Source organism: Harpia harpyja, chromosome 1, assembly GCF_026419915.1.
Source record: "Harpia harpyja isolate bHarHar1 chromosome 1, bHarHar1 primary haplotype, whole genome shotgun sequence".
Lineage (NCBI taxonomy): Eukaryota > Metazoa > Chordata > Aves > Accipitriformes > Accipitridae > Harpia > Harpia harpyja.
In genome coordinates this window covers 18653405-18725493 of record NC_068940.1, presented here as the reverse complement: position 1 = coordinate 18725493, position 72089 = coordinate 18653405, and positions in this window count along the sequence as shown.

Genomic DNA, 72089 nt, shown 5'->3' with positions numbered 1-72089 from the left:
ATTTAGGAGGAAAGATTGGAAGAGTTAGATAGGCATAGATTGGATGGCTGACAGAAGTCCACTAACATGTGAAAGGTAAGAAAACACCGGAAGATAGAGATTATTTAAGGATGTTAAATGGAATGATAGCATATGATATGTCCCAATCTTAGTTCCATTATTGCTAGATACACCATATTTTACTAGACTAAATAATTCCCTTGAGAGTGATGTCTATTAGGCTGTCACAGGAGTGGCTTGTGCAGCAAGGTTAGCTTATAAATTGCAGTACTTTTCAGACATGTGACAATACATTTTCTTACAGAGCAGAACTTCAACAACAAATACAAACCACAAGGCTTGTCAGGCTCTGCAGCAGCAGCTTTTGCCCTGCCACTTCCTTCTCTTTCACCTTCTTTTGGACGTTTTTTTGTTTTGCTGTCTGCTCTTGACAAACTGTTGGCTCCCTTGGTTCTCTGCCTCTCCAGCTGGCAAACCTGGAGCAATTATGCTCTGTCTTCCTGGACCAATTGCTATCCCCACCAACCAGTAGCTATTTCTCACAAGCATAAATAAGTATTTGGATAGCAAAGAGAAACCATAGAGAATGTAGCTACAAATAACCAGATGCAGAAGGGACACCAGGAGACAGGACAAATGTGTGTACATCTCATTTTTGCATCCATTTATGCAATATATAACAGCCTTTTCATTCGGAGCAGGCCATTCTATGCTGTGGGCTTTCAATTTTGTTCGCAAATTAACAAATTACAAATGGGGTAAAAGCCCCATTTCTAAAACTAAATAAAACAAAATACTTGCAAATGAGCAAGATTATATCCTATTTACTTTTTTGTTTAATTCTTTCATGTTTCTGGTCCTCTCTTTTGTTTTCCTTATTCTCCCGGCAGCTCCTACACTACACTATTCCACAGAAGCTGAAAAGTATTTGAGTTTCACATCCTATTTTGTCTTGGTTACTCACACCTGCAGATTTGTCTAGTGATCTCCGTTTAATGACACTCACTTGTACTGCTTTAAAATCATGAAGTTTCAGAAAAAAATATTATTCTTCAGCTAAGTTTTCTATAGTTAATCTCCCTATTGCTTTGTGTGTGTGAATATGTGTACACACAGACACATGCACACATATGATTTCCTCTATTAAATGGCATTTGGGTCTTATTGCAGTGTATACTTGAAGAGCAGTGTAGCAGTGAGCAAATAAATCAATATGAGGCTCTCTAACTCTTTAACAAATACAGTACAGGATGTGTGCTTGAATGCCTTATATCTTAATCAAGTTTTCTTTCAGGATCAGCAGACAGACACTCTGTTTCTGTAAATGTCTTGGTATATCTTTATGGATATGCTGCCCATAAGCAATTTTTATAAGTTTTATCTTCTTGTCTTGTTTGTAAGTTGGAAAAAAATAGATAGCAGAAATAAAACGAGACTTTTCAGAGACAAAACTATAAAATTAATGGACCTGTATAATCCATTCAAAACAGCAAGACAATATGGCCCAACTTTTATACCTGTTACACTGAAAAATTACAACTGACCGTTACGATCTTCCTAGAGGACATGTAACAAAAAGTTTGAGAGAAATATTTGATAGTTTAAACATATACAATGTTTAAACTACTGGGGAGGGGCACAAATATGAATGTTATACCTTCAGATATTATAATTCTTTTGGTTACACTTGGACTTAAATCCACCTAGCAAGTGGATCCCCCAGAAAAAAGATCTGTATACATGTTTCATTGCATGTATATGTGTTGAAAATATACAGATCTGGGCCTTTATATCTTTTTGGAGATTGGAATAGTTTGAGGGGCCATAAAGTAAATAAGAGGAGATTTCAAGTTTGTTGCTCAAAAACCTCACCAAAACCACAACTCCCTCCCCCAAATCTCCAGTTGCTTTCATAATGGAATGGTGATACCTTACCTGAAATATATAGGCATCATGCATCTGGTGATGTGAAACTTAGGCTTCAGCCTTTGCCTGGTCTGTGCTCTAGAAATAATGCAGAAGCATGCAATGGTTCTGGGAGCATTTTAAGCTATTTTATGCCAGAATTACACATATGAAGGAAAAAAGTCCTGTCTCCCTAATCCTGGTCTAATGGGGTCAGGAAGAGCATTGGACTGTTGCATGTGGCAGCAGTTTCAAACTACCCTTTCCTGAAATATTTGTGGAGCTTCGATGTTAGTCTACTAGTGGCACTGACATATGAATTAGTAGTGTCCTGGCCCACGTTATTCATCTCAGCATCTGACTTTTGTGATGGAGTTTGCTCATGTCAGCAGATTGTATTTGATGAACTGACTAGTTTATATCCATTGCTATTCTCAAATACATTTTGTTTCCTCCCTCATTTGTTCTCTGTCAAGAGGTGGTAGAAAGTTTTATGCCTTAATATCATTGATACATTTGTGCAAGGATCACTGCTTTGTGTTATGAAGTGGTAGGCTGTTGCCAATGCCACCAGACCTGCAGCGGTCTCTGATAGATGATACCAGGATGCTGGAGTCATCAATCTATGTGTTCTGCTTGCTCACCTGAGAAGGCACCTGCTCCATTCTCTGTGGTCCTTGTGACGATGGGAGCAGGTCTGGCACTTGTGTTGTGGTCAGAAAAACAGGTCTGTTTCTTTGTCCTGCTCCAGTGGCAGTGGTTGTGCCCAAGGCTGCTGACAGGTACTCCCAGACAGGACCGGCGCATGACTTGCATACCTTGTTATTCTTTTTCTTATTTCCTGACATTAATTTTCACCACCCTTGTACCTCTCTTTCTCCACCCGAGTCTCTGCCTAGCTAAGCAACCTGCTCTATTTACTCTTTTCGCCATCTTTCCCAGTTTTGTTGCAACTGTACACAAACTTGGTGTTTATGATACTGTTGCCTACGTAATCTCAGCCCTATATGGAACTGGCCTTGCAAGACTCTGCTCCCAGAAATTTTCCTAGTGCTCCTCTCCAGCTATCTGTGAGGTTTGGTCACTTGTCCCATAGCTCCCCTTTAACCACCTGTGACACCCAGCCATCCCTCATGGCACCATCCGTAACTTTAGTCAGCTTCTCACACTGTTTTCTGTCATGTCCAGCAGTTTCTCATGCCATGTCTTGTCTTCCATGTCAGTTAGCTGAACCTCTCTTACACTAGTCATTTACCTGCAGCCGTAACACTTTGAACTACGTGTTATTAGAGAGTTTATGTATTTAAACTTGTAGGAACTCAGAGGTGGTGGAGGAACTGCATTTATAGTGTATGAACAGATTGTTTATTAGATAGATAGTTGATGATGTTGCCTATGGTTGCCTAGTGAGCAAATTGTATTATTTCAAAAGCATCACTACATATCAAAGGACAGCTTTTCGTGAATAGGTAAGTCATAAGATGATACCCTTATTAAACTTCTTTTCACAATTAAATGTTAGAGGAAAGCCCCTAAGACTTTACAACATTGTTGGTACCTCTTTTTCTAATAGAGTGCAATGGGGAGCATACTGGGACGTACAGGTTACTGAGTGCCGTAAGTTTAGGCATTTGCAAAGGCATGGGGCGGCAAAGCACCTCCAAGCTGCAGGAGGTGGCTGGAAGCATGTCCAGCTGGTGGAAAGATGCCTGTCTTGGGAAGTATCAGTGATAGCCAGCTGGAAAGCAAGAGAAAAATAAGAAGAGGGCCTGAAATTCAAGGGTCTCTCTGAACATGTGGCAATTATACACACTCTTAAAAAAGACTGATTGGATTGCTGCAATGAGATGTGACAACTGTGTAACCTCCACCAATTCTTATTACCCTTTAGAAAACAGAACTGTGTTTTACTACCATCATTTATATTTTGTCAGAAGTGATTCACTGTTATGAAAACAGCATGAATGCTTAAAATAGAGCATAAGAAATAGTGATTTTTGAAATCATACTAGAGGTACAGCGCCCAGAAGCATTTTCTTTTCTCTATTATCAGGCATCACGGTGGTGTCTTTTCCCTTTAGTACAATGCATATCACTTGTTCACTTTGGTTAAAAGTGAAAGAACTCAAGTCTTTATTATCCTTAGCAGTGGGCTGGTAGAAATATGTCTCAATGAATTTTTTATAAATCTAAACTGTAATACCATATCTAATGAAGATGTTGCACTTTGCAAGAAGCAGCTACTGCACAAAGCATTCAGAATCCTTGCAAATTATGATCCCTAGAAAAGTGTAATTCTGATTAACTCTTTTCCTCACATTGATCAGGGTGTCAGAAGCGGTGAAAAAAAATGGATGTACAATCACTCACTAATGTAAAAAGACAGCAAAATTCAATGTTTCTGTTTAGGAATAAAACTGATCTAGAGATACCTGATCAAAGAATTTTCAGAAGAAAAAGGTGGTTTACCCAAAATTAAAAATTCACATGGAACAACTTTTGATTTTGTTAGCAATAGGAGTCAAACCAAAGAACTGCATTTCAGATTCTTATAACTAAATTATTATTTTTAATTATGCAAATGCATTCAATTTGATTGTGTTTATAATAAAGTGTTGTGGTTTAACCCCAGCCAGCAACTAAGCACCACACAGCCGCTCACTCACACCCCCAGCAGTGGGATGGAGGAGAGAATCAGAGGTGTAAAAGTAAGAAAACTTGTGGGTTGAGATAAAAATAATTAATAATTAAAATAATAGCAACAACAACAACAACAATAGTAATAATAACAAAATTGTAAGGAAAAAGGGGGGGGAAGGGGGAAGAGAGAGAGAAAAATAAAACCCAAGAAAAGACAAGTGATGCAAATGAAAACAGTTCCTCACCAACAACTGACCGATGCCCAGCCAGTCCCTGAGCAGTGGCCCTCCCACCAACATACCCCCTAGTTTTATTGCTGAGCAGGATGTCATATGGTCTGGAATACCCCTTGGGTCAGTTGGGGTCAGCTGTCCCAGCTGTGTCCCCTCCCAACTTCTTGTGCCCCCCCAGCCTCCTCGCTGGTGGGGTGGGGTGAGAAGCAGAAAAGGCACTGACTCTGTGCAAGCACTGCTCAGCAGTAACGAAAACACCCCTGTGTTATCAACACTGTTTTCAGCACAAATCCAAACCATAGCCCCTACCAGCTACTGTGAAGAAATTTAACTCTATCCCAGCCACAACCAGCACAAAGCATTAAACTGCACCCATTCTTTCCAATATATAGGGCTACATGGAAAAAAACTTCTTCAGACACCAGTATCTTATCTTCCATCTGACTGAGCTGCATAGAACCTCACAGGAGTACCAGGACTCTTTGTTAGTTCTGGAAAATAAGGTTTGTTCATAAATCCTGTCCCTTAAAAGAAAATCAGGCTGGAGACTCCCAGATAACTATTCCTTAGGTCAAAGGCTCATGGCAAGAAAATAGGTCTGACTGAAATGATACTTCTCCCCCTGCAATAAAAAAAAAGGAAACAAAATAAAATGAGAAGATGGTAAGAAGATTAAATCATTTACTGATATCTTGGTTAAATTTAGCTATTTAGAAGAATTTCGAGATTTCTTGAGGTTCATTTCAGAAATACAGATAGCATACGGGAAGATGAGTGTATGTTTTATGTAAATAGATGATTTACAATCTTTGGCAGACAGACATAGAACTTGGCAACTTTTTTATTAATTGAAAAATAGTTCCAGAAGGTCTTAAATTAGGTCACATGTATCCTTGGTTTGGTCTTAAAAAAAAGAACAGAAAGTTTTGAAAATTTCAAAGCATTTTATTTGGAATTATTGTAACAGAGTGGTTTATTTTAGAATTTTTTAAGTCTTTCATTTTTAAAATAAATCGTTTTTCATTTTGAGAGAGAATGTATGCTTATTTAAGATTGGCATTTTTTAAACAATAAAGAGGGATTAGTTAGTCACACTCTTCAGGTCAAATAAAATATTTTGGTGTGACCTTAAACATTTTAAAAACACTTTTGATAACAATGTTTTGGTTTGGTCCAAACTAATTTATTTTCTGCAGTTTATTTAAATTGCCCATCGGACTTAAAAACCCACTATTCTCTAAACTTGTGCTGCAACACTAGCAATGAAGAAAACATCTGGTAGGGTTTGAAATACATCTGCAGTGTAAGTTTAAGTAGGTTTAGAGGAGATTTTAAATATTTGATTTCATGCTTCGAAGCCATGGCAGAGATTCTTGTTTTCACACATTCTTTCTCTCATGCGTCAGATATACCCATCCTATCTTGTCATCAGTACTTTTTGCAGATTCTTAGAATCTTTATTGATAATCACATTCAGATGCAGAAAGTATATAGCAGAGTGCAGAAACTGACAGACTGCATAACGTCCTTCTCTAGATGAATAGCATATGCTGTGTGTCATTAACCAAAATAGCTGTGTTCCTTGACACATGATGAACCATGAGGAAGGTGTAAAACTCTTTCTATATTTCATAGTCAGAAATACCCTCTTTAACATGAACAGCCTTTTGTTTTTTATTGTGGAATAATAATTCGCCAAACAGGATAACAATTAGTAACTGACTTGAATACTGTTACATGCAGGTAGAATCCAAATACACAAAATTAAAATGAAATTTTTAAAGTGTAAATTTGCTTGAGCTAAATTGCTGACAGTATTCATGTACATGAAAGAGTATTTATATTTTTCTTTTTCGTTTACTTTCATTTCTTTTTGCAAGAGCTGAAGAGTTGTATTTTAATTGCACAGAATTACATTCTCAGAATTTTAAGAACTGTAAACCAAAACTTTTAAGTATCAGAAAAGCAGAGTTACGTGCGAGATATATAGATTCTAGAGACAAAGACCAGGAGTAAAGCATTTAAGTATTTGAGTTGAAAGCCTATTTAGAGATTTCCCTAAAATAATATATGTCCAAGCTTCCCATGTATTTATTGTCCTGTCATCCCATCTCAGCGAAAGTCTGGAGCTCTTGACTTTCCACTCAATTTTTATCACAGGCTTTATGCTAAAGAAAAATTAAAAAGTGCTAACCACATTGAAGTCAAGGCTTTGAAGGAGGAAGGGGAGTAGATACTACAGGAGCAAGACTACACTTACCAGCTAGATAAGAATGATATGGATGGAATTATGGCTTAGTTTTTAGATTTGAATTGGGAACTAGATATTAAAATAACTAAAATGTTAAAGTAAGTAGTGCCAACCTTTGCTGGACAATCTGAACATGAAAGACCATTATGAACATTGCTGGCTTTTTGGAAGGTGACAGCTGCCCTTATTAAATTAAAATTCTTTGTAGATCTGGTATTATTTGGATGACATGCATAGCTGTGATATGGCTGTGTTATTGCCTAATAACAGCAAAGCAGGTATGGGTAAAAGCTGTTCTTACTTCAAGCACATCAATAGAAAATCTACCAGACAAAATAAAAACATGACAGTTGATTTCCTTGTGTAATAATGTTTCTCTAACCCATGATTTTGGCTGGTTTGACGTTCTCCAAAGAGTGGGAGAGGGAAGTTGTCCTCCATCAGGCACAGCACTGGAAGCAATCTATGAAAACATAAAGAACTATCTTGAAATCGACAGCTCCCCGCAGAGTGAGTTTACCTGAGACTGCTTAATGTCATTCCTCTCAGGTTCCTCTCAGCACACAGTTCTGAAGAACCTGTGAATTTAGTGAAGTAAGATTTTCCAGAGAAAAGATAAAACTGTCAAGTTTGTATTAACAGCTAGTTATGAAGGTGGAATCAAATTGGTTTAGCTCATATTATAGGTAGGTCCAAATACAGGGTTTTGGCAGAAGATTAATTAAGGTCTTGATTTAGCAAAATATTTAAACAGATGATGAAGTGCATTACTTTCATTAAGAAATGTGTGTTTTGATGAATATGAACATCCCGTTGCAAGTAATTAGGTAAAATAGAATAAAGTATCTCTTTCTGAGCTTCATGATGATGGATCTTCAATGTTTATACCTGGGCAGGCAGATTTAATGTTAACCTGTGTACATGTGTTCAACTGTGTCCATTCTGCCCATATTATGGATATAGCTCATGTTTACACAACTCCAAATTTCACAGTCCACAGAATGAATGACATTCAGTTTGGCTGCAGTGGGACAGGAATTTAAACACTGTTTGTGGTATCACAGACAAATGCCTGAACCTTACAAAGCATCTGCCTCTAATTGTTAGGGAAATTCACCTTCTGCCTTTTAAACAAGGCCTGGAGGGATTGCAGCAGCAATGTAGCACTTCTTTTCCTCCTCATTTGTTCCTATCTGTCCATGTCTCAGACAGACCAAGTACGGAGTAGCCCATTTAGACAAGTATAACCTAATATTATAAGGTGTTAGTGCTCAACTGGTGGCTGAAGCTCAGTGGTTTCCATTAAAATATTAAGGCAGTTTTGAATTGAATCCCCTAAAGGGAACATGCTATATCCCTACACGCATGTTCTCTCATCAGATAGCAGTGACAAAAGCTGAAATTTTAATGAAGAATTTAAGCGAGCAAAAAATCTATACAAGTGTCTGTTGTATATCTTTATTAATCCAATGGCATTTTTAGAAGTATTATTTTGCAAGAATGCTTAGGGAAAAATCAGTAATATATCTTTCTCATTGTTTTTAAAAAATATATGGCCTTTTTTACCCCCCGTGTGTGAGAATCTAATATTAAACCTGAAATACATATTGCATTATTTTCTTTCCCCCTGCTGTTTTGGAAAAAATAATGGTATGCATGGACATTACTTTTCATGGTAAAATGTTTAGGTTTTGCTCTTAAACATATTTTACCCTGTAAAAATGTGCATTTTGTATTAAAATGAAATAAACCTATTGTATTTATGTATTCCGAACCATTAACTCTCTCTCACATTGCTGTTCATAAATATATTTTTACTGTTATTTTTGCTTATACATCTCCAATTGTCCAAGCAGTATCTACACTTAAGTAACTCAATTTATTTTAATTACGACTTAACTGTAGAGACGTACAGTTAAAGAATCTATGCGTACAACTTTCAGGGACAATAAAACAAGTTTGGTTAAAACTGAAATATTCTCCTGCAGCTTCACTTAAAACTAAAGGGTTACTATTACTAAGCACATGAAATATGCGGCTAACACTTGAAAAATTAATAAGTTTTATTTTACACATTTCCATGTTTCCTGGCTTTCTGGAACAGGAAGCTGCATTAATAGACTGTTGTGAGAAAGTACATTTGGCATTTTCAACCCTAGAAATGTGTAGTTTCAGGATACTTGTAGGAAAATGTTCTTCAGAGAAATTCCAACCAATTTCATCCACTCATATCATTATTATAACAAACTCTACAAAGATAAAGAAACTCTACCTGCAAGCCATGCTGACAAATATTTTTCTAGTTTTATAATCTTGCAATTTGAATCAAGAATACAATCTCATCAGTGTTTTAAAATATAAGATAAAAGTAATTGCAAACTGAGGTAGAATAACAATAACAGTAATGTACAAAACAACAGACAAATTTTAAAAGCACCACTTTAAATGTTCTTAGAAAACTATTTTCTTAATCCAAGTTCAACTATTGCCTTTTTTCGCTTTGGTAGAATTTTCTACTCTCTCTCCATACTTTATACGTGCTAGCATTCATCTAGAATCAGACATTCACTCTTAAATCTGTTACTTATTACAGTTGGACAGAATTATTTTATTATGTATGGTTAATTCTACTTGTCAGGGCCCTGAGGCCACTGACTCTACCCAGCCTTCTCTGGGGCCTTCCTCCAGTCCTACCCATGGCCCTGGACACCATTTCAGCCCCCCCCCAGGGCTGTCAATCCTTACCCCAAGCCCAGACACCAGCAACCCTTGACAGACCTCAGATGCACGCTTGTTGTAGTCGTGTCCCCAGCCCCATCTCTGTCCCCGTGTCCAGCCGCTGGATGTACCCTGACCCTGGTGCATCACTTGCCCTGCCTGGGGCTGTCGACAGACCCCATTGCAGGACCCGGCTCTGCTCAATGTGGTCAGACCCTGAGAGACAGTGCCTGTTGGAGAGAGGGTACTGGCTGCCCTAGGGTCACCTTGGCTCCCAGTTCCCTGTCCCTTAGGGAGCAAGCAGCCCTTGCTGCACCCTGACACCACTTTTTTCCTATTTCTAAGCTGCTTTTCCTACCTTTCTCAGAGATAAGTTATTTTGTTGTTCTTTCATTTGTTTTCCTCAAACTAGTTATATTACCCTTTCTGAAATGAATCTCAAGGAAAAAAAAAAAAAAACCACCAACCAAAACAAACCCACCCCACTAAAAGTATGACAGACTGGGAGTGGTCTGGAAAAAAATTTCCTCTAATCTGAAAAAAGGTGACCTACTGCTTCCAAAGGCCTAAGACTGTCAACAGCAGGAGAGGTAGTCTGTGTCATAAAGTATGATAAATCCTATTTATATAGGATGTATAAAGCCTCTACTCTAGTAGAGCCCTGGGCAGTGGAAAACATTTGTGCATATTGGTCTGTGTGAAGTCCATTGGCTTTTTTTTTTTTAAATAATTATATGAAAACTCCTTTTTACCTTAAGAAATAGGTTACCAAATGGGTACCAAAGCTACAAACTCAGTAGTACTGCAGGTACAGATGGGATGTACTCCTCTACTCTACAGCAGGTGCTTCACCATCCATTTAGCTGCTGATGGCTGTTCACTCATACTTCTGCATTTTGCTGCCAGTGCACTCTGGGATAGAAAACATTCAACCAAGAAGTAATTCTGTCTGAAGGTCTCCTCTCAGAATCTAGCACTGCAGAAAAAAAACCACTGCAAACAAGAAGTTACATTTTCTTTTTCTTTTTCACTGACATTTTTCTCCATGGAAGTGTTTAAAACCAAATCCACTACAGAGTAGTAGTTTTTCTTTTGTTTTAAAGATTTTTTTTTCTATTATCTAAACCATTAAATGCCGATATGTAACATTTGAACTTAATCTGTCTCCTTCTCATTCCCTAGTGATGGATAATTGCTCATTTGTAAATTACTAGCTAACTATGCGTGCAATCTGTTACATGGTAAGAAACAAGCATAAATGCAGTCTGTTAATAGTAATTATGAGTTTAATTTCTTTTTGGCTTTTTTTTACCTAAGGCATTTATTTTTAAATATGTTGGAAAGAAGTCTAAAAAAATAGCTCTTGATTTGAGAATGAGGTTTATTAAATGTAGTAATAGCCTGCACTAATTACCATGGGATGAATTATATTAACTACTTTAAGTCTAGAAGATATGACTGCTATGTGAATTTGATTAATAGAAGAGCCTGTGGGGACAGTTCATGGGGTGGCTCCTTCAGGATATTTAACAATTTTGTCTTGATGCAGCAAATCAACCTGCATCATCTATGAAGTCCTGTAAGCACTGGCAGAGAGGAAAGTTAAGCGCATGTTCAGGTGCTTTGTTGGACTGTGACCAAAGTACTTAGCTCTGGCTGTGTTTTAAAGGTCAAGGAAAACAATTGGGGATATACATTCACCCCCATTTACTTGGATGCATTATCTGGTCTTCCGTAATAATTAGAATCCTACCCCCCCCCCCCCAAAAAAAAATCTAAAATAAATAAACAAACCAACTCAGAAACCAAACCAAACCAAAAATTCCCCACCTCCGACCTAGCTTCTGACCTGCTCTCAATATCTCCTCGCAGAGATCAGCACAATGGCAATGCCATCATACCTTCACAGGCAGACATGTGGAGCTTATGATAGTTTCAGTACTACTATCCTGTTTAACATCAGGGTAAATCAGAGCCCTTCAGAAAAATAGTATGTTGTCTAGGTTCCCTATAAAATCAGTAGCTTGCCAACTAAGAATTATAATCAGATTTCTTGGAATGTTTGAATCAAGGAACAGTTTAAATACGTTTCAATACCTTCAGTTATTACTGCAACAGAAAATTGTCAGGGCTTGTTACTTACTGGATAACATCACTGATATCTTTTCAAGTGACAGGATATTTTTTACTGTGAGCCAATCTGTGCATCATTAAGCACATGAAAAGCTTTTATTAATTAATAAAGGAAGCAATAATCTGCTTTACTTGACATTAGTGGAAGAAATAAGTAGGAGAATGTCGTTAAAATCCAGGTCCAGCTGATGTCAATCTCCAGAGCATTACTCATTAAAATGAAGTTAGTATTTTATTTCTAGGCCAAATTCAGCAGCAAATTTAAGTACTAGTAGTTCCATTTAGGATTTGTGCTCAAATATCTTTCTAGACTGAGGAGTAGAAAAGTTTACAAATCTTAAAATATATAACAATTTGAAAGAGAAGTTGTTTAGGCTAAAAAATTTTTAAGTGTCATTATTTTAAAGGAAAACTATTATTATTATGAACTGTTATTTTAAAGTCTAAATGCTTTTTGCAAGAAACGTAGACTATATAAACCCATATACCAAAACCAACACACTGTTTGATATCATCAAATGCATTTCATGCCTTTATAAAACTAATCAGCCAAAATCAAACCCAGACTAATAACAATAACAACAGACCAAAAAAACTTTTTTAGCAATACAGTTTAAAACCTTAGTATGATTAAAATAATCTCATATTCTGTCATCTTTCCTATTTTAGAAATAAATTCTATTATGATATCAAGCATTTATTGTAAGGGAAACAACAACTGAACACCATTGTTATAGTGGCGTAATATGGTTGAGTAATAAGAGCCTGCTTGGACCATGTCTCCAAAACATCAACTTGCTTAATCTTAAGAGACTTTTTTCACGACAAAAAAACCAGGCTGCAAAATCCAGTTAACTTGAAAAATCAGATTGGTTGATGTGAAGAATCTTTTCCCTGGCTGCTTTAGACGCTCTCTCAGAGTACATATTCTACCTCAGAAATGATTAAACACACAAAAAATCATCTGAATTTCTCTGTGTGACAGAAAGGAAGAAAGAATAGAAAAATCCATAAAGAATCTGATCAAATTGTGTGATGATTTCAGACTTGTACTGGTTCTGGCTGGGGTGGAGTTAGTTAATTTTCTTCATAGTAGCTAGTAGGGGCTATGTTTTGGATTTGTGCTGAAAACAGTGTTGATAATTCAGGGATGTTTTCCTTACTGCTGAGCAGTGCTTGCACAGAGTCAAGGGCTGTTCTTCTCACCCCACCCCACCAGCGAGGTTGGGAGGGGACACAGCTGGGACAGCTGACCCCAACTGACCCAAGGGGTATTCCAGACCATATGACGTCATGCTCAGTATATAAAGCTGGGGGAAGAAGAAGGAAGGGGGGGACATTTGGAGTGATGGCATTTGTCTTCCCAAGTAACTGTTAGGCGTGATGGAGCCCTGCTTTCCTGGAGATGGCTGAACACCTGCCTGCCCATGGGAAGTGGTGAATGAGTTCCTTGTTTTGCTTTGCTTGCGTGCACTGCTTTTGCTTTCCCTATTAAACTGTCTTTATCTCAACCCACGGGTTTTCTCACTTTTATTCCTCCAATTCTCTCCCCCATCCCACCGGGGGGGGAAGTGAGCGAGTGGCTGTGTGTGGCTTAGTTGCTGGCTGGGGTTAAACCACGACAAGACTGTAATAAAAAAGTGGTCTTTACACAACAAAAATAATCTAGATTAACAGGTACATGTGCAAAGAACCTTTGCCTGTCTTCCAAGCAGAATAGCTCTATCAAATTCTGAAAGCAGTATGCATACAGGCATATCGACATTTTTAATTGGGTCAGTAGATACAAATGCAATTACTTGGAGTGAAGGAAGAAGAAGAAAATTGTGAGGTGATTGGTCAGATGCCAAGGCAGTGTTTATTTTCCATTCAAATAGACTACTTTGCTTCAATTCTGTGAGTAATACAATATGAAGAAAATGGTTTAGAGAGGGAGGAACGTGGCATGAGTGTTTATTGAAGTGATGTAACATGTAAAAAACATGCATTTATCTGAACATTGTATCAAAAGAGAGAAATTTGTTGGCTAGAGTAGGCTAGGCTGGGTGGATGTTGATGGATGGTTATCTCCCACAGCAGCTGGCACTCAGGGTTGGCTGTTCCTTAAACCTGTATTTTAAATCTGTTTAGGTGGAGTCGGTTGAAATGGCCAGGTGGATCTGACACCACCTCCCAGTGAAAGTGGAGGAAACAACCCTGTTCTGCCCTCACTTGCTCTCTTTCCCCCTTGCACTCCTGCACAGGCTTTGGTACTTATAACCTAAAGTCAAGCTAGTCAGTTTATTAAACCAGCAAAAATTAACCCAGCAAAGAAAAGTGATTATTTTGTTGGTTGGCATACTGACAGGATTCAGTACAGGGTCATCCATATACCAGAGGTGTTGCAAAGGAGATGGCAGAACTATGTGGTTTGAAAATGGAAATTATTTCCACAGAGAATATGGGTCCTGGCCACTCTGGCTTACTCAGGAACCAATGGTAGGAAGATGTGAAAAGGAGAGGTAGTTTTTTTCAAATTTAGTGAAACCATTTGGTTTGTTCAGATACTCATGACAACCAGGTCATCATCTTATATCTTTGAGGATGGAATAGGATTTTAGCAGTTATTTTAGGGGGAAAAAACTACCACAAAAGAAAGAACACTCACCCCCCATTCCAATTAATTTGCTGAAATACTTTTTTAAAAAATAATTTTGACAGATGAAAAAAATGTCCTGGCAATTTTCACAAAGCCAGGATGCCCAGGACTCTAAATCATTTAATATTTTGAGCATTTACTTAGTAAAAGATTTGATGCTAATCCTCTCTCTCTGAGGCTATTTGAATGTGTATATGTAGGTAGATATAGGTTATATGGATATCAATATAGATAGATAGAAAGATAGCTATGTCTTTTTAAGACCGTGCTTTAAACATCCAACTCTCAGATGTGCAGAGTTAGTGGGAGAGAAATTTCTCTCATTTATGCCATCTTTTGCTGTTTAAAAATACTTTTATATACCTGAATATTTTTCCACTCTAAATGAAATTGCTTTCATGTTTTACTCTTCGTTTTTATTGTTGTATCTGGGTGTTGGTTTGGGTTTGGTTTGTTGGTCTTTTTTTTTTTCCTGGGGAGAAAAATGCAGTCTGCCTCTTCTGCTTATTCCTTAACCTAAGGATTTTTTTAAGATTCGTCTCTGATCTCCATCATGTACTCTCAAACTGCAGCAGACATCTCACACCCCTAAGAGGCTTTACTTTGTGGCCTGATTGACAAATATCAAGAGCTTGAAGGAATCAGTGGGGCTATGTGGGCATCTAAGCAGATCATTGTGCTGTGTTGTCATCCCTGCAGTGCCATTATCACTGAACCCTTGTAGTGGGAAGGGACCTCAGGAGGTCTCTGGTCTACTTTCCTTCTCAAAGCTTGATCAAGACTGAATTCACACCAAGTTTGTCAGGGCTTTATCTAGTCAGACTTTGAAAATCTCGAAGGATGAAGGCTGCACAGCCTCCTTGGGAAAACTTTTCCAATGCTTGAATATTTTCGCAATGGAGATAACTTCCTTATATCTGATCAGAACCTTCCCTCATTCCACTTAAGCCTACTGCGCCTTGTACTCTCACTGGGCACCACGGTGGTAGCCCAGCTCTGTGTTCTTGCTAACTCCGTCTTGGGCATGGGCAGGCTGCTGTCAGGTCCTCTCAAAGTCATATCATCCCCAGGCTGAACGGGGCCCAGTCCCTCAGCATCTCCTCATAGAGCAAGCGCTCCAGACCCAACCAGCTTGGGGGCCTTCTGCTGAACTCGTTCCAGTTTTTCAGTCTTTCCACTGGGGGGGGCTAAAAACTGAATGCAATATTTAAATGTACTCTTGAGAGTGTTGAACAGGGGGGGATAATCCGTCACCTCCATCTCCTGACTGTGGTCTTATTGATACCTATTGGTATGATAATTGTTTGAATGGTCATCTAAGATATTTTATCCAACATACTTGTCCTGGTTTCAGCTGGGATAGGGTTAACTGTCTTCCTAGTAGCTGGTACAGTGCTATGTTTTGAGTTCAGTATGAGAAGAACGTTGATAACACTGATGTCTTCAGTTGTTGTTCAGTAGTGTTTAGACTAAAGTCAAGGATTTTTCAGCTTCTCATGCCCAGCCAGCGAGAAAGCTGGAGGGGCACAAGAAGTTGGCACAGGACACAGCCGGGGCACCTGACCCAAACTGGCCAACAGTGTATTCCATACCATGGGACGTCCCATCTAGTATAGGAACTGGGGAGTGGGGGCGGGGAATCGCCGCTGGGGAACTGGCTGGGTGTCGGTCGGCGGGTGGTGAGCAATTGCACTGCCCATCATTTGTACATTCCAATCCTTTTATTATTACTGTTGTCATTTTATTAGTGTTATCATTATCATTATTAGTTTCTTCTTTTCTGTTCTATTAAACCATTCTTATCTCAACCCACGAGTTTTACTTCTTTTCCCGATTTTCTCCCCCATCGCACTGGGTGGGGGGGAGTGAGTGAGAGGCTGTGTGGTGCTTAGTTGCTGGCTGGGGTTAACCACATGGTTTACCACGACAATACTACAATGTCTTGTTTTGTATTTTCTTCCTATATCTATACACTAGGTCAGGTTTGGGTTTTTTTTCAATTTTTTTCATCATAACCCCAAATAGCATGCCCTTATTTTGCCATTAATCCAAACTACAGGTTGAAATCAGTCAATACTCTTGAAAAGAGATTTGATCTCACCCTCTTCTGAGGTAAAAACCATCCTTATGCTTCAGTCTTATATATATATTGTCATTGTCTCATCATAAGATGATGCTATTATGGATAGGTTATGGGAATAACATAGAAAGAAGGACCGATGCTCACACAATACTGTGGTAATTTTCTATGACATATTTCACCCCTAAGCATCTCAAAGAGCTTTACAAATTGATTTATATTCTGCACACAAGGATAATTTCATCCATCCATGTTTATTAGCTGTGCAGCAGCACTTCAGTTTAGGACAGGAATTAAAGGCCATATCCAGCCCAAAATGCAAGGTGAATGTACTCATAAAACATCCCTCACAACAGTTAACACTTCAAACTGCTTCCTTTCAGCAATGTACCTACAAAAAGGCATCATTCCTAAAATATTGGACTATTGAAGGATTTACTGTCCAGATGCAAAAATGAAATTCAATTTACCCTCACTGTGTTTACAAAAATAGTTTTACCTAGAATATATATATGCAATGAGGGAGTTTGGATACTTTTTTTGCAGCTTGTAATTGCAACCATTTTAAAATGCATGTGTCTGTCTGTTTTTCCTGGTCAACTTTCATTTCCTGATCAATTTTCACAATGTTGTGATGTGATAGGATTGATATTCTTGGGAATATACATCAGTTAAAATTATGTGTTTCCAGTGGGATTCATCTGAGGATTTTAGAGTAATATTTGTCTAGCTGGATGAAAGATTCCAGAAAATAATCATTCAGATATTTATCTAGTTTCAACACAGTACTTGTTCAAAAACATGTTCCATCACTTATTTTTCCTTCTGTGAATTTGTTAACACAGTTCTTTTTTTCTTTTGCCTAAGATACATGTTGAATGATTAGTCATTGGTAGGAGTTTTTGTTGGTTTGTGGGTTGTTCTTTTTTTACTTGCATTCATCTATAGATTGTATTGAATTGTTGATAAACTCATAATGCAGTATCCTTTCAGAACTTTTTAATCCACATAAGAACTCTCCAACTTCTTCACAAATACATGGGTTTTTTTCTGAAATAGATGCCAGACAAGTATGATATATTTCAATAAATTCAGGTTGCATTAATTCAAAACAGATTTTCCAAGTGACTTTTTTTCCTAGTATCTTGGAGACAGGCTCTGCTAGGTAGAAGCAGCTGTGATCCTGAACTCTTGAATCAAATATGCATCCAGGAAGCTTTATCCTAGAATGGTCAAGACATCACATGGGGACTGCATCAGTCATTAGGCCATTATTATTTTGATGTATATTATTTCTGATGCCCAAAGCTCACACAATAGTAGGAAGCACAGTGTACCTGCTATCTGAGGACTGATGAGTAGTACAGCTTAGTAGGGATCACTGTTTTGTTGACTTTGTTTTAGCTTCTCATTAATTGAATTTTTCCCCATACAGGAGTATGTCTACAGGGAAAATTCTCTCGTGAATTTCTATAGATAAATCTGTAGAGAAAATAAGTTTATAGGCAAGATTTTTGAGTGACCTTTAGATATTAATATTAATTTGCCAGCAATATGAAGAAATGGAATAACCCACAATTTAAGAGTTTTTGGGGTGTGGTGGGGGCTAATCTGTGAAAAATTCTTAGAAGTCAAAGGCTTAGTCTTTGTCTAAATCAGTCAATGACTTAGAAGTCAAAGAAAGTTATCCACCATTTACACATTCAGCACAGCTGTTAATTCTGTTTTCTGCTTCATCACATAAGGAGCCACATGTAACAGTTCCTTGGCTGCTGTAGCAACAATTTTGAGAAAGATTTCTGGGACAAAGCATCCAAGTAACTCCTCCTCCCAAAGCTCTTCCATGAGCACTCATCACTTCTGTAACTGTGGCCTGTGTGGTTCTTTGCTAGATGAATACTTCGTATTTGATGACAAAGGCTTGGCCCAAGTTAACCCAAATGTGGATGCCTCCCTGTTTCCTGCTCCATCATTTTTTCATATCTATCTCAGCAATTTATTTTTACTGAATTTCTTTTTTGGTGGAAGTTTTGAATAACAAAAAGTATATTACTGCCCTTGTCAACCACATGAGTAATACTCCATTCTTCTGATGTTTCCTTAATGATGGCTATTTAACAAACACATAAAAATTATATATGTTTCTTTTCCGAGTTAAGTAAAGGTGGCCCGTCCACCTGTGTCAAATCCGGTAAAGTAGTCCAAATTGGTAAAATTTTGACATTTCCAATTAGTATTTTGTCCAAATTTAGGTTGGTGTGACACGTCATGAAAACGAGTTCCAATTTACTATCCCGACCTTTCCAGTGCCAGGGTAACAGAGCAGGAGTACCAGGGGTGGTTTTATTAAAGAATTGAGTAGTACAGCAAAGCAATAACTGATAATAAAGCAAAGACAACATAAGACGTAACAGTAAATACAATAAGAACAACACGTAATAGTATAGCAAACCCGATATAAAAAAAAAAAAACAACAAAAAAAAAACCAGAACAGTAACAGGTGATTAAGTTCTTACAATAGATCTCGACTGACTTGCAAACATATGCACAATATCAACAGAAATAAATAAAGCTTTTCTTGACATACATCTCGCAATTTTGTCTTGCCGGGAATTTGAGATTCCTAATGCTTTTAACACTTCGTAATTGCCAGAATACCATTTACCTCGTACTCCCACAGGGAATCCCTTAAATTTAATATTTTTAGCATTCGTCAATTCCTGAATTTGACTTTTAAGATGGCCGTATTTCTTTACTTTTTCTGCTGCCGCGTCCGCCAATGATGACAGTTTACTTTCTTACTTACTTACAGGATTCATTTTCAGTAACCTCTTAATCTATGTAAAATAGATTACCTGTATTACAGAATCATTTAGGTTGGAAAAAGCCTTTAAGATCATCGAGTCCAACCATTAATCTAGCACTGCCAAGTTCACCACTAAACCATGTCCCTAAGCGCCACATCTACACATCTTTTAAATACCTCCAGGGATGGTGACTCAACCACTTCCCTGGGCAGCCTGTTCCAATGCTTGACTACCCTTTCAGTGAAGAAATTTTTCGTAATATCCAATTTAAACCTCCCCTGGCACAACTTGAAGCCATTTCCTCTTGTCATAACACTAGTTACTTGATAGAAGAGACCAGCACTCACCTCACTCCAACCTCCTTTCAGGTAGCTGTAGGGAGCGATAAGGTCTCCCCTCAGCCTCCTTTTCTCCAGGCTAAACAACCCCAGTTCCCTCAGCCACTCCTCATAGGAATTGTGCTTCACCAGCTTTGTTGCTCTTCTTTGGACATGCTCCAGCACCTCAATGTCTTTCTTAATTATATCTTAATCAGAACTTCATGCAACCCCAAATCCCTATAAGTCTATTACATCTAGACAGACCACTTAACTCATTACACTATTTATCTTATCTTTTCTAAGGCTACCCTGGGCTACTTTCTAAAGCTTTTTGACTAATTTAATTTTAAAAAAATAGTTTAAGTGGGCTTTGAAATATCACCTATTATCCTGTTGGACACTTGTGAGCTTATTATTCAGGCCTTGTGTATCAAATTGCTTGTCTTTTGTAAATATTGACTAACTTCACAGTGAATAGTTATTTTCTTTTTTTTTTTTTTAGAATATTATCATTCATTTATTGCAATTATGGTACAGAAATACTTAGCAAAAATGTATTAGTTGAATACTCTTTTACTTTAATCCACTTTTGTAACATACCATCTTCACCTTGTGCAATGGCTTTCCTAAGATTTGCATAGTTTGTGAGGTAATTCCAGAAATACACTTAAAATGGCAAACAACCTGACATGCTAGGGGTCCTTACCAGTTTTGTGAACCCTGTATGTCATCCTTGATATCTATGGTTGGTGACATCTATTTTTTACTCTCTATCTCTTTAAAATTCATTCTTAATTGCTATTGTCATTTTATCGCTCAGTTTGGATAGATTGTGTTACAATCTTGTCAAATTGTTGTTTGTTTGTATTACAGAACTTGGTTTCCATTCTCTATTCTATCTAATTTGGGGTTTTTAAGTCAATGCTTCTTAGAGATTTTTTCAGCTTCAGCAAAAACCATTCATATGAATGACTGTATATATGCATAATGTATATATTACTGAATGGAACTGTCCTTTATTCACCAGCACTAAGCATGATCAAATAGCAGCCCTGAATCCCTCTCAGCAAGCATAAACTTTAAATCCAGTGGCAAATTATTATCATGGTGACCTCAGAACAACAGGTCTGGACAATTTTTATGTTTTCACATTTTTTTATTGTTCAAAGAAAGCATTACAGCTACTGCTGATAACACTTTCACTTCCATTTTATTTTTTTCTTGAGGAAAGTAGAGTGTAGTCTCATTTTTCCAAACATTTATGTTCTGATGTTACTTTGTTAACTTCAGCTGAGTTCTCATTTGCTCCTTTGATTATAAAATAGAAAATAATTTCTATGTGTCTACTTCAGAACATATTTTCTTGGGTTGTTCCCATATTTTGATGGAACCCACAAAGGTAACTCAGAGGTAAGAGGAACAATCAGTTTTATTCACTGACTCATATTTTGACTGCTGTGTCAACCACAGATGGCATAACAAAGACTAGCACTGAGCTATTACTTTGTATTGTCTTTCAAGATAACTTTGAAGAATGTTTCTGAAAATCCTTGGGATGAGGAGCTGTGCATCAACATCAGTGTTTATTTTTATCTCATTTTTTTTCTTTTTTTTTTTGTAATGTAGATACTGAGATTTGCTTGAGAAAACAAAAAATGACCTGTGCTCTTAATGCAATTTGAGATTCTGCATTGCTTCCTGAAAGACTGCTACAGATCTTCTCTGTGTACACAGATAAAATCAGAGTTACCGAATGGTTTCTTGTCACTGATAAAGAAAGGACCTGTAGTTTCTATTCCCAAGGGGTATCATTAGGGACATTAAGAATTCGGGGAAGAGCAAAACAACATGAGCGTTACGGGCTCCATTATATGCTTTGACAGGATAATATTTGTGTCACACAATCCCTTCTGATACCTGACAGTCTGGGTTTAATAAAGGAAAATACCTGTTTCTTAAAAGTTAGATGTAGAAACAGAAGCTTGGTTCTGAAGGGCCAACGTTTACCTCATGCAGCCAGTAGCTCTGAGATTATACTTTAATTACAGTCAAGTTACTATTCTTAGTCTACAAAGCAGAATCTTTCTTGCCTATGTATTTGTGAAGTAGACTGCATACATAGGCAGCTGACTAAAATAAGGGCAATTTCAGTTGCTGGTGTTGTCAGCAAGGCTTGTAAACAGATGACATGAAACTGCAGCTCAGAACAGGAGGTGCACAGCACTGCTGAGTTGTGCAAGATACAAGAATGCAACTGCCTGAGTTCTAGTTTAATCTGCCCATAGTGGTAATACCCCATCATTATGGACCTGTCAGAGGCTATTTAGTAGTTAAGATCTTGGATAGAGATCTAATGTGAAAAATAGTTTCTGAAACAGGTCTGGGCTGCTTAACACCATGTTGGAGTATAACAATAGTTCAGAGGAAAGACAGTCCCTGCATTCCTTGTACTAGATCCAAGGACAAACTCTTGGCTCTTCTGGAAGCCAAAGCCAGTTTTGTTATTGATTTCAGTTGGAGCAGGACTTCAATCCAGCAAAAAATAGCTTAAGTTAATCAAGTTTTGTGTATGATCACAATACAAAGTGTGTATGACTGTGCTGCAATTGTTCCTGGCATGCTAGGACACAGTATCTGAAAAAAACAGCATGATGTTTAAAAAGAACCTTTTTTCTTAACAATCATTTTTCACAGGATTAAGGCAGCCAAGCAAACAATAATGTATTGAATATAATTCATTATCTCCCGTAAATTTTGTTTTGATGTTTTATCCAACATTGCTTTTCTTTGGATTCATAAGAACTGTTTTGAGTTTATAGAGTTGCAGTGGGGAGCAAGGTGTTATGAATTTAATTGGATGGTTTTATAAAGCTGGGCAAAGTACAGCGATTAGAAGTAACAAACCCATGACAGTTCATAATTAAAAAGAAAACATTAATAAATGACCATTCTTACCCGAAGAATATTGGTTACCTCTCTAAGTATCTGAGCTTTCTGACTCAGAATGCTGTTGATTGAAGAAAAAAAAAATTAAAAAAAAAAATTAACTCCCCCTTCAATTTCCCTGTAATGCCAAAGCCCTGTATAGCTTTGGACAAAAAGTGCTAATGAAAGGAAGGCCAAGAGTATGCAAACCCTTTCCATATAAATTCAGCAGTCAATTTCACCAAACTTTTCATAGCAGTAAATCCTTTATCTGCAAGAAAGGTTAAGGCTGATCTGACACTTCATATTCTATACTTATCACTCACAAATTAAATTCCTGAAGAAATTTTTTTACAAAATCCCTTATGGCAAATATTATTATCACAGAGATACAAACATAATAAATATAAGTGGGTTTCTAGTCTGCCCTGTAAAGGAAAGCAGATAGGCAGTTCTCTAACAGAGAACTGTGCTATCGTTGAACGTTCAGAGCTACTTTCCACTTTGTAATATCAGCAAACACTGACACAATTCCATAAACCACTAAGCTAAAAATAATGTCCATGTGCACTACATAAAAATGTCTTATCAATTTTATTTTAATCATAGATGCATTAAATTCTTCTCCTAATCACTGTCAATAGTGGTGGTACCAAATATAAATACAGTAATGATTTTTAAAAGAAACTGCATGTTACCACCAAGACAGCTGTGCTTATTAATCAGCTTCCCATCAACCCACCCCAAAAACACCCTATACAAGCAAGTTAAATTACAATCAGGCTATCTGAAAACAGTCACTATAAATAATCCCTTTCAATTAATCTCTTTTTAAACTATAATACAACGTGTCCCAACTAAAAACATTTTGATGAGTGTACTAGTATTTCTCATTTCTCAACCTTTGACACTTTAATAGGCTTACTTTGCTATGAATAAATCACAGGACTTTTTCTTTAGAAGGGATATCAAGCAAAAATAGAACTGATTACGCCTTTATAAAAGCCTCAGCCCCCAGAAATGGTCAAAATAAGTGCATTTGGAGGGGATGGATATGGGTAACAGAAATTTTGACTTTGGAACATAGTTAACATCAGGAGTAACTTGATTAAGGACATAATTTTACTTTAACTTCTTGAAAATGTCTGGAGTTATTTTAAAGACAATTACTTGTATATTGTTTCAAATGGGTTTCCACTGTCTGCAGTGGAGCACAGCTATACTTCATGTAAGTGTAAGGGTAGGTAGCATAGGTACCTAAAGCAGCCCAGCTGCTGCAGAATGACACATGGTGTAAGCTGATTTATTTTGCTTTTCAGAGTAATGGGACATAATCATAGAAGAGTCACTTTCTTCAGTACTGACTACGGCATTTTACTGCCATAAGGAAAAAAAAGAAGTGTTATTCCCAGTGCCACCCTGTTATACTTTGTCTTATATCCTTGTATCTTCCAGCTGCTTACTGTAAAGTACCTCTCCATTGTGAATCAAAGCCAAAATGTATAATCATCCTGGACAATTCAGCAACTTTGCTACTTACCCAGGCTATTTGTCTGTTGTTTTGATGAGTTATTTATCTGACCTATTACATTTATGAAGCTTTTATTAGTGTTTGGGCCCCCCCCTCAAAAAATTAGTTACAATTATGAAGTTGGTTCTTGAAGCAATGTTGGTCTAAGACTGTACATTGAAATTCAGCTAGTCTCAGAGCTAAATCAAATTTCTCGTTTCTTTTGTACAAGCAAAATTTGCTGGTGTCAAGTATGTAGGCTGTCTGTGCAGAAAAAGGCTCAGTAGCAACATCTGTTCTCTCATAGTTCTCTCATTCAGTTTTATTAGAATTTTCTCAGAGATTTAATGTGGGGAATTGTTGGGTGTTATTCAGACAGTTAAAAAAAGAGTTGAGGGTTACATCTGTCTAATTGTCCTTTCAGCAAGAGTCCTTAAGGTTGGCAGCAATATTCTTCCAGCAGTTCACCTAGTCTTCTGAACTGGGCTTAACCCATACATGTGTCACTAGCATGTCTCATACGTGGAGTCCTTTCATTATCAATTTTTCTCAGTAATTTCTTTTGGTCTTTCAGCCACTCTTTTCATTTTGGATGCTAGATGTTGGAAATAATATGTTTGAAATCACAGCACATCACAGAAACAGCCAAAGTAGTCAACTGTGTCTTGCTGTTACTGAATATTTCTTCTGAAATGCCCAATGAGAAAGAAAATGTCTTTTAACTTTTCAATTTTTTAATAACCTCTTGACTTGCAGTTCCAAAGAGAAATAAAAATTCTACAGAACTACAGAGTAGTCTGCGGTAACCAAAAAGGTACATTTCTTTTTCTTTATGAAAGTCAAAGACTATTCTTTATCACTGTTTGTCAAATAATGTTGTGAGTATGTGAGGTTCTTTGGATCACTTTTGCAGTCTATGTGCTCCTATCCTGTGTTTTCCACCCACTGATTGCTGGGTTGTGCTCCAAGACTTTCTGAATTGCCAGTGTTTCTCCCAGTTTCAATATGTCTTTGTGTAGGATCATAACAAGATTGCTTCCTCAGCTATGCCAAATCTATTTTAAGAACGGGATGAAACTTTTTGTAAGAGTTTAAACTCTGTGTAACTTTTATATTTGGGTGAAGCTGTGTGGTGGGTTGACCCTGACTGGACACCAGGTGCCTACCAAACCACTCTGTCACTCCCTCTCTCAGCTGGACAGGGGAGAGAAAATATAACAAAAAGCTTGTGGGTCGAGATAAGGACAGGGAGAGATCACTTGCCAATTACCATCACAGGCAAAACAGACTCGATTTGGGGACAATTAATTTAATTTATTACCAATAAAATCAGAGTAAGATAATGAGAAAATAAAACCAACTCTTAAAACACCTTCCCCCCACCCCTCCCTTCTTCCCAGGTTTAACTTTACTCCAGATTTTCTCTACCTCCTCCCCGCAAGTGGCGCAGGGGGGACGGGGAATGGGGGTTGCAGTCAGTTCGTCACACGTTGTCTCTGCCGCTCCTTCCTCCTCAGGGGAAGACTCCTCACACTCTTCCCCTGCTCCAGTGTGGGTCCCTTCCATGGGCTGCAGTCCTTCAGGCACAGACTGCTCGAGCGTGGGTCCCCCGTGGGGTCACAAGTCCTGCCAGAAAACCTGCTCCAGTGTGGGCTCCTCTCTCAAAGGGGCCACAGGTCCTGCCAGGAGCCTGCTCCAGCACGGGCTTCCCACGGGTTCACAGCCTCCTTCGGGCATCCCCCTGCTCCAGCGTGGGGTCCTCCCTGGGCTGCAGGTGGATATCTGCTCCACCGTGGACCTCCCTGGGCTGCAGGGGGACAGCCTGCCTCACCATGGTCTTCCCCATGGGCTGCAGGGGAATCTCTGCTCCGGCGCCTGGAGCATCTCCTCCCCCTCCTTCTGCACTGACTTGGGTGTCTGCAGGGCTGTTCTCTCACATACTCTCACTCCTCTCTCCAGCTGCTGTTTCTGTTGTGCGGGTTGTTTTTTTCCTCTTCTTAAATGTGTTATTCTAGAGGCACTACCACTGTCACTGATGGTGGATCCACCTTGGCCAGCGGCAGGTCCATCTTGGAGTCGGCTGGCATGGGCTCTATCAGACATGGAGGAAGCTTCTAGCAGCTCCTCACAGAAGCCAACCCTGTAGCCCCCCCACTAACAAAACCTTGCGACGCAAACCCAATACAAGCTGTAACAGTATCTCATGAGTACTCTTGTAATTTGTTCTCATTTAAAGTTAGCAGCAAAATGGTACCAAGATATTTTTTTCTGATATCAGTACAGTAAAAATACTAGATTACAACAATTAATCCAAGAGCTCTTCACACAAATATTCTGTAACATCTTTGGGTAAGTTCTGGGTCAGGCTTCCTTGACATTTTGGGATCTTCATAATCTAAAGTTTTTACAGCCAGGTCAGGTTTTACAGCCAGGTTGAAATAATGTATGTATACGTTGGTCTGGAGGATGAGCTAGAGGATGTATGAAGTTTCTTCCAATCCTATGACACATACACAAACAAATTTTAATATCAAAGGCAAATCCTCCTCTACACCATTACTGACTGTTAGTGCTTTTGGTTTTGGTTTTGCTTTTAGTTTGTAATTAGCATGACTTTACGCAGCTTCTAATACTAAAGAAAACTGTCACATGACTGTACATCTGCAAAGTATCTTTTCTCAATGTTGTGTGTCCCTGGCCCAAGCTGTAAGCCTTGGAACAATAATCTGTGAACTTCAGTTCATTATCACTTCACTGGAAGGAGCAGTTCAGCGAGAGTAAAACTGCCAGTAATTGCTGAAATGCCTGTGGACTTCAAAACATCACAGCGCTCTGGATAAGCTGCTGAATAATTTCATCAGCCAAGCAAGGGAAACATAACTCCAAACAGTAATTTTAAGGCTCCTTCCTTAGGACTTTTACTATCCACGAAGTAGTCATAGAACAGAAGCAAATGAACTGAGAAACACTAAGCAACATATTTCCTGGAGGTATCCTTGGAACCATTCAGGAAAGACAGAAGTCACTCTTCTTCTTCTTCTTCCTACTTTGACCTGAATTCCACTTTCTTATATTCTCAGGCAGATGGGAATACGTAACTCTTGTCAGGTTGCTGTGCTACTGCTTTATGATATATTAACATAGAAGATAAAAGCAGAGTGGATTCTGTAGAGCTAATCATGATCTGCCAAATTCAGAGCATAAAATAGAATGCAAGTCTGTTCCTTCTGCAAGAGTGTACTGATGAGACCATAGCATCTTGAAGAAACTGGGAATAGAAACCATCAGAGATGGATAAAAAATGATTCACCTTCATCTCTGTAGCATTAATACTTTTTTTTGTTTTGGGTTCTGTTTTGAGTGTGGTTTTTTTGTTTAGTTCTTTTTTAAATTAGCATATAAATTCAATTTGCCACTGGGATCTGTGAAAAGGTCGTGCAGAAAGTCATATCAGGTACTGTTTCCTTATCCTTTGTCTGATGAATGGTTTGAATCTCAGCATGTGTCAAAATACAGCCTTGTGAGGCTTGCAAACTCAGCAAGATTGAGATAGAACACATTATCCCTGACTTGCAAATGCTCACTATTATTGTTTTTTTGCTGTTGCTATTCCTGTTATTATTGTTATTACTGTTCTTTTCCTCTCCTATAGTTTCTTATTTCCCATACCTCCTGCTGAGGAGGTGATGGATCATCTGCCTCTGAAGACAACAGCAGTGCTATGCAAAAGAGCTTAGCCTGTGGGGGGCTGCAAGGGTTCTATCAGGTACCTCGAATTCTACAGTCATGATCTTCCATTCCCAAAATGCTGTTTTCACTAACTTTTCCCATTGTGCATTTCAGAAATAATTAAACATTTGAAATACATTTATGTAAAACCTGAGTTCATACTCATTACTTGCTCAGAGGAGAAAAAGCGTTTTTGTTGTCTTCATGAGGAAAGACAATTTTTACTTTGTCACTACAAGACAGTGATCCAGCTAAAAGATGAAGCAAAATTGCTAGTAACTGTAGTAACTCAGCTGACTAACTATAGTAATTCAGTTGGTTATATTTGTTCCCATTTTCACCTTTTTAAATTAAAAAAAAAAAGATTAAATTAAATGCATTGAAAGACAATTGTGGGTTTTGTTTACTATTATTAGTATCAAATTTCAGATAGGAGGAAGCATTGTGATTTTGTTTCCAGGGTGACACACTTACAGACAGCTACAATCTGGAGCAAGTTTGGAAATCTTTCCAGAAAGTTATTAGGTTAGTTTTCGACAACCAGGAAGACAGAACTGGATAATACCATACCATCCAAAATAATGTAACTGCATGTAATAGAAGTATAGACTAGAAGGGTCTGCAGACTACAGACTAAATTAACTTTTTGCAATGAACCTACAACATGTAGTAAAAGATCAAAATTCATAACTCTAATGCACTGTAGGAAGAAGAGACAAAATAACATGGATGTTGCTAATATCCCAGGTTCTTGCAATGGTATGATATTTGCCAAATAAAACTCCTAGATGATCTCAGAAAGTGGAACAAGTCCTGTGCCACGGAGCATAAAAATGTGTCATGAATTTTAGCTCATAGGGGTTAGAAATTAAATTCAGTTTATTCATTATCAGTGTATGTTTCTGTATATTATTACAGGATCTATCTAATTATGTACTTAGGTTATTCTTTAACTTTTACCTCAATAATATTTTGTCAGCTTTCATTTGGCTAGGCTAAACAAAGTCTTTCTATATTTCTTTACGGGGTAGCTAAATCATTCCCCTAGTTAACCGTGGAAACCATCTCCCTCCAAAATAACTGTTTAATGAACACCTTGTATGTATTTTCCTATCCTTATCAATAAATAATACATAATTCACTGCATGCTTGGATAACATTGATCTGCATCACACTGGTGACCAGTTGATCAATACATCCCTGCCCCTCTCAAAGCTAAGGAAGGTCCCTTTCACTTTACTATAGTTCTTTTGGGGCTAATATTATATATCATACAATTATCCAACAGCATAAGCTTTTAAGAGTTCTTGAACTAGATTCTGCTAGCAGTTGCCAAGCTATGTGATATTGTATTGCAAATAAATACAAGTCAGTAAAATATGTGACATTTATGGGTACAGCAAGGGATTAAAAAAAAAACCAAAACAAAAAGAACAGATTTTTTCCTTATGAAATCCATGAATTTAAAGCTATTCTTGAATTACTTTAAAATAAACAATCAGTATTTATTAGCAATAATAGAACATAGTTCTGAAAGGACGTCACAAAGACAAGAAAGAATCATTAACCTGTATTTGATGGTAAAGGAAAATGAGACTAGGAGTAAACAATTATTTGTCCAGCTTTATAAAGCACATTAGTGTTGAAATTGGGCACATAATACAAGAACCTGTAAAATTCTTCCTCTGTGTAAAAATGTCCTTAAGGATGGTGTTAACAGAACACTCACAACTTGTAATGCAATGTAACTGATACTCCGGCGTTAGGACTATTGCTGAATTAGGCAACATTCAGTTTTAAATATCTGTGCAGCCTTCGGTGATGCCTGAGAAATCAGTTCCTCTCTGCCTCAGTTTCCCATCTGAAAATAATGACTGGAATCACTTCTGTTTATGGTTCCAGGATAAAACAGAGGACACATTTGAGACTGGGTCTCTAATGTACTTTGCACTGCAGAAACACATGACATATGACTGGTTAACACAGCGCTCCATGGAAACCATTGTACCTGTGTTTCAACCTGTCATTCAGTTCTGTAGCCAAGGCTCTCTGGACAGCTTTTGCCTCTTGTACTATGTAGTTATAACCCTCTTTTTAGGTTTTCCGATTTTATAAAACTGGCCTTTTTTATTAAAAATTTAACTTTTCTATAGAAAGCAGTCTTCCTGACTGCTTTCCATCAAAAAATTAGTTTTGATGGAGAATATGTAGGACTGCAGCTGTCAATTCAAAATCCTTTTAAGAATTATCCTTCTTTCAGTCTTAATGCCAAAATTAACTCCATTTCAATAAAGCAGATCTTGTATGTAACGTACCACAATTCAATTAATTTTGCATAAGTTCATAGGCATTCTTACAAATTCCTATCTTGAGAGAGAGGGTACTAATTAACTCTTTCTTTCCAGCCTCTGAATGGGAAGCTGTAATAATCTCCTCTGAAATTTTCATTATTCCCCAAGCTATAGCTAAGATGTGAATATTATGTACAGGTACTTCAAGGATTTAAAACAAAAGTGTGAAGTATGCTTGAGGTCAAGTCTTTTCATTCTAATCCTCTGCTTGAGATATTTAATTAATTAATTAATTAAGTCAAACTGAGAAATCAACTTGGTCATTGTTTAGTCAGAAGAATAAATTCACGTTTACTGATTTTTCACATATTGTTTTCCAGGGGAATAAAAGACAGCAAATGTTAAAGCAAAGGGAAGATATATTTGACAGCCTGTTAGTCTTTATTCTGAGTTTTTGTTTTCCCAAGTGAATCAGCATAAAATTACTTAGGCAGGTGTTTCTGTAAATCTCATGATGTAGGAAGACAGTATATTGAATACCCTGCACATTTCTATTTGTTAGGTGACTTACTGATGCAAAACAATTGACTTCATTTTGTCACTCAATCATAGTGACTGCTCAAGTAACAATGAAGAATTTTGTTGTTACTGCTCTCTGTGTTTCATGAAAACACTTGTAGCAAACTCATAGTCAAGGTTCAGTTAGTCCTATGGCATTTATCAGTTAAAATGAAGCTTTAGTCTCATTTGTGAAGTTTTAAATAAACGTTGATCATAAGCAAAGTATTAAGGGAACCATTAGGATAAAATTTGAATTTCTGATTGTTTAGTGTAGTTCAGGGACTGATGCAAAATCTACTGGAACTAATAAACTGACTCCCATTGATATAATGGGCTCTAGAATAGACACTGACAACAATTAAATTTCATCTCTTCTTAAATTCTCCAGATGTTAAATGATTTAGAAGATGCATAATTTATAAATGACTTCATTTTAATATTTCAACTGTAGGTAGTTTAAATCTACAAAGTTAAGGGAAATTCCTGGTTACAGTGATGTTTATGTCATCTCCCTGCCAATCCTGTATTTTACAAAAGACTGCTCTTATCTCAAAAGGTATAATGGAGGTCATATACATTCAGTAATACTTCTTTATTTATTAGAAATATGGACATGAAAACTAGTAGGATCAATTTTCAAATTAGAGAAACTTGTAATAATGAGAAATAGTAACTTTTACAGTTGTTATTTTAATGCATATAAAATTTGTTCAGGTGAATTCAGATGCAGAACTGTGTAACTCCTAGCTATGCTTAAAATAATACATTTTGTGATTTACGGAATACAGAGCGTTTGAAGAAACACCAGGGTTGAGGCTAAGCAGCACCATCATTTTTATTTTGGGAGGAGGATTCAGAGCTATAGTCTCTATCACCTCGTGTGATTCTGAGTGCACGCACAACAGTGTGGCCACAACAGAGTATCTGGAGGCTATTCCCTTCTGACCCCTTCTTCCTGAGGTAGACTTGCACATGGCTTTAACTGAGCTCTGGCATAACCCATATACGATAATTTTCATTAGCAAGTGGGTGTTTTTTTCTCTTTACCCTTAGAAAGTGATCTTTATTGTTCCATAAAAAATCAAGGAACACATAATGGTCATGATTCAGTCTGGAATCTGACTGCAATGCTTCACAAATTAAACCAAATTAGTCATGGATAGATTTTGAAGTCTTTTGTGGAAATCACATATTATTAGTTGGATTTTTGCTAAAACAATTTAAAACCAAACTGAGATTAGCTTCACTTAAGAAAAAGGTAAACACTCTTAAAATTTACGCTCTTCGTAGGGTTACTTTAAAAAATCAAAATGCAATATTGTTGAAATATTTCTTTCTTTTGGTCTTGTTTACATTATTTACATTAGTAGAACATGTGGTAGAAAGAGAAAAAATTATTACTGTTCGTTTACATTTGTTTCTTGTAAATGAAAAGAAACAAACAGCCTATATTTTATTCTTGATAGTGACATCATTTCAAAGCAAAACCTAACCTGATTTAATGATAGCAGCAAGTGTTTTCAAGGAGTAAATTGTGACTCAGAAATACAAAATACCGTGAGATCAAAGTCTCAGAAGGACCTCAGAACCTCCTGGTTCATTTAACTAGAGGAACAGTGATTCTCAGTGTCCCATAGAAGTGCAACTCATAAACATAGTTTGAAAGCGCAAATGTTTTCTCAGTGTGTAGAATTTTACATCATAACTTCCATTAAAATCACTGTCCTGCTGGTGATTTCTGAAATAGGGAATAAGGACTGTGTTTGTGAAAGGCACAGGTTACACAGATGGGGAATCAATATATTAGGCTCAAATATGAGTCTTTCTGTTTGTACAATTCTGTCCTTTGAAATACAGTTTTACTGATTGTGAAAAGTTTACTAGTTTTCCTATCAGGAAAGGGAGGATTGAGTAATTAAAGTGAGCCTGAATAGATCCATGTTGCCGCACCCTCTGGGTGTGCCAGGGCTGAGGAAAAGATTTCAGAGGGAAAACTGAGCTCAAATGGGAGTATGGTCTGTGAGGTTTATAGGTCTCTAGGAGGGATCCTGATGAAGAATAGTGTCAGTCTTAGGCATCAAAATCCATAAGAAGGATGTGAATTAGATTATCTGTTTAATCCTTAACTATTACCTAAGGAGCCTGCTGGTATTTGATCAGTGGGTACTGTGATAAACTTCAGACAGTTGAACGCTCCTGAAGGAAGGAAGGAGGTCTATAGATTCAGTTATAACTAGCTGTTTATTTCCCTCCTTCTCTCCACCTTTTTCTTGTGTTTCTATAGAGAATTAAATTTGGGGGAGATAGCAGGCATCATTCTTGCCCTATGAAGAATGTAATATGGGAACTAATTTATAAAGAGGGGGAAGTCATAGTAAAAGGAATTAGGGTTGGTTTTTGTTTTTTTTTCTGTTAGCATCGCTGGATGCCTATACAGTTATAACGAAGTTAAGAAAAGGTTAGTCAGAAAAGACTTAAGATTTCGCACAAGTAATTATAACAGGCAGTTGTCTAAAATATGCAGTCAACCAGTGACCATCTATATGTGAAATAAATGGCCTGGAGCACTTCCCTGAGGTGATGATGACATTTCTGCAATGTCCACAATTTGTGGAGAATCTCGCTTTGCCCCGTTTGGTCCAGTATAGCTCAGCAGTGTAGACCGAACAGAGACTTCAAGGTATATCTTGCTGCATTTGAAAGGGGGTTGTTGTGGAACACTAGCATGCCGGGCAGTGACCTCTTTCATTGTTTCTATTTCAGCTGCCGCTGCTTTCACATAAAAAGGTATCTCAAAAGTATTTCCCTGTGGGTCATGGCCAGAGGCTGGAAGAATGGTGATTGCACTGGTAGCACTGGTGAAATCCAGGACTGAAGCTGCAGTGCCCTCAAGGTAAGAGTTCTCATATAGATTTGGGGGATAAAATAAAGCCTGGTTTGGAATTTGGGATGTGACTGGATACTGTGCAGAGATGAGTTGATTGATACTGTGTCAGCAGGGAATTTCAGTTGTCATTGGGGCAGCCCATGGAAGTTGTCCTTGATGGATAAGTTCACTCTCTTGCATACTTAATATCCTAGCCTGAGAATAACTCAGGAAAGTCTTGAGGCAGATGTGGAAGGGCAATCCCAGGTTCACAGGGCTCATGCCATAGCCAAGGAAATTACTGCGGAGAAAAGAGAGAGAAGAGAAAGGAGATAATGAAGAAAAACATTCTGGATAACAAGAGATAAGATCACTCAGTCTTCTGAAAAGAAGAGGATCCAAGACTTGGAAACACCCTATGAAGAAAAGCTAACATTTGAAACAAACATCACAATAGAGCTTTTCTCTTAGATTTTTCTAATTTTGCATTTTTTCTAATTTCAGCATTTTGCTTATGCTTTTAAAAGTATTGAAACAAATATCTAATGAGATCATATTTAAAATCAGTATTTTAAAGAAATTTTCATTCAGTGTTTGGTAAACATTCAGGGCCATTTTATAAAATAAAGCTTCAGAATTTTTTTGAGGAAAGAAATTTCATTTTTAGCCAACTCTTTTAAGAATATGAAATAATTAGAAGGACAATATTAGCCATTTCTCCTTTAAAGCATTAAAATGAAATCCATTTGTAAATAATTTAGCCATACAGTAGAATATCCATAAGAAGGTTCCTCTAATGCTCCTCCTAAACATGCACAAACAGGCAGAGAAGGGAAATTGTTACAGAAAATATTATTTCTAGTTGTGGTATAGAAATCAGCAGATATGGATGAAAGATCACCAGGCTCAGTCAACAGGCCAGATTCAGAAATCCAGATTCTTGACACCTTGTTTATCAATAGCTTTGGGGGGATTTTGTTTTGTTTTCTTTTGTTTTGTTTTGTTTTCTTTTGTTTTGTTTTGTTACTGGGGTTTTTAAGTGAAGTTCCATATTTATTATAATCCATACAGGTAACTATATAAATATTATTCGTTATCCATAATCGTCCTAAAAGGAACAGCATATCTGGGCTGCTACAAAAGGTATTTCATTAAATCTTTGCATTGACATTACCATACGTAGACTTCAGCATAATGGAGAAAATAAACTTCCTGTGATGTCATTAATTGTTATGATTTACATTAACATTGTTTCTCTCAATGGAATATATTTTCTGCCACTGCATTTAACAGCTAATTAGTGTTTCAAAAGGCACAACGAAGCCTGAGTACTGTGAATAATAAAGAGGAAGAAGGTTCATTTTTTTACTAAAATATAACCTCCTATTTATAAGCTCAGGAACAAATGTAGGTTGTCAGCTTCCCAATTGTAAAATCAAAAATACTAGAAGGTTTTAAAAGATCATAAGAGAATTAATCTGCAAAGACAATTGACTGCTTTTTATACCAGTACACAAATACTTCCTTAAGCAAGGAATAAGAATTACAAGGAAGCTCCCTTACTCTTACTGGGTCTCTTTCATATTGCACATATCACTGCTGCAATTTTCTGCTTTTTTATGCCTCCAAGATTACTGTTTCTTCTGTACATGACAGAAGTTGACAGTAATGGGAAATACATGTAAATTCTCTTGAGCTCTACGTGCAAGAATGCAGTGGCTGCCTTTTTACTGGCTTTATCTGGAATTGGACAGATGAGCTGATGTTGGCAAAAGATAGCAAGACAAAGATATTATTTTAATTTAAAATAAAATATATAGAAGTATGTCACTTGATACTCAAAGACAAGGAGACTAGCTCAACTGCTACCTAGCATGCAGAGTCCAGTGAGATGAACCAGAAGGAAGAAGAATTAACCCAACAATTACAGTTGTAAAATTCCTATTAAAAAGGCAGCTGAACTCATTATTATGCACTTGATTGTATGTCCTGCTAATCCCCAGTCTTTCAGGCTGTCACGTTCCTGAACCTCTCCCTGTGGCTTGACCTTTCTGTCAGGACTATGCAGACATTGCTGTTGATTTGGACATGTGCAATAGATCTGGTGCTTCCCTGCAGTGCCAGCTTTGCTGTATGTCACCAGATCAGCTGTGCTGTGCCTAGCTCCAGCTAGTACGCTGCTAGGCATCTGGCTGCATTTGAGAAGAGCCAGGAGCAGGCCCACAGGTGAATGAATTGGCTTGGTGATCTGCAAATGGGCCATTGCTTTAGGGTAGGAAACACTAACACAAGTAAAAAATACAAATGAAAATAGGAAGTTGCTGTGTTTTCTTAGCCATTTAAACACTTCATATATGAACTACATTACATTATTCCCATTGTATTCATCTGAAAACAAATGTTACAATACCCTGGTTCATCTGGAAGAAACCTAAAATCTTCAGTGCATAAATATACTGCGCTTCACTAAAAAGGATGCTAAAAGTAGTTTTAAGTAACATGTCTTTAAACAAGTCCATTAGTTAATTTTGTAACTTCGGAGTAACACTTTCAAATGTTTTATCATTTTCTTCTTCCCTAATAAGTTATATAAAGGAAACAGTATTTTTTTCTTAAATACAGTGCTTCACATAAGCTGAAGAACCTATCTTCTGAAGAGTTCAACCTGAGTATTCTCATTTGAAAGAAGTCTAATAACTTTACCTTAATAACACTGGGGATACACACAGTAGTAGGAGATAAAAGTACTTCAGCTGATTTTTTAAAAAAACTGATGACATTTTTCTGAATATTGTTTTCCTTCTCCTGTTTAAAAATGGAAAAATATATACCTTCATCACAAATGTGTTGTGAGATAAAGAGTTTGGTGAGCTACGTACAAATACAGAACACTATAAATTATAAGTATCAGTGTTATTATTATTATAAACATATGCCTAGATTTCTTTCCAAAGCATTCACTTTATTACATAGAAAATGAGTTATATTTTATTACGTATGGGATTTTAGCAGTAAGAACATACCTCATCTTCTCAAACTACACTTAGAAACCAATATTCCCCATTTATTCATCTCCATGCTGATACACTTGGCTAACGTCTCCTCAAACATCTGCAGATGAACATTTGGCCATGCTTTAGTTTAAGTCTGATGCTAAGTCTCAAAATGCCAAACCAAAATACTGCATCACTGACAATTTCAGATCACATAAACAGTTACTGATCAGATAGAGAATGATCCTTTCTCCAGAAACAAAGCAGTCCATATATTCATTTATCCATGAACTTTAAAACAGACTGAACAGACCTCTGGGTAACAGATAAACTTTTCTCTGTACCCCTACTCACTCTCTGCTCTCAGCAAGTCTGGAAACAGACAGAGACTTGATCATTTGATTCCAACTCTTTGACTATACCTGAGAGTAGTCCTTGTTATAAGATAACATAAGAAATAATATATGATAACCGTTAGAGAAATGTGGGTGTGAGAAAAAGGTAAGGTGGGGTTTTCTGCAGCTAAAAGAAGAAATAGCCTAGTTCCAAAGCAGTGAATAGACAGCATTTTAACCTTAGATCAAGATAAAATAAGATTATATGGAGTAACCTTTTACAAATTAAAGTAATTTTTATAATAGCAACTAACACCATGAAAAAAGGTTCTGGACCTGAAACCTCTTCCACTAATTCTGTTCATATAGGGGACTCATTTGGAGAGACTTCAAGCTTCCGTTAAAACGTCATCTCTGAAATTATGAAAGAATTTCTGTTCTAATGGGTTAATTCCCATTTGGTTTTGAGTATCTACTCTTTCTTATTACATTTACTTGTGATCTTACTTAGCATCCCCATCATACTCAGCAGCTGCATACATTTTGTATCATTGTATGATACTAATTTTCTTTTTCATATCTGTATGGCATTGTTCTCTTCCTTATTTGTTGGATTACATTAGTGGTCCTAATGCTTTTTAGCTGCTGAGGCTGTCTCATCTGCCTCCCACCCCAGAGAGCTACTGCCTAGGTTGGGATACTGCTCGCTGCAGTCCGTACCTCCTCTTCCAGTTTATACTTCCAGGCTTGGTGTCCCCAAGGACACCTCTTGGACTACATATTCAAAGTAATGTTGTTTTCCTCTGTTGAGGCCTTGTGTCCACAGGACAGGTTTCTTCAGCTCTGGTGGTTTCAGTTAAGATTTGGGACTCGGAAGTATTTGGGAATAAAAATTAGAGTTTGGGAAGAGTCACATTTTGATAAACTCTTCACACCCCTTTTTGGACTGGCTCCTCTGTGCCTACCATTTATACCCCTTCTTTGCCTGCTCCCTGTCTTGTTGCAGTAAGGTTTTATCTGAAAAAGCAGGTTGAAATGCTTGTGCATTCATAAGAAAGAGGAATATCACACTTCTAGTGAAACTCTGAAACAGGCTCTGTTCAGTTTTGATTGCGGGGGAAGGAAAATTATCCTCAGTGTATATACATAATGTAATCAATGAAGTGAAAACAGCGGTCACCATAAAATGTTTTGTATATTTCTTTGATTTGAAATATTAAGGTTTGCCTATGCAGACAAGTTAGTGAAAATTAATGAATATAAATTAGAGCATAAATTTACAGTGCTCTCAATACTGACTGCCCATCTGAAAAATTCTGCTACCTACTGCAAGTGTCTTTTCCATGAGGCCATTTACTCCACTTGCAAAGTATGGCATAATACCCCATGAGTACAGAGCACTGAGTGTTTGCAGGTGAAGTTAATAAGTGATGACTGTGCTATAAATTTACACCCTAGATTGCTACAAATGATCTTCTCTATGTAGGAAAATCCTTAGAGAGGCAGTATGATTGTCCATTATCATCCATGGTTTCAAAACGTGTTAAGGGCTGTCATTCAAGAATTATATATGCCAAGTTTAAATTAATTAGATACAAGGCAAAGAAAATGACTGCTTTGACAAAGAGAGGATGATGAGTGACCTTTCTAAGTGGAAACAAAATTGTTTAATTGAATGTTTCAGTAAAGGGTGGTGATTTTTTTTTTCCTGTCAAATCACTGGAGTTATAGAGCAGTTTCAGAAGGCTACACGGTATGTGGATGAAATGTCATTTCCTGGTATTTTAAAAATCTAACTTTGTTCCTGTATTTCTGAAAACACCAAAATGGGTGAGGTGTGTGTGATTGATTGATTGATTGATTAGTTTTTCTTTTTCTTTTTTTTTTTAAGTAATTTGGTTACACAATTTGACATTTGGTTCAGAAGGATAAGAAGTATTTAAAAGTGAAAGATTATCTGATTTTAAATATAGGTAGAGAAATGGTTTAAGGTAAAAATAGTTATTTGCTTGGTGAATCTGAGGGTTTTTTCTTGGATTTTTCATTTGCTAATGCTTTACTCTGCGTCAGACATACAGATGTTTGTCCTTTGCCAGCAGACAAAAGGGACAGAGACAAAACTGTTCCAGTTGTTCTGTCTGTTCCAACTTTAATATGTTACTGGTAGTCACAAATATTATTTTTATCCTCTTTCCCTATCCAATTTGAGTCACAAAGTTGTGGTACACCTGCATCATACTGCCGTCCATCGCATTCTCCCTTTGTCACACAACAGGCTTTTGAATATATCCTGAAAATGTCTCTAGGCAGACAGATGAACCTAACTAAAGCTTCACTGGCTTCCTCGAATACTCTGTGCAGTGTCTGTAGGAGGCTGGAGCCTGAGGCAGAGTCATAGGCACACATACTTGGGAAATTTCCCTGTAACATTGAATTTGATTCACCACCAACTCTGTTGGAGAATGTGTGGTGAGGGAAAAAGGGAAAGAAAAGGCAAAATAACAATCTTTTGTTCTCCATATTTTTCTGAGTTTTTAATGTGATTCAGTATTAACAATTATTATAAACTGCAGGTTTTTAATTTTAGAAAAAGTTTTCATTCCAAAAACTCTTTTCCTTTCAGACACTGAAAATCTTTATCAGTGTCCTCTGAAGGAGAGCTTAAGTTACATCAATACTTCAGTGTTTCATAATGAAGTTACAGAGCAGAATGGTCATGAATAGCACATAGTGCTTCTGCTTTAACCTTATCCCAATTATTTTCCCTTTTTAAGCAATCAATGATTTTCTTTTTCCTTCTGTAGAAGTCTCAATGCTATTTTAATATGACATTAGTCAGCTGGTGCGCATAATAATCCAATTTTTTCTCCTTCTATAGTGGGAACTGCTTACCTAACTCTTGGTTATACTTTTTTCACTATTAGCAGTTTTGTTTTGTCAGCAAGTTTAAGCTTTTCAAAGTTGAATTGTCTGCTCGGGTGATTCATGAAGATTATAAATAAAGGCCTAAATACTCAAAGAAATTCCATCTATGATATAACTCCTCCTAACAAGATTATAGTTCTTTTATCCACCTGCATAAACTGCTGTATCTGCTCTGGTGCTAAAGTATGTGTTTTTGAAGCTTATCTGGAACATATTTCTCTGCACAAGGGAGAAACCGATCACTGAAATAACATTTTATATTATAATGTGTTCCATCTGTGCAAAATATGCTTCTGTAGATCAACTGCTCTATGTGCCGGTGAATCTCCATTGAAGTGCAGTAGTCTTCAGAGGCTCCCAGAAATGAAATCTAACTTTTTTTTACCCACTCTGTGCTGCAAAGGCTGAATAGCAGACAGCATATAAATAGGACTTGAAGAAATAACTTAAAGCTACTGATCATTACCTGACTATTGCTGAGTGAATAAATTGTGTGGTCAGATACTCATCTGGTATCGACAGGTAGAATTAGAATGAGAGCTCTTTAGGGAAGACAGTATTTCTTGATGGTAATTTGCTCACAAGTAAACTCTTTTTTGCATGGAAGTGACCCTTTGCAACTCTCTGCTCTGGGAGGCTTTTTTGCTGCCAAAATTACCATATTGTTGCTGTTTCCAAAACCTCCCTCTCCTTAAAAAAAGGGGTGGGCAGCGAACAGGATACAAACTGTGCTCACTGTTATGTCTGCAGCAACACACTTCTAACTAGACCTTTTCCTTCTGCTCAGCTTCTGTCACATGATGCAATGGATGGGGAAACCCAAATGCCAGGAAAAAGTCTTTGCAGGTCCAGAGGCAAGGACGTTCTGTAAGTCATCAGTACAATTACTGTGATTTGCAACCTGCTTGTTGTTGGGTCTGCCGTCACTTAAAAACAGGGATCTTGGGAGCAGGTCATGGGCTCAATGGGTAGTGTTGATTGGTGCAAATGTAGTTGCCATTTGATTACACTTTTAGAGTGAGGAGGAAGAGGAAGGATAAGTATGATTCAAATATCTCTCAGGTATGTAAATAAAATACAGTAGTATAGAGATACCTCCATTGGATTAAAATTAACTTGTTTCAGTAATGAAAGTAACATCCTTTATGGAGCCCTGGATCTAGTTTATAGTACTGCTTGCTTAAAATTAGCTCAGTTATCTCTGAGCTATGCTGCAGGGTCAGAATGTTTTCTGGACTGACTTTTCAGCAGCACAACAGCTCAGTGTTGTACCAATCATTAATATCTAGCCTGCAGAAATCACAGACGAAATATGTGAAATTATACATAATTATATCACTGCCATTTACTTCCCCTAACTATGCTATTTGATCTTCATTCAAACCATCAGCAAGCTGAAAATTTTGGAATTTCTAAGCTGAACTTAAAAGGAAAATAAGTTGTGATATTTTACCTTAGCAAAAAGATAAAAGACTCTGAGGTAATGCTAGGTATTAGGCTAGGAGGTGATCATGCTCCTACATATCCTACTTCAGATATGAAGCCAAAGACTTTTGATCCACTCAAAGTGTTTCAATTTAATTTAAAAAAAAAAAAAAAAAGAAAAAGAAGCAGGAAGAATGATTAATTTGAGTAGATTGTGTAAAGGGTAGTACCACTGTATAGCTGTCACACTGAGAAAATTATTATTATAAATCTTGATTATTGGTTAGGAAATAAAAGACATGTATATTTGCGTTAAATTAATTTGCCTCTGTTTCTTGCTAAACCTGTAGCTCGGTAGCAAAGAAATACAATTGTATTGGCCATGGTACTATAACAATAAATGTTAATGCAATTTTGACTGAAGTAATTTGTACCATCAAGAAAAATAATTTCCTAAAATTTTAATGAAGGTAATTAGAGCTTTTAAGTATGAATTAAAGTAAATAAAATAATTAGAAATTATTAAGTGTTAATTGGGCCCTGTATCATCTTAACCTAACCTAATAAATAGCAGTCTTCAAAAATAAACTCAATGCAAATTTACCTCCGTAATTCTTTAAAAAACTATGATAATCTTCATAAAGTAGTTGTAACTTCATGTGATGGATTTCTGCACTTCCTTATTCAAGCACACAAGAACAAGATTTCTAGCCTAATCTTTCTGAGTTGAGTTGAGATGTTTATCTGAACTGCACATACCTTGTGAACTCCTGCTCTTCCAATATCCTTTGCAGCAAAAGTTTTCTAAACGTTTTGCAGCTCATAGTGATAAAACTCTCAATACTCCTCTGAGATAACAAAAATTCATGTATTCCCTTTGTTGCAGACCTCAGCTGTTCCCTGTTTTTTTGTGGTTTATTTTAAGGAAAAAAGTTTGGTGAATTTGAAATATGTGGGTTGGGTGTAGAAATTACTTGTGATATTGTTAAACCTTACCAGGAAATGGCCTTTGTAAAAACATCATTTGCGTGGACAGATCTGTGCATATACCTGAAGTATTATATGAGAAACAATATCTTGCAGAATTGTTCTTGAGATTTCTTACATAAAAAGTGCTGTTTTCTTCAGGTTGGAAAGCCTATTCATTTGAAAGTAAAGTGTTTTGTTAGGAAAGAAAAGTTAGGAGCAATCAATACTTTCTTTTCCACCTAATGGGAATTTCTACAATTCAGCTATGAGATCTTCTGTATGAACTGTTGTTCTCGAGAGTATATTCTGGGATTGGATTATCAGAGCACAGGGTAGATCACTGAATTTGGAATATGAATAAGGAAGAGACACTTTTGTTTCTTCACTCAGCACTTCCAAAATTCATGAACCTCCTTCTTCTGTTTTGAATTTTATTAAGGAGTTCGTGAATCAGTTGGGAGTCAGCAAAACATTAGCATTAATGAGTTCATTTCCACACAAATTGGCTCATTATCATGCTGACTTCCAGTGTTTTGTGACAGTCATGAACTCAGTCCTCCTGCAAGGAGTGTTCATTTGCTTGCCTCAGTCAAAATGGGGGGGGGGGTTAAATAGAAAAAAATAATAAAATGGCATACAAATGTACCAGTTCATTGATGCAGCAAACCCTGTGGTTTCTCCGTAGTTAGTTTTAGAGAACTCTTAAGTACAGTCTTTGTTTGTTTCATTTGTCAGAAAGCACTAATTCTGCCTGGCAGTTGGTGAAAACTAATACCCAGAACCTGACTTTGCAGATTACATAAAGGAAATCTAATTTCAATTTTGCAGCAAAATATCTGACCCTAATTATTATAATTTCATAGAAGTACACTCAAATGGAAGTATATTGTGGGAAAATATTTTTGTAGTACCCAAATAACCTTCCAACATGATCTGGTGCAGATTTGTTGTTTTACACAATGCCAAATGTATTTGTGCCACAGCTATCAGATCAATGATACCGCTGATCATTTGGGCTTTCTCAGAACAAATACTGAATGTCAAGCTGTTGGTAATCTTTTTCAAGTGAGACATTATGTTCATTTCCCTTCAGACCACTGATTTGGTCCTTAATCCATTTGTAACTCACCGTGATTATGCCCAGCAGGTTTATGAACTGTATTACAGTTCTACTCCTGCAGGCTTCTTTTGTCTCAGAGTGCCTGATAGGATAAAGTAGGTATGGTTTATTCCATCATCCCAATCAGACCCTTAATGCAGATGCAGATTAGTCAGCCTGTTTCATTATGTTCTTTCTCCATGTCAGTTCTGGAATGGCGTGAATTCATCCCGTGACCTGAGATTACAATTGTCTCTTTATATCCTTTACCTTCACTGTAGGTCAGGCCTATGGGTATAAGTAGTTCTATTTTTCCAGGGACAAAACTATCACATGACTTCTTCTGGCTAATAAGATTTGCATTAATTACCACTAGCTATTACCATGGCAGCGCAACTGTGCATTAATAAATTCGAAAAATCTGTGTGTCCATAATATACATCACATGCTAATATAATATTCTTTGACATTTCTGTCCTTCCAAAGTCTTCTATCTGTCACAACGTAATAAATCCATATTCTCTAGTACTCATATCTCCAATACGTATTTTTCTTAGAATGAAGATCTGTGACCTCTGCTACACAGGATGTCAAACTGAATAGAACACAATGGTCTTTTCCGTTCCTTAAATCACTGATAAATATTTATCTGTCAGTTTTAGGCTCCAAATACTTATCAAGTACATATGAAAATACAAGAAGCGATGCTGTACTCATCATTTATTGCCATATTTATTGTTGGTGAGCAGTAACACTCCTATTCCTACAGCGTTATAGGAGCCCCCAAACTGTGTATTTCAAGTTTGCTGCCAATTACCCCAATAACTGATGTATGTGCACGCATAACACGTGAGAAAACCTAAATGACTTTCGAACTCCATCCTGTCAGTTAAAAATAGTGAACTCAAATTTCCAATAAAAGATGATCCAATGTTAAATTTTTAAGTAATGATGCAAGCTTAGGAATGGATATTTGGGTCAGGTGTTACTGAAAAGATTTTGGAGTATCTGTTTAAAAATATTGTCGGACACTGATATTACCCAGTTCAGATTTTAAATACCTGTATAACTGTAATGTGTGCTATGAAAGGTTGTGCTATCTAACAATTAACTTATTGCCAGTTTCCACATTTTATTGCTTCAGAAATCCATCAATTTTTCTACTTTATTGAGTTGTTGAGGATTTCTTTTCAGTAATACACCCTGTCTGAAACCTTGGCTCTGATTTGTAATAACCCCTCTTATGTTTATACAAACTGCTAAGGCATTTTGTCCAAGGACATGCTTTGTTCTTCTTGTGGATTAACCTGAACAATTCTTTTTTTTTGTCCTTTCAGTTCTTTCCCATTACAGGCTGTCATTCTCTGATACCTTAAAATTTTCCACTAATTCTGTGAATTTGGGTAGCATCCTTGAAGACAGAATCAATGTCTCCCAATATTACAGAACTAGAGCTCTCTACTGCATGAGCGTGGGTGGTTTGGGTGTGTTGACCTTTTTGTCAGCAAGTGATTTTTCCATTTCATTGAGTTGCACTGCAGGCTAAAATTTATTTCTGATTAAAAGTAGAACCCACCATGTCCCTGTAATTGTTCTATGATGAATCCTTATGGTCTTTAGCAGGCATGGACCCTTGCACGTTCACCTATAATTTGGGACTTCCATAGCTTAGCTAGAATCATAAAGCACATCTGTTAAAAAATGTTAGATAATGAAGAGAGATTTTTCTACAATCTGACTGATAAACAATCCCACAAAATTTGCATTCTTATCTCAGCATCTAACTCAGCTAACTTACAAGGACATCCAGTTGTTGACTTAATTGATAGAGAACCTTATAGCTTCCAGTAATTCTGGGGTTTGGTTCTGTATCTAAATATATATTTAATTTAAATTCCCAATTTGAGACCCATGATCTTAGCTTTTTAAGTTGAATATCATGTTTTCTTTGACAATCGGTTTCAAACAGTCTTATAGGTTAAGAAACTCCTTTTTTCTGTTCCAAGGATACCTACTCCTTGCTGGATTCTGAGCTCCCATCCTTACTAAGAGTAAATTTCATTAGCATTTTATAACATCAGCCCAGGAGGCATCCTTATTTCTCTGGATAAATGACTAATTCAGAAGAATATTTTTTAAAATATAATTGTTAAATATGTTTTCTATATACAAAATGCATTATATGCTGGATAGACTGTAACAAGATAGATCAGGTAAGCATGTATATCTGCACATACATAAATTGTTCCATTCTATATATAACTGATAGAGCATTATTGTAGTTCTCCATTTATTAGTTCATTAGTGAAGAAAGAAAAGGAAATGTTATTCTTAATAATTGATTTAACATGTTCAAGTCACAAAATTATCAATTCTTCCTCTAAATGTGACTCTGTGGTTTTAGAGGAGGTGAAGTTTTATGCTTGCAAAGATTTGCAATTTGGAGGCTAAGAGCATTGTATTGATTAATAAAGATAAAGAGATAGAGATCTCTGAAGAAGATTCCTCCAAAAATGTGACCTCAGATGATCAAGTATCAGGCCATTCAGGAAAGACAATAGCAGTAACACACAAATCCATCCTGGAATTTTCTTCGGGCAGAATAATCAATAGTTCTAAATGAGACTCTTATTGCAAAAGGATGTTGAAAAATGTGAAAGATGTTACTGAAAATAAAATGGCTTTTATCTGGTAACAAACTGTTATAAGTTACCTTTCTGACATCATTGTAAGAAACTCTTGTAAAAGCATATAACGAATGTCAGTATATAAATTTGCCAAATAATTAATATGACTCTGCCTTGCGAATGAAAAAAAAAATATGTTGTGCAGTAGCTTAATTCAAGCATAAAATTAGATTTTGCAATCAGTAATTATGGCTATATTTAACATTCTACAAAATATCAAGAAACAACGTTTAGTAAGTGCACTTCATGTAACAGTAACAGGGTCAGTCCAATCCCTATAGAAAGCTGATGTTCTGTTTATATGCAAATTACAAAGCAGCGTATATCCATTTACAGCAGACCAGACATTACAGAGAAATCTATTTGGAATCATCTTAGATGTGCCAAGCCAGGAAGTGTTGACCCACGCACACTGCACCACGGGATGAGCACGCCACGCCACCCACGCACACTGCACCGTGGGATGCTACAGTCCTAGGGCATTCCATACCAAGCCTCATCAGCAGAGAAGGTGCACTTTGTAGCATGCACTGCAGTCATGCCCACTTTGACGGGAGACAGGGTTAGTGCACTCGGTAGATGCTTTGTGGCCAGTTACTTCCAGTAACAGCCTGTAACTGGAGAGTGGCATGTCCACTTCTTGTTTTGAAATGCACACAGCTGAACAGAGACCTGGCAAACTCTCTGTACAGTCTTGCAATTTCAACATAGCCTAAACTAGAAAATATTCAGACCTTAGTTGTACGGAGACTCTTAAATATGCTCAAGCATATGCTATACAGACAGATAAAGTCCACTGAAATGGAAGATTAGATTCTGTGTGTTTTGTAGCATTGTTAGACTTCTCAGCTACATCTGGCAACATCTATAGAACAGTTTCAGTCTATAGCATCCATAAAAAAATAAGTACCCCAAATATGGATATGGTGGTGAACTAAACTTAGAAAATAAACATCTATGTAAAAAGAATAATAAAGCGGTTTTAAGGAAAAAAAAAAACCACTGGTGATGCATTTTACAGTGCTACTGTTTGATCATCACCCTTCCATCTCTCCTATATTACACCTCTGAAGACGCTGTCCCCTGATTACTGTTTCACTAATTTTTGTGGATTGTGTAATGTGTGGTTTGCTTTTACAATTAGACTGTCTCAGTGCAAATATGCCACTTCCTGAAGACTTGCAGGTGTACGGACTTACAGAGAAGTGTAGTGGAAAGAATAAAGCTTCATTTGTGGTGTTAATGGACAGAGTTTTCTGAAGAATTCATCCCCTGTATACTCAGAAAAATAACTTACAAATTTTAAGGAGTCTTCAGAGAAAAGCATGTACATTTAAATTAAAATAAACCTATACAGATTCTGAACCTTTCAGAAAAAAAGTCTGACTCCTGATCTCTGTCAAACAGGAGTTCTGTGGTCTTGCAAAGTCCAGGCTCCTGACACTGTTGTTATGCTTTGTAAACAACAACAGGAGGCACATTCAGCATGCACCACTCTTTAGAAAGTCATAATACACCTTGAGCCAATTGAGCTCTGCAGTGTCATAACACAAATTGAGCCAAAGAACCCCAAGCCTTGAAGAAAAAGTACCATAACAAATAAGCTGTTTGTCCCACGGGACAAAGCAACAGTGAGAAAGTGGAAATAAGAATCTTGTAAATGTAGAACAGGAAAGCGTTGAAACAGTGGGAGACCAATTAATTTTAGAAGGCAACCGATGACATTTTAGAAATAATTAGAAAGAAAATTATGAGAAGGGCAGAAGAAAATTGAAAAAGAGGAAACAAAAAGGGCAAATATATTAAATTAAAAGAGAACTCAAGGAGGAAAAAAAAAGAGTGAAAAAAATGCTTTGAAAACTTGCTAAGGCCTTTTTCCTCCTAAATTATGTAGGATAAGGAGATAAAACACATTCACTCCAGTATCAGCTTAGATAGACTTAAAAGTGGAAAAAAGAAAAAACAAAAAACCCCCACGGATAATGCCATACATAACGCTTTCCAAGAAAAGCAAGTCCTGACAAGAAACAAAAAATGCCGAAGGAACTTTTACTAACTTTATAGCCACATGGCTGCATGAAACAAGCATAAGCTATGAACTGTGAAACCACTTAATATAAGCATTTGGAGTGGCCAGGAGCAGTGCAGAGGGAGTGTGTGTGTGTGCGCACGTGTGCGTGCACATGCGTGGGGGTTAGAGGGGCAAATCAGAAAGTGTCAGAGGGCTCACAGCTTATCACAAAACTTTTTTTCATGCAGAAGTAATCCTTTCCCCCAACACACAGAAAGAGGCATCAACCAAGGATTTTGGATGTCAGTTGACTCCTTTTCTCAAAGCTATTTTCTCCATAGATCTGAAGTGCTGGTCTGTGGCCCATTTTAATAGCTATGATAACATGGCAATACATGAGTCCTTCAATAAATGCACAAGCCCGTCCCACTTCTATTGAGGGAAGTTGAAGGATGTTGATGGAAGTGCTCTGAGTGTGGGAGATACTGTGGATGAGTCTCCACACTCAGTACAGCTCTGCCCTTCTTTTTTTTATCAGTGGAAAGAAGGAAAAGGCTTCAGGGAGTTTCCAAGCTCCTAGTAGGCAGTTTTTCATTGATCCTTCCGATGGTGAAGGAGCAACAAATTTGTAACAGCAATCTGAAAACTCTAGAATACAGCTGTGTCTTATTCAAGGGTTAGGGTGTGATGTTGGTCTCTGCACTCCTGTCACAGTAGCCCTGACTTTATGTGACAAGCTTCTGAATGTTCATCCCACTTATCCCTCTTCCTACTCCCTCCCCCTTCTTCTAGTCTTATCCAAATAGTTCTTCTCTGAATTTTTTCCCATTTGGAAATGTCACCTAAAATTAGTTCTTGCCCTCGTTCTTGCCCTGTTATGTGCTGTGTTTGTGTTGCCTCCTTATAGTCTCATTTCTTCATCTGAGAAGCAGTGTCCTTTTAGACATGTACTGAATCTTTAGTGAAGCCAGTCTGGAATGGAATTGAATACTTTCCCACAGAATATATAGTAAATTCTAAGGAAAATATGGATGACAGCATTATGGGGAACAGGTCCAAACAGAGAACTTAAAGGAAATGCAATGACAAGTTCAGCCACTGAGTGGTTTGCATGAATATCACAATGGAGATAACATCTTTTGTGAATGTTTGTAAATGCTCGCTCTCAACCAGGCCTCCTCCCCCCATTTTCCAGACCTGTGACTGACTTAATAGAAGACGACTCTCTGACATTAGCAGAGACTTATTTAGCTAGAGGTAATTGATTTAACTTTCATAATAGAATTTCTTTTCACAGGCCCTAGCAGTGGATAAAGTACTCAAAGTCCATTCACAGAGAGAATGAGATTCAGAGAGGGGGAGTGGGGGGAAGAATAAATAACATTCTTCAGTCCCTAGCTCACAGTGAAACAGAGAATGAAGCTCTTTGCTAAGGATCCAAGACAGTCTTTATTGGTAACACGGACAATTAAATCCCACCCGTTGGAGGATTATTTTTCTGTAAAAAAGTCAGGAAGAGAGTTTTGTTTGTATTTTTTTTTTCCCTCCCCAATTTAACTGGCCAGCTAAATTTTTTCTCTAATACATAAAATTTTGACCACCTATGGAATAGGGGATACCTGAACAGATGACACAAATTTATGATTGCTAGTTTTTTAGCTTTCTTCTGAAGCATCAAGCAGGGTTTTTAAACTGAAACCAATATCTGGGCTTATCTTAAGAAACTCCCCCCCGCTGGAAGAGCAGCAGACAACATTGGTATCTCTCTTCCCACCCTGCTTTCTGTCTGTAGATGGCAAAGATGACTTCTGTGAAGTCTACAGTGGTGACTTTGGTTCATCAAAATGTTTTGGGGAGACAGATAAACCAGTTGTCTTGTTCTTGTCAGACGCTAGGTCTGTGTGGACACTAGGTCTGTAATGTGTATTAAAAGTAACTTCAGAGAATAAATGTGATAACTTACGGCAAGAGATGATGGCTTGTTCAACCTTTCAGTGAGCCAGAGACAGGCTCCGTGGACCAGCTCCCTCTGCAAGATGAAGTGGTCAAGCATGTGGTTTGCACAGTGGTGGAGGCAGGCGTCAAACATATGGTTGGTTTTTCAGGGTGTTTGGGAAGTTGAGCCCTGCTGTCTACGTGCAGCAGAAGGGAGGAGGGCTGCGTGGTTTTGCAGTAAGCCCCGTGTCATGTGTCTCCCTAGAGAGACATTTCCTACTCCAATGTGATGCCTCTTGCTCCTGGATGCATTTCCTGCCCTCCCTCAGGAGACAGCACCCATGGAATCGAAGGTCATCAGAATCCCAGCACATCACCAGGGAGCTCTGGGAGACAGCTGGATGAGACGAGCAGAGAACAGTGTCCAACAAAGGAGAACCTTGTACCCTGCAGAGAGCCATGGACAGAGTGCAGTCTGCAGCCATCCAAAGGTGAGAGTGGGATGAGATATGTGGGGTTGGAGCTTTGTGCCCCCACCCTCTGCCCCATAGAAGGACACCCAAAGAGAGTGCAGGAACACAACAGGATGGAGGGAAGATGACCCTGATCACTGTGTGCCTGCTAATCCAGGGTGGCCCATCTGCAGGGATGAGTATGAGTTGGAAGTTGCTGCAGATCCCAGGGGATGTGACTTGGATGAAAGGGCAGTCATTCCTTATCACGCAAGTCACCGCACAGAATACCAGTCAAAGCACCTGCATGCAATCATATTATACTATTTTTTTTATATCTAAATTACTTTTTTCCTATAATCTCAAAATGTTTTAAGGGTGGACTGTGTCCTTTTTGTGGTCTCTCGCATTTCTTAGTCAATAATCTGGATTCAAGACAGGGTTCATGTTGGCAACCCTCAGCAATCTCCATGAGACTTTCATCCTTTTTTTTCCTATTCTGCTGTCTGTCCCTCTTGTGCTAATAAAAAACCTGAAATACACCATTCAGGTAATTTCGCATGCCTTCCAGATCCTGAACTTTGAAGTGCTCTATAGTGTATCGAAGGCTTCACATTTCGTAGGAAAACTGAAAGTGCTCTGCCATCCAGCACCTTCCAACTCATGCTCATGAGTCCAGAAATAAAAGCACTGAATTCCAAGCCACTCAGTGCAAACATTGAAATCCATTTTGGCACTCAGTTACCTGTTAAATATGTCTGCAAATGAAATTAATCATTTAATAAAGCGAAATAAGTTGGGTCAAAATTAAAAGAAAAGGACATTAAAAGAAAGGCATTCATTTTTCCTATTGCTTTTACTAAAGCATTCTCCAAGCCTTTATCCTTCTACTGCACTATTGTCAGACAATACTATGTTTTGTCAGACTCGACTGGAATCTGGACCTTCATATAAATAGAATGTTTCTCTCTATCTTAACAGAAAGAAAAAATTGAAGATTTACCAGCAAGTCAGAGACAACAGCTCACGTGGCTATTAGATTTAAAGGATGTAATTTTGATTTGCTTTTGCAACAGCAGCTTCCAAGACTCTCGATGAGCCTATCAGTGGGTAGCTAATGATGTAGAAAGTGTTCATTTCTGTAAGCTTTTGTTTGATGGCTATTTCAAGACTTTTTTCATCCCCTTTCTCTGGACCCTCATGCTATATTCCCTGGATTTTGTTCTTATGAGCAACCTTTTGTCTGTAGTTTTGCCTGCTCTCAGGAGCACCACCCCTCTTGGCCGTGGTTAGCCTCCAGATCTTGGTTTGCCTCTGAGCACGACTGGCCTCTCCTCTGAGTTGCCAGTTTGTAAACCTCTACTTTAAATCTGTTCTAGAAGTTCCTTCTCAATAGTTGAAGTATTTTTCTATAATGATATCAATAACTTCACTAGCATATTGACTGTTTCTTTTATATGTTAAGCAGCAGGTACTCAGACACTTTCAGAACCCACTGTAGTGGGGTTTGATTGCTGAAGGTACCTTGAAGGGTTCTGACTTTTAAAAACTTCTGAGCACTAAACTTGTGAAATAAAGCATATTCTTCTCTTCTCTTCTCTTCTCTTCTCTTCTCTTCTCTTCTCTTCTCTTCTCTTCTCTTCTCTTCTCTTCTCTTCTCTTCTCTTCTCTTCTCTTCTCTTCCCTTCCCTTCCCTTCCCTTCCCTTCCCTTCCCTTCCCTTCCCTTCCCTTCCCTTCCCTTCCCTTCCCTTCCCTTCCCTTCCCTTCCCTTCCCTTCCCTTCCCTTCCCTTCCCTTCCCTTCCCTTCCCTTCCCTTCCCTTCCCTTCCCTCTCCTCTCCTCTCCTCTCCTCTCCTCTCCTCTCCTCTCCTCTCCTCTCCTCTCCTCTCCTCTCCTCAGGACTGCAAGAAACTGAGTTTCTAGATCTTCTATGCTAGATTTTGTGTCCCTAAACTACATGGTAAGAACTAAAATATTAATACTTATGTCTTAATCATTGCAAACCTGAAAAAAAAATATTATAAAAGAAATTGTGGATGAATAAAGAGGTTGAATGCTTTTGATTCACATTTCACAAGCTCATTTTAGATACAGCTGAAATTGAATCATCTTTTTGTTAATTTTTTCTCATTAAAATTTTAGGGAGAAAATAATTGTTTTGTTTTTCACACAGGGTAAATTCTGCTTTTACATGTGCTTCTGAAATTCTCCTGACCCACTGTACTATTTTAACTGGTATTCTACATTGTATGCCACACATAGAAAGAACATGAACTGATTTGGGGTGTGATAAGATGCAAACTCTTCCCTGTGTGAGATGGCCCTGCACTGGCCAGAGCTTTGAAGCAGGTCTTCTTGTGTCTCTTCCCTGAAATGAGCACCTCAATACACCAGAAGTACTTTTTTAACTCCAGAGCTGGATTTTATGAAATTTCAAGCTGCAGGAAAACCCACATGACTAGATAAGAAGGCATGTGACACTTTCCTCCTTTATTGTTCCCAGCAACTGCCTTTTTAAAGAACTGCATAAAAGTGTTAATGACAAAGATGAGCAACTGCATACCCTTTACAGCATGCCCTATTTTCCCTTTTCTCGTATGGAAAATTTTGCCCTTGCTTCTTAAATGTGATTTGCTTCTCTGCTTATTTCTACAGAGTATTTCCAAAACAAATTTCTTTATTACTTATTCTGATGTAGACAAGAGAGCAGTTGACATTGCATCTGGCAATTGTATATACAGTAGCAAGAACACATCTGAATTCACCTGAATGTGCAGACTTGTACTAATGATATTAGTCTGTGTTATAACATGAACACCAAATATACCATAACTGAATTATGGATTATGGGCAAGCCTCTACACTGTTTGATTCCTGATATAATTCAGTTCCAAAGAGAATGCGTGCAGAGAATGATGCAAAAAAGTAGTATCTATTTACTGCAAAGAGTTTGTCTGCTAAAGACAACTATTTCCATTAATGACTAGATCTTTTATTCAGAAAGACAGCTTGCTTTCTGGAGTCCCCAGTGTTTTTCAGACAATCTAGACAAACAGTTTCTGAATTTCTCACTGTTCGTATGAGGCAGTGTTTCCTGCAAAAGCTCAAGCCTTATTGCTTTGTGTTTGTGTTTGGTAATTCATCCTCCTCAAGCTTTGTATAAAGCTCCAGTTACTCCTGCTGAGGTTTTCCTGGATTACTGTGCTTCAGACTGGTGCTAGGAAATAGTTTGCAATCAGAGCTTTCAAACAGAGATGTGAAAATGGCATGAGAGAAAACCCTGGGGAGCAGTGACCCTCAGAAAGGGTTTGCTGCTTCTGTTACCCAGAGTCTGTGCAGATTCTCTGGCCCCTTTTTCAGTTGCTGAATTCATAGTGACAGCTATGAATGCAAAGTCAGGCAGGCTATTCACAGCTGTGACATGCTTTGACTATCTTGACTGTATGCCAGTTGAGAAAATACACACTATAAAAGCAAATATTTCTCTGTTGGATAGATACCTGTATCCAAAAAGGGTGTTATGAAGTTGATCTTCGTCAAAAGACTCTTCCAGCGAGAAATTGAAAGGCACCTGCAGTGTGGCACCCCTCTGGCCAACAGTGAGCATCACAGGGAAATTCTGATTTCCCGCAGATCTTCCAAATTCCCAGTTTTCTTCTCTGCTTCATAACAGCAAAAGGTTTAGGTAAGTGCTTGCAGCAGGATCACATCCTACTTCATATCCTTGAAGGAAGGACATTATAGAAATCCTTAACTATTTTTCTAGAGAGGTGAGGCTGCAGGGTTCAAATCCACACATATTTCAGACGTCAGGGTCTGCACCTAATATTTTGTTCATGTTCAAACTGTACTTGTCTAACATAGTGTTATAACCAAGTATGTTAAACTATAGTATTGTTATTGTAAAATCATAGCAGGGGAAGCCAGAGGGGGAGGGAGGGGGCAGAAATCTGTTTAAGAATAGGTCATCCTTGTGGCAAACAATGATTTGGGACACTTCTTAATACATTGGAGATTTTCAGTTTTCTTTAGGAGTGTGTACTTAGTTTAACCCACTTCTATGTAAACTAATAGTAGCTTTGAAACTGTATCGAAAGGAAGTCATTTCACTGTAGGCATTTGCGACAGAAAATCAGAGACAAGATTTCTTGGCGGGGGGGGAGTCTGTCTTGGTAGAAAAGCAATCCTTGAGTTTTAGTGATAACAAAAAAGAAATATTTTTAAAAATACACATGCTGTTTTGAAATGTAAGCAGGGAAGAATCAGTCTTTCATTAGGAATGACAAAATAGTATTAAAATTATTAATCACTCCACCACTATAAATTGAAAATTTTACATTTACAATGAGAAGAGAATATTGCATTGCCCATTCTCTCTTAACCTAGTCCAAAACTTTACGTAGGCATGATATTAAGGCAATACTTCTCATCAGTGATTTTCATTTTGCTGAAAAAAAAAATTGATGACAATTTTTCTTAAATTTTTTCATCCAGTTCAGATTTTCTTGGGTTGGCTCATTGCTGTGTCTTCTGAAGATAAGATTTATTTTATCTGCTTGAGCTCTCCAGTGATTCAACAAAAACTGCAGAGATTTGTGCTGTTATTGTAAATGCATGAACTACCAAAAAGCTTGCAGTCATGAAGTCAGACGTAAGACTCTGCGTAGAAAAGTTGCAAAGAATCATCTTCAAATTTGAGCTACTTCACTGCAAGCTTTGGAAAACTTAGTCTTTCTTTATTGAGTATTGTTTACCTGTTTTGAAGCAGTTGTTGATTTCTAGACCTTTACGATCTGGGTTTGTATTGGGATTCCTCACATCGCTGAGTGTGAAATGAGGCCTTGATGAATGGCAGCCTGAATGCCGAGCTGCTCCTTTGATTACAGCAACTGGTGCCACAGTTCCTCCAGCTGTAAATACCTGATTTGATGATACTTCTTACACTTTAAGAGCTTCTGCAATGTCCATGAAAATTCACTTTATTCAAATATTTCTTGCTGCAGGTTTAAAAGCTGAAAATATCTTTTATTTTCTCCCATTGATAATACTTATTGGTACCTGTAACCACTAGTATTGACTACAGTTGGTGGATGTAGGGAGAACGAAATACTGCTGTAGCTGTCCTTTCTGTTTAAACCTGACGTTACCAAAACTGGAGAAATGCGTTCAGATGTAAAGCAAATACGGGATATGGAATTCAGCTCACTTGAATTCATCAGTTTGTGCTAGATGTCTAAATTTAAGCTGGTTATTTAGAATCTTAGAAACAGAGATGGGTACCTCCAGAGAAGTCCTAACACCTAACTGAGAATAGAAAGAATGACTCTTTGGCTGTATCAGTTTTTCCTTCATTGACTACATAGGAAGACTAAGTGGCCATCTTAGACAATATCTAACTTTTAAATGATAAAGTTAGATGAACTTAATCCTACTCTGGCAGACAATATCAAAATCAATAGGTTGGTTGTTTTCGGTTGTTTTATTTTTTTCCCTATATTTCATTAATATAAATGAATATTGACTTTTTTTTTTTTTTAACTTGAGAAATGTGATATTTTCTGGACACCAGTTACTTTTTAACCAGTATTTTAAGAAGGGACACACAGAACAGAAAACAGAAGCATGGTTTGTATACAGCAGTGATTTACATTGGTATAAAGGCAAATGGCTATAGAATTCTCACTACCACCTCTATAGGGCAAAATTTTGCATTCTCAGCTGAACTAAGTGAATACTAATAATGACAATGCTAGGTGGAAATGTATCTGGTAAAGATGTATCAAATATGCAGTTAGGAAGAGGATGTATAATTTATTTAATAATATTTTCTAACCCAAGTGCAACCTTTGAAGAAGCGATGAATATTTCATAATCCACAATAACATCTAACTAAAATCTGTAGCTTGGTTACACAGCTATCATTTTGACTGAAATAAAATAAATTCTTTGTTTTAGATTTAATTCTACTTCAGGTTTCTCTGAAAGCAGCACAGAGCTACATCAATAACAAATCAAGTTATGGTTAAAAATACATGTACTTTCTCCATACCAACAAACTGAATGCATCAGTAATTTTAAAGGTGCCCCCCCGCAATGTTTTTATTATCCCCAACTGTGAAGAAATTTTGCAGTAAATCTACATATGGAAAGCTATTTACATATTGCTAGACTCAGCCACATCTACGAGGGTGAAGAAACTGTAGTGCTGGATTTCCAGCTCTGTCTTTAATAATGCCCCAGTACTCAGTTCTGTTACGGACAGCTGTGAGCTTGGCACAAGTAGTGAGGATGAAAACTTCATTTCACAAAAAGCCATGGTAAATAATCTGTAAATTTCACCAGTGAAAGACTTCGTCTGTGGTTTTCAATACACTGTGACTCATATTTTCAGTGGAAAGAAATATCTATACCTTAGTGAAATTTTGTCCCAGCTGGGAAACTACCCTAATCAGACCATATTATGCCTAGCTTTTCTAAAGGACAGTGCTTGCAAACTCTGACATCACTTTGTTGATTTTAATGACTTGTAAATTATATTGGCTTATATCCAGGTAGAGTTCCTGGAAGAATTCTCTGAAATGCTGATGAGCACTACTTGTTTGAGTGGGAAAACTTGAAGTGTTCTGCTCTGCTCTCCCATGCACATGATCAATACCTGAAGACACTAGTTTGAGATTTTAGCTCACTGGGAACACAGAAATTAATTCTAAGGCAGTCACCTGCTAGAAACTTTTGTGAATAGATTCCAGTTCTGAGTTCAAGACTATTTAATGCAGTACATTAAATACATATTCAATGCTTAGTGATACGAGAAAGCCAAATTCACAAAACAGAATTTACAATGTCGAGCTTCAATTTTTTCTTATTTCCAGTGGCAATGGTGGTGAAAAACTGACATAATATGCAAAAGTTGAGTGGAATAAGTAAGAAAGTTTGTTTCAGTAAAGAAGACAAAAAACTGGATCAAAAATACATGCTTCACAACAACTTATATAAAGCAAGTGCGAATAAGAAATTTTTGTAAAAAGATCTGAAAAATAATCATGTTCTTATTTGGCTTGAAATCAGAATTAAACCACCATATTAAAATATGGAATAATTTTCATTGAGTAAATATGTAATTTCATAACAGAGGAAACTGTGCAGGCAAGACGGACTGACTGCACACGGATGCTGACAAATGCACAGGTTAAACAAATTGTACAGAAAATAATGAAAATAGAGTAAACTTTCTGTCACTTTTAATAGTGATACATAGGGACAAAAAAAATTCAGAGATAAACCAATTTTCATTGTTGATGTTTTCCTTTCCACTTCAATAGGAACTGCAGAATAATTTTCTCACTGAATTTATCTCACCTGTGTCAAATTTAAGCAAATTCAGATTATTACCTTCCACATTTTCCAATATCCTATCCAGTTAATGTGACACAGTTTGCAAGTAATAACCAAAATGCCTGACCTCAAGTGATGTTGTTACTGCTTCTTATTCCATGAGCTACAGTAAGCTTAATTAAACAGAAGTGTGAAATAACAGTAAGTTGCACTTACTGAGGTGAAGGGCTAGATAATGAGGAAAAACTGGGAGGTTTCTTTGCTTCCAACACTCTGCAATACGTTCCTTACTCTCTGTGTGACAATTGTTGTTTCTCTTACTGGAGAATACCGTGGAACCATCTAAACCAGGAAACTGGATTCTCCCCCAAATCAGGAAAGATCCAAGTTGGAACGCTGAAGTCATAGACATCCTATGTATTTATTTAGTTTATGAGAATTTCAGAACTGGGTATCAGAAAATCAGTTTGTTATCTAGGTGATTAGATGTGTAAATACAGTAGGAAGGGTACATATTGTTCACAAACTGCTCCTTTATTACTCCTTCTGGAACAGAAAAGGGATTTTATACTTTTCACACATACGACTTTTTTTTTAATATATATTTCTCATGTGAATTTTAAGCTTGGGAAGAACTTAATAAATGTTATGAAATTCTGAAGTGTTCCATTTCAAGACAGAAAAATGCTTCTTTGGTAATGCTTCTATACAAAGCACAGCTTTTGAAACTAGTTTTACATTGCCCCTAGTTCCAAATCAGTAGACTTTGGACTTTCATGTTGGTTCTGTAGTAGATATTCTGACATAGGAATTGACTCATGTCTCATTTGAAGTGCTTCACAGCCATGCAACTACCGTTACGACATAAGATGAGGGACAGAACATGCTATGTTTGGCAGTGTTAACTGGGAAGCTGCAATGTAATCAATCAGCCCTCTGCACACACTCCATTGTAGCATCTTTGCTAATTACGGGTACTACTCTTTACATGGTAAGAAAATGAAAAACAGTCTGTCAAGTAATATCTACTTGGCTAATGAACAAAATGGAAATTGCATTAATAAGCTATCTGTCTGAAATTTCTGCTTCTTTATTGACAACATATGGCAGATACTTCAAAGGGCAACAGGGAACCTGTGCACACATTTTGTGTTGCCTAAGCTTTGCTTTGAGGTTTAACTGGATTCTTTTATGGGCTACAATATGCTAAACAGAGGGATGGACTGAGGAAAGAAAAAAAATAGGAGGGCACTGAGTGGAAAGATCTGATGAATGACATGTTAGGCCAGCAAGAATCAGTAACAGAGCACAGTATCTAAAAAAGGGGAAATGGGTAAAATGAAACTGAATTTCCGAAGAGAAAATATCACTTTAAAAACAAATTGGGTATTGGCAGTTAAAGTTTCTGTCTGTCATGAAATCTGCACTATGCAACATACTTTCCTATAGTATGAGGATTTGACAATGAATGAACTGTATTATTGCCAGCTTACTTGCAGACCTGTGGGTTGCTGATATTGACTATCTGAAATTGAGGTGTTGGCAGATGGCTGCATGCAGACAAAATACAGGTGCTTTTGCACTGAAAAGTACACAATCTAAATAGCACCTTCTCAATAAAGAAAACATGGTTACGCTCTTCCAGCATAATTTGCACAAAAATTGTTCAACCTTGAATATTTCTTGTGAAGCTTTTTCATTTCAGGATTATGTGCTACTAGAAGGGACAGGTATGTGATATGATTCAATCAAAGTAGCTGCAGAACTCTATACTTTCTTGATGTCCGAGTAAGAAATCCTTGCTGCTTGTTGAGATGCAGATTTGCATGTCCGCCTAGCATGTACTAAGCACACATAGCTGACAGTTGCTTAGTCACCCAGGTATTTCTCTTAACATTTTTGCCTAGGCTTTTCTTTACTCATTCAAATGATCAAAAGAATCAGATGAGGGGGGAGAAACTCAGTTAAAATCAGTCTAGCTTTGGAGAAAGGAGACTCAATTCTGTGAGAGACTCTGGACATAACAAGATGGGGTAAATGTAGTAGTAAATTTCATAAAAGGCCTACATTCTTCCTCTAATACCAGGGGAAAGCTTAGACAGCATCTGCTGTTAGAGCATTACATTTGCTTAAGATAAGGTAAGTGGCCTCCAGACACGTTGCAGCCATGTTGCACACCCCTAGAAAGTAAAAATCAAAACTCTTGTACGTTTTTACTTCAGAATAATCTTTCTAAATTTAAACTTCAAAAGATAACAAGAAAGTGTTGATTGCCAACATTTTGAATCTGATTTAGCTGTGAACTTTTAGTGAAAGAGATCTCAGCCCTTAGTCCATACGCACATTCCTACCTCATCGCTGGCAGTTAATCTGGGGTTTATGAACCTATTGCATGAACTGGATTAGCAAGGAGATCCGATCAACATCTTCTCCTTTCGTTCCATGGGTTAGTTTTCCATTGCATGATTTGAAATTACCTTCATTGAACCAACTTATACTTCTGTCGTATAAATGTTTAATGGAATGCAAGACAGCCTTGAGAGCAACCCTGCGGAGAAGGACTTGGGTGTATTAGTGGAAGAAAAACTGAATATGAGGTGGCAATGTGTGCTCGCAGCCCAGAAAGCCAACCATATCCTGGGCTGCATCAAAAGCAGCGTGACTGGCAGGTCGAGGGAGGGGATTCTGCCCCTCTACTCCGCTCTGGTGAGACCCCGCCTGGAGTACCACGTCCAGCTCTGGGGCCCCCAGCATAAGAAGGACGTGGACCTGCTTGAGCAGGTCCAGAGGAGGGCTGTGAAGATGATCAGGGGGTTGGAGCACCTCTCCTATGAAGACAGGCTGAGAGAGTTGGGGTTGCTCAGCCTGGAAAAGAGAAGGCTCTGGGGAGACCGTATAGCAGCCTTCCAGTACCTAAAGGGGGCCTACAGGAAAAATGGGGAGGGATCCTTTAACAGGGAGTGTAGTGATAGGACGAGAGGTAATGGTTTTAAACTGAAAGAGGGTAGATTTAGATTAGATATTGGGAAGAAATTCTTTACTGTGAGGGTGGTGAAACACTGGCACAGGTTGCCCAGAGAAGTTTTGGATGCCCCATCCCTGGCAGTGTTGCAGGCCAGGTTGGATGGGGCTTTGAGCAACCTGGTCTAGTGGAAGGTGTCCCTGCCCATGGCAGGGGGGTTGGAACTAGGTGATCTTTAAGGTCCCTTCCAACCCAAACCATTCTATGATTCTGTGATTGTAAGACAGAACATCCATCCTGGTTAAACAACACAAGATCATTTCTGTGTGTTTATACTGTTATAATTGAGTTGAATTAAATTAAAAGGACCCTCTCTCAGGACTAGAGGACCTGATCCCACATGTTTATAAAAATCTTCTAAATTATTTTTTTCACACTCTTCTAAGTGCAGTTTTAAGTCACTCGCTTGTGCCGTATACCTTTCCCTTTCCAATAGTAGATTCTCACCTGGCAGTGACTGACTCCACCCCATACTGCCTTCCAGTATCCAAATCTCTGAGACAACATCTGCTGTTCCCCATCATGCCTTTTGACCCACCTGGTAGATGTGAGCTCAGGTAGTCTCTTAGTACATTTCCTATACAGCTATCAGGATTGCAGGCCAAAGTCCTCTCAAACTCACAGTTAGCTTTCCATTGGCCACAGTGGAATTTTGATAAAAGAACTGCCACAGAATTTGCTTTGCAGTGTATTTGCTCTGTCTACTGAGCATTCTGGGTACACGTGAATGAAATTGTAAGGTTCAGCTTAGTTTGCCATAAAATACCAAACCATAACAACAAACTGTTGAGTATCACAGAAATCTTTTGAAATTTAACTTTCAACAGATTTTGTGCCCTTCATCCTCTTTTTACCTCCAGATTGAAAGAGCTAAAAATTTTTTTTAAATGACTTTTTCCTATTCCCATTGTTTTCCTGATATCTTTCACTTTTGTAAGAAAAAATCAAACCTAAACAGAAAAAGTTGAAGTCAAACAAAACATTATTTTCTTTCACTAAAATAAATCTATTTTCTCAATTTGAAAAATAAAACCCAAAACATTTTCAGTTCCTTCTCTTTTTTTTCCTGTTAGAATTGATAGTAAACTGAGATTTCCATGAGTCACACAGCTCAAGGCTTAAGGCATTTCTTGTGAAGCTTTTATGTTCATTAGGAGATATTAGTTCCCCACTGTATGTTAATCCTTCTCCTGTCATTTCTGTGAAGGAAAATCTCTCATCTTCAGTCTTCCTAGGACAGTATGCTAATCTGTCTATCATCAGCCCTACATACCACATGCTGTACACTTCCAAATGCATTTCTGAGCTAGCTACAGCTGTAGTTAAGACATATGCATTCAGTCAAGAGAGGAAAGGCTTTCTTCTCAAAATACAGTCTTTTTTCTTCAGTTGGAGCCTTTGACCTATTTTACTTTGCTTTGAAGTTTTTTCATTGTTAACAGTGAAGTAAGTATAAAAGGTATATGCATTTATTTCATTTTAGATAAATGTTTAAAAGTGTAAATGTGTTTGGATGTTCAGCTACCTAGATGACTGGCTGCTTTAAAAATACTACAACGAACCAGCAGACTTTGTTGGCAGTAATATCTTTATGCAGCTTGGCCATAAGTTAAGCAAAAATAGCCACTTGACAGCATACTTCACTTTACCCAGTCCAGTGCATCTCCTGAGGTGTTTTGGAAAAACAAAAATCTGAATAACTGCAAGTCAAGAGACTGGACATTAGCAGAACAAGGTTGCTTGCAAACTGTATGAGGTACAGATAACAGAAGATGCAGGTAATAGAACTCTAGGAACAAATGACAGGAAACAGGATCATCAGATTTGTTTGCATTAGAGTCAAGAGACTGCAAGAGTACCTGAAAAAATTCTTGGAAGAAGAGAGGATAGGACATCTAATGGTGGTTTTTTCAAAACTCGAAGGGTGGAGTGAGCTGTTTGGGGGGGGTGTTCATTTGTTTTGGCAGGTGGAGGGGGAGGCAGGGAAAAAGTTAATTGTTTTTATAAGCCTTTTCATCAGTCTCTTGACATCATGCCTTCAACATTTTGATATTTTCCTCAGATTTTTGAAAAGTCTGCAATTATCACTTTCCTCCATACTAGAAATTTATTCAACCTATAAAAATAGAAGTGAATTCATAGAGGCTGCCTGCCTCTACTGGCTATTCCATGAAATCCATCCAGCTATGATTTCTTGTCTAGTGGGTATTCTGGGGTGTTTTATTACATTGATTTCAGAGTTGTGATGGGTTTTAAAAGAGCACTGTTTAAAAGCTGTATTTCTCTTCCTGCCCTGCCACCCCCCGCCCCCCCCCAAAAATCAGACAAGATCTGGAGGGGGGGAAATTCTCTCAGAAACTCAACCTGGGTGGCCATTCTACTTTTATGTAGCACAGATAAATTTTAGCTTCAAGGTAGGTTGCTAATGTAAATGAAGTATCTTCCCTCAGCCGCCGCTCTGATATTAATGTCTTTTTTCCCTGTCCACCGCTTTTACCTCTTATCAGAAAATACTTTTTTTTCTGTGAAATTCTGTTTTGGGTTTGTGTGGCGGGGTTTTGGTAGCGGGGAGGGGGCCGCAGGGCCGGCTCCTGTGAGAAGCTGCCAGAAGCTTCCCCGGCTCCAAGCCGGACCCGCCGCTGGCCCAGGCCGAGCCCGTCAGTGACGGCGGTAGTGCCTCTGGGAGAACAGATTTCAGAGGGGAGCCCCCACCCAGCGAGTCGGGGGATTGGGATGTGAGAGGAACCCCTCTGCGGACACCGAGGTCAGTGAGGAGGAGGGGATGCCCCCGCAGCCCGCGGTGAGGCGGCAGGCTGTCCCCCCCCAGCCCACGGAGGGGAGCGGGGGAGCAGATGCCCACCTGCAGCCTGGGGAGAGAGGAGCCCACGCCGGAGCAGGGGGTGGATGCCCCCCAAGATGGCCGCCGCTCCGTGGGGAAGCCTGCGCTGGAGCAGGCTGTGCCTGAAGGACTGCAGCCCGTGGAAAGGACCCATGCTGGAGCAGTTCATGAAGAACTGTCTCCTGTGAGAGGGACCCCACGCCGGAGCAGGGGATGAGTGAGGAGGAGTCCTCCTCCCCCTGAGGAGGAAGGAGCGGCAGAGAGAACATGTGGAGAACTGACTCCAACCCCCATTCCCCATCCCCCTGTGCTGCTCGGGGAGAGGAGGTAGAGAAAATTGGGAGCGGAGTTGTACCCGGGAAGGAGGGAGGGGTGGGGGGAAGGTGTTTTAAGATTTAGTTTTATTTCCTATTAGTCTGTTTTGATTTGATTGGTAGTAAATTAAATTGATTTGGTTTTTTTTCCCCAAGTCGAGTCTGGTTTTTGCCCGTGACCATAATTGGTGAGTGATCCCCTGTCATTGTCTTGACCCATGAGCTTTTCCTTATATTTTCTCCTCTCGGAGAAAGGCAGGGAGGAGTGAGCAAGCAGCCTCATGGTGCTTTGTTGCTGGCTGGCCTTAAACCACAACAAATTCACAGAATTTTTCAGATCTTGCTGGCAAGCCAAACCTCCAATTCTATTGTGAAGATTAGATGGAAGGCCATATTATTCTCTCTGCTTCAACAAAAATGAATTTTAGTGAGATGGGGTGAGGAAAAAAGCTTCTCTTTTTCTAATCAGCTTAGCTATGGAATACTTTTTAAGGCAACCAAGTGCCAATATGAGAAGCAAGGGCTGAGTTGTGTGGTTAATTTAAATTTTAAAATGGGTAGAAATCTCCAGGACATAATCAGTGAATTTTGTTCATATGGAAAGGTCTAAACTACTGCCCTCTTCCTTCTTCTGTGCCTCACCGCTGTATCTATGCCATTTCTCTTTGCAGAAATGGCTCTCTGAAATGATCTTTCCAAATACTTTAGGTCAAGTTCCTTGCTTGTGGCAGTTCTTCTTCTGAAATACAGGCTGGACTGGGTGCTCCATGTTTAAGAAGCATCTTTGTGGCACAAAGTTTCGCGAAGTGATTTACTGCCCAAGATGATTGCTGTAATGTATGCTTTGTTCACTAATGACTCAGTTGTGTTTTATCCCTGCTTAGTCTTACAAAAAAGGAAATCTCGATCCCCTTATATCCACCTGAAGGCAGAACTGAGATGCACGTTAGAGAGCTGCTAGAGTTACATGAGTGTAAGGGAGCCCTTCCTAATGTTATTTTACAAGAAGAGACTCAGTGAAGGTCTGGTCCCTTTTTCAAAGCAGAGTTGGCAGAACACAGATGGATGGGTCTGGCACACACCGGGAAGTTTGAACCAGTCATTTATCCATGGCATTTTATAAATCTTTGGATGGCAAATAGCATGATCTTACAAAAACATAGATCCACTGCTGGTATCCTTGAAGTCAGTAGGGATTTTTCTATGGACTTCAACAAGGCCAAGATTACACCAGTGTTATTTTATGTTTTGGTGTTACTGAAAGGGAAAAAAAGTGTTCTTTCTTAAGTGCTTTGTGCTTTCTCCATTACGAAAAAGTAACATGCTGAAAAGAATCGCAGCTCTTATGGCATAAATGAGAAGCAAGCAAGAATGAACAAAAGAAAAGGGAACTGCAATTTTCAGTGTCCTTGTCTTTTCTAAGAAGCAAAACTGTCTTCATACGGTGCTGTCCTTGCTCACTGCAGATAGCTCTTGTTAGCTTTTGTAGCTGGGTATCTTAGAACTTCTTCATGGTGTATTTTATTTCATGTACTTTGTTAGCAAAGCAAGAAGTTTTGTTCAAGCTTAGAATACTAAACATATTTTGTAATTAATTTATATACTCACAGTCTGAAAATGAGTGACATTTACAGATCTGATGTGTGTAATACTTTCTTTGGGTGGTAAAGCATCACTTCTCTCTTCTGTTCCTTTTGTCCTGTTTTTCCCTTGAAAATGATTCCTAGAGTCTCATAACTCAGAAGCAAAGAATTTTTCACTATTCTTAGTGTCTTGCAAAAACACTTTTTCTTTGAAAACCTTTGTATTCTATGCAGTAAAGTCTAATTCTTTTAAGCTTTCAGATGTGATTTCCCTACCTTGCAGAATATCTTTATATGTTACTTTGTGCCTTTATTTTTTTCCTCTCTGCTTTCAGTTATCATGACTTTAGAGTTATTAGAAACCTGCAATTCCTTCTCATACTTTTTGGAAAATAATATCTATCTTAATAGCATAGTATAAATGTGTGTCTGTAGTGCAAGAAACACCACTGATTTGTAATACAGCTATTAACAGCATCATAAAAAGCCACTTGGAAGAATGAATTTTATGCATTTTTTCAGAAGGTTTTATTAGTAATTCTCTAGTATGTGGAATTGGGCTTTATATTCTTTAACTAGAAAGCATTATGTTAATAATAAGATTAATAAGTAGTTACTTCAAAGTCTGTCTTTGAACTTTCCTGCTGCATGTACAGTATGAGTTACCCTCTTTAGGTTCCAAAGTAATGTTCAAACTTCATGTATTTAATTCCAATATTTACTCTCAAGTCAAAAATTATTTGAATTGAACATTATTTAATAGATCGTCTTTTCCTAGGGTTGGGGAGAGAGCAACAAAGGATTTCAGTCATGTCCATTCAACTTCCTCTCCTCTACATTGGGAGAATGGGAGGCTATGTTGACAATGACAGCTGACAGTCAGGGGACTGACAAGTCTATACTGACATTAAAGGTTCTCTCTGGATACTACAGGCTGTAAGGCACTATTAAGTGGTGTAAGAAACCCTATAGGTACAGGACTGGCACACCTTTTCTACAAGGTAACATTAGAGGATTGCACGTCGTCTTTGTGATCCTTCACACAGTCAGTCATTTAGTTGCTGCTTCTTTTCATCTGTTCCAGTTCTCTTTCCCAATGACGGAAGTGGCAAGCCAAATGGATGTTCACTGGCTGTGGTTCAATATAGGTAACACAGAAACAAGTTCTGAAAGTGGTTTACTATTATCAAAGGATGTATGAGCACATGCCAAGTAAATGGTTCATGCCTCAGTAATTATATGGAAAAGAATATATGGATATATCTCACAGATTTCATTAAACACCAAAGCAGTTTCTCCTTTCCACTTCTTGAATCCAAACCAGATTCTGAACAGGTGCATTATGTTACGCTTACTACACATAATTGTTTAAATAATTTATATTCCATTTTGTAATACTAGGGAGGTCTTCTGTTGGGAGTTGCTTAAATATAAATAAAGATACATTGTGACATTCTTAGAATCATAGAATCATAGAATCATTTAGCTTGGAAAAGACCTTTAAGATCATCGAGTCCAACCATCAACCATGCCCACTAAACCATGTCCTGAAGTGCCTTGTCTACACGCTCTTTGAATACCTCCAGGGATGGTGACTCAACCGCTTCCCTGGGCAGACTGTTCCAATACCTGACAACACTTTCAGTAAAGAAATTTTTCCTAATATCCAATCTAAACCTCCCCTGCCACAAGTTGAGGCCATTTCCTCTTGTCCTATCTCCAGCCACCTGACAGAAGAGACTGACCCCCACCTCACTCCAACCTCCTTTCAGGTAGCTGTAGGGAGCAATAAGGTCTCCCCTCAGCTTCCTTTTCTCCAGGCTGAACAACCCCAGTTCCCTCAGCCGCTCCTCATAAGACTTGTGCTCCAGGCCCCTCACCAACTTGGTTGCCCTTCTCTGGACACGCTCCAGCACCTCGATGTCTTTCCTGTAGTGAGGGGCCCAAAACTGAACACAGTACTCAAGGTGCGGCCTCACCAGTGCCGAGTACAGGGGAACAATCACCTCCCTGCTCCTGCCAGCCACACTATTTCTGATACAGGCTAGGATGCTGTTGGCCGCCTTGGCCACCTGGGCACACTGCTGGCTCATATCCAGCCAGCTGCCAACCAGCATCCCCAGGTCCTTTTCTGCAGGGCAGCTTTCCAGCCACTCTTCCCCAAGCCTGTAGCATTGCATGGGGTTGTTGTGACCCAAGTGCAGGACCTGGCACTGAGCCTTGTTAAACCTCATACAGTTGGCCTGGGCCCATTGACCCAGCCTGTCCAGATCCCTCTGTAGAGCCTTCCTACCCTTGAGCAGATCAACCCTCCCTCCCAACTTGGTGTCATCTGCAAACTTACTGAGGGTGCACTCGATTCCCTTGTCCAGATCATTAATAAAGATATTAAACAGAACTGGCCCCAATATTTCCTCCTCCCCCCTTTTATATTAAAGGCAATAATCAAGCCTGGGGCAAGTTATCAGCAATTAGAGCTTACCTTCCTGAGACAAATCTAAATGCACATGAAAATTAGGTGTGGCCCTTAGGTTGTGACAGTTTAACAGTACAGCCCATTATTGTGCTTAAGCGTGGCCTAATTAAAACCCTCATTATTTGTCTTTTCTAACCTGACATTGTGTTTATGTAACTTACTCTTTCTCTGCTGCATGGTTCCATGGATTCTCGTGCTGATTCCATTTTCTTGCCTACAACAAATAATCTTTTAGTTGCTCCAGACGAATTTTCAGTAAATTTCCATAGTACTGTGCATCCATTTCCCCACAGACACTGAAGATCATTAACAGGTTTGCTGATGGCTGAATTCTGAATAGTGGGTGTAGCAAGTGTTCAAATGGAGTGACAGTATAATGCACTACCATGCTGCATACCAGCATGTCCACGCAGGTAAGTATTTTGTCTTATCATCACTGTTTGCATATATATTTACTGAAATAATGTATGCTTTTTATACTGTATGTAACTTGTAAATGAGCTACATGCATCTCTTTATTGTAGTACACTCTGTGTTAACCTTGAATGTTTTGACTGACTTCCCTAAACAGACTGCAAGAACTCTGAGGGTCAGTTTTCCCTCCCTGTCATAGAGGATTCAAAGTGCTTCCCCACTACACACATATATCTTACTAATGAGTCCAGAATTACCTCAGAAGAGATTTACTCCCAAGGTCACTAAACTTTATTTATGCTACCAGTTGTGTCTAGGAACATTACTGCAGTTCTTAAAAAACAACTTAAATTTATTCTCAGTACTCAATGGGGACATCAGCAGTAGCAACCAATGTAACCATCTGTCTAGCTCAGGGTCACTTTTTTGGGGCCCCTTTTTGCCGTGTACTGAAAGGCTCTGAAGACTGCTATGTAAAACTTCAAAGTATAAAGCTGTCATTTATCAGATATCACACACAAACAATAGCTAGCATTAACAAGCCACTAGGCTAAGCACTTACATGCTCATCACCATAAGACATGCAATGTCTTTGCTAGCAGGCAGTAGTTAATCTGATAGGAAAGGGTCAGCATCTGCTCCCTGAAATGGGGCTTCAGAGTCATGGCGTTGTCAAATACAACTGGTTTTGCCTGTAGAATATTGTGCCATTCTATATTGGTTTGGGTTGTGTTTTTTTCCTCTTGAATCCTTGTGTTGATACCTATTCCTTACTCAACAGTCTTCTGTCCAGCATATATTGCATGGTGCTACTCAAATGTACTTTCTCACAATTTCTCTAATCACATTACAGTTGCCTCTGAAGCCTTAGCCATGGTTATGCAGTTGTGCCATACTAAAGTTAGGCCTTGGATCACAGACAGCTGAACCACAAGACAGGCAATGAGGTTACATTAATCCCAGCTGTTAGGAACTCATGTGACTAGCTGTATGAATCCCTTCTCCAGGGTTACCCATCTGTGGTAGCAACACCTATGTGTTGCAGTCTTTTCCTAGAGCAGGGCACTGCAGACTAATTTCTCTCCACCTAACTTTTGGGCAGGTTTTTTTCTGTTTGGACCCCTATATCCATTGCACAATGCATGACTGAATTCTCTGAAACAACTTAAATATTATTTTTAAATATTCCTGAGAATAATTATCCAACTTGATTTGTTTTCTTTTCTTTCTGCCTACACAATTTGTAATAGCATCAGAACCTCTTAAAAGAAATATGTCTTTTGGGCGTAAATTTTCTGTTCTGTTAAGGTCAAACAGAATTTCTGGAAACGCTGATTTTGATGAACTTCCCAACAAGAAAGTTTTTGAAACCTAGATGGGCTTTCTGGTCACTTTCAGAAATAAGGAGAATGATTAAAAGGTCCAGAAAATTGGATCACTTCAAAACAAAAATGTACCTGACACAATTTCGATGTGGAAGAATGACAGATTTTGCCACCTCAGATTTTCTCACAGAATTAAATTGTCATTCTCCAGCCAGCTCTAGCCTGTAATACTTCACTAGAGTAAAATTTTTTTTAATATTGTAAAGATGTATGTTTTCGTCTGGAAAATCTATATAAAACTTTCTGTAAATTCCCTGCATTTCCTTCTATCTTTCTTCCTTTAAAAGTTCATTTGAAAGACTTATCTGTCTCAGGTAATTTATTCCTTCTCTTTTTATAGTGTTTAGGCACCTCCAAACCTAGCATTTTTATCCACACAGCTCTTCCACAAAGAGGAAAAGGAAGCCTGAAAGCAGGTGCACAAAATATCTAGAAAGAAATTGCAATGGCTTGGTCCTGTTACACTGTCTCAACTAGCTGTTACGCAAACCATTGTTAATTCACTATTTCTTTCTACATGCCCATCCGGCTGTCTCCACACTGCTGTGATGTCTCTCTTTACATAGATTAGAAGCTATTCAGAAAAGGACTGTCTTCCAGTTTTTACTACTACATTGGGGATTGACTAAGTCTGAGACATACTCCCAAATATGTTAAGCATGAATAATGGTCATATTTAACTAAACCTGCACTTCTGTGGATTGCTGTTATCTCAGATTCTGCTCTGAAGTAGTATTCACAGATGGATTCAGAGATTTGTTTGTCAGGACCTTAACAAGCTGAAGGAACTGGACCACAGGTATCCCATGAACTTCAGCAAACAAAAAGGCAAAGACCTGTACCTCAGACAGAACATCTCTGTGAAGTCTGAGGACCCAGATGGTAGGTAGCAGCTATGCAAAAGAGAATTTGAGAGTTTTGGGGGATGAATGGAACATGAAAAAGCAATGTTTCCTTGCAGCAGTGAAGTTTAATCGCATATTGGGCTGTAATAACAAGTAAATAGTCACGTGGACAAGGACTGTCATTTCTTCCCTTCATTTAGCACTCATGAAGCTACACTTATTGTTTCTAGCTTTGCATGTGTAGCAGAAGAAAAATGTTGAAAAACTGGAGTGGGCTCAGCAGAGTGCCACCATACCTTAGTATGGTCAGGGGGCTGGAGCATGTGACATACAAGAAACTTCTATGGGAACTGTATTTGTTTAGCCTGAAAAACAGAAGGCTGTGGATATCTCATTATAGCTTTTCACTACCAAAAGGGAGGGCTAGAGGTGGATCCAGAATCTTCTAAGATCCACAGAACAAAAGGAAACAAGGTCAAAAGGCCAGAAGTTACAAAAGGGGAAATTCCACCTGGACATGATGAAAGAAGTTTTGGCAATGAGAAGCACTGGAAGAGGGGCCCAGAGAGTGTGTGGAACCTTTAACCTTGGAGATTTTCAGAATTCATCTGGACAAGGCCCTGAGCAACCACATCTAAGTTTGAATTTAGTGCTCTTTATGCAAAGGGTTCAACTATTGTCATGGTTTAACCCCAGCCAGCAACTAAGCCCCACACAGCCACTCACTCACTCTTCTCCCTCACAGTGGGACGGGGGAGAGAATCAGAAGAGTAGAAGTGAGAAAACGCGTGGGTTGAGATAAAGACAGTTTAATATGTAAAGAAAAAGCCACGCATGCAAGCAAAGCAAATAAAGGAATTAAATTCATTCACCACTTCCCATGGGCAGGCAGGTGTTCAGCCATCTCCAGGAAAGCAGGGCTCCATCACACTAATGGTGACTTGGGAAGACAAACGCCATCACTCCGAACATCCCCCCTTCCTTCTTCTTCCCCCACTTTTATTCACTGAGCATGACGTCCTATGGTCTGGAATATTCCTTGGGTCAGTTTGGGTCAGCTGTCCCGGCTGTGTCCCCTCCCAACTGCTTGTGCCCCCCAGCCTCCTCGCTGGTGGGGTGAGAAGCAGAAAAGGCCTTGGCTGTGTGTAAGCACTGCTCAGCACTAAGAAAACATCTTGACATTATCAACACTGTTTTCAGCACAAATCCAAAACACAGCCCCTACTAGCTACTATGAAGAAAATTAACTATCCCAGCCAAAACCAGCACAACTATACAACATCTAGAGGTGTCTTCCAACCTAAATTATTCTGTAATCCTTATGAGGACTCGGTGACCTGTGATGCCTACCTGTACTTCCCAATACATATTCCTTAATTACAAGACTTAGCATCATGCATGACCTTCAATGAATTTGTCTAATTCTCAGCCATGACA